The sequence below is a fragment of the Diadema antillarum genome, unplaced genomic scaffold (genome assembly GCF_040938485.1).
Source record: "Diadema antillarum isolate AM-2024a unplaced genomic scaffold, OU_Dant_1.0 scf00000176, whole genome shotgun sequence".
NCBI classification, from domain to species: Eukaryota; Metazoa; Echinodermata; class Echinoidea; order Diadematoida; family Diadematidae; genus Diadema; species Diadema antillarum.
This window is the reverse complement of record NW_027271065.1, coordinates 1,029,824-1,101,912: the sequence shown is the minus strand read 5'-3', so window position 1 is coordinate 1,101,912 and position 72,089 is coordinate 1,029,824. Positions and strand designations below refer to the sequence as shown.

Below are 72,089 nucleotides of genomic sequence, written 5' to 3'. Positions count from 1 at the left end.
AAAAACAAAAATAAAAATAAGATGACCTCCTTCCGCCCCTTCCGCAACCGCTTCTAAAAGAATCACGGTGCTGGCAGTTTCGCGAATGAAAGCGGAAGGCACCCAGAATGTTTCATATTTAATAAAGTTGTCGGCAAATCATGTTGCAATTGTCCTTGCTCGTGATTTTACCACTCCCGTCGTAGATGTGTCTGCACTGTCTGGCTACGATTAGCATATTTCGGAATAATGATAGTACAGAGACTCCAACCCCAAGCACCTTCTGATCTGGAGATTCCCCGCCTGAAAATAGCGAGCGGGAGACTCTAACTTGATGTGCGCAAAGCGCGAAGTTCTAGGATTCTAGATGCTCTCTCCGTGCTATCTAAGGATTATTTTTCAACATTATAAGTTGACACTAAGTTAGGAATCATTTCAAGCGGGAGACACAGAGCCAGGGCGGGAGAAATTAAATCTCAAGCGGGAGAACGGGAGATTTAGCAAAAATGGTCTTTCGGCGGGAGATCTCCCGTCGAAAACGGGAGAGTTGGAGTCTCTCAGCATTTCACACTCTTCCTGAGTGATTCCTAGGGCACTCCTATATATAGGGATGTCTGCAGTCGGTCCTCAGAGATTATTAGAAAATAATGTCAAACTGGACAAGCCGATTTGCACACTTTTTTCCGCTTCTGATGACGCGGACAAGATGCAGAAATTACAGAAATTGCTTTTGCTGGTTGTCCGCACCTGACATGGCTGACGTCAGCCCTTGGTCGAGGGATACCCCTCTTCCTACACCCCCCCCCCCCCCACTCCCACGCGGGAAAATTCATGATAATCATGTCCATACTAGAGATGGTGTGTCTTTCATAATGTTATCACTTCTTCCTCCTCCCCCCCCCCCCCCCCCCCCCCCCCATTCTCTCGAATCTCGGAAGTGGCATGAGTTCACCCAATCGACTGAACTCGAAATAGGGCCTGCCTGTCTGGCTCACCTGACGGTAAGGTATTGCCTTTATAGTCCTAACCCCAGTCAACCGGAGGGACGAGGTACCTGTACTCTGTGTAAGCTGTTATTCTCGCGAGGATTTAATTTTCGCGAATTTCGCGAATCACAGTTGGCTCGCGAATTTAACAACACGCGAAAAATGTCGGCGTCAATTCGCGAAAACAACATCTCGCGAAAATGCCTATGGCCTTATCATTCGCGAAAATATCTGTACGCGAAAATAACAGCGTATACATCCTTCGTCTTACGTGAATTTCGACTTACACATGGGCAATACCAAGATCAAGATCAGAGAAATTCTGCTTTAGGGTTTTGTTGGCATCACATTCAGTTCAGTGAAATGCTGAGAGACAGGTATTACCTGAGGTAATACAACGTTTTTGACAATCAATACCAAAGCTGGCAACTGAAGACTTGCCCCCTAATTCTAGCCTCTTCGATGGCCCAATTGTCTGTGAACATTTTAGGAGATCACCGTAAAGACGCATACAGAAACATTGTGAACTCTATCATTTCCCATTCTCCATGCAGCAGCTCATTTATGAAACAAAAAATGGAATGGAAATGAATGACTATAATCATTATGCATTAACACTGTGCGGCCATTTCCATGTGAATGTATGTTATGCGTTAAGCCCACAGAACTCTAGAGTTCTGTGGTTAAGCCCTATAACTGTTATTGTCATTTTCATTTGGATGAATAAACGATAAATAGTAATGATGATAATAATAATGAATAATAGTAATAGTAATAGTAATAATAATAATAATGATACTGATAATGATAATAAAGATAACAATGATAATAATAATAATAATAATAATAATAATAATAATAATAATAATAACAACAACAACAATAGAAATGATAATTATGATAATAGTTATGTTCAAATCTTATTGCTCGGCATACATACTTTGATTTCCAGAAATTTCGGCACAAATTAAACATGATCACAAGTACATAACATCGACATTTTCTTTATTCTAGGCCTATCATATTTTAACAGCGGTTAAACATAACCTCTATACCGTGTGTCGTTTACCTTGCGCACATTCTAATGTACAATTTGTATATATTGAAGTATGCTTATGGTATTATGATTCCTGATTTATTCTGCGTTATGTTTTGGTGGAAGAAAAATGAGAATGAAAAGAAATGGACTGAATTGAATAGTCGTTTTTTGAGTGCTTTATTTAGATTTCCCTGCAATTTCTGGCCATAATGTTAATTGATACAAATACCGCATCGCATGAAAGAAGCAAAAATGGAGAGTTTTATCTTTTTTCTCCTGACATTACATCAGCTAGACTTCCAGCAAAATTTTAAAAAGCAAATCCGTTTTGAAATTCTTTGTTTTTCCTCACTAATGTGACATTTCTTAATCATTCCCATTCTTCTTAGTCCGACAAGAATTTTTCTTCTTCTTTTCGACCTGTGTGAGATGTCGAAGGTTCCCCGCTACTGGTCTGCATGGATGCAATCATTGTATGGGAGGTTTATTTTGGTTGTCGACTGAAGAGGGCTTTGCACTTGTGTGGGGCTGATCACTGAAATCGAGCATGGAGAGCAGACGAAGTGCACGGTGACCGGCCAATCTGGGATTTCGCGTACGGGTGGTAGCAGCTTCAAGCTAGTATCATAGGGCACCTGTTCTGCAGCATCCAGCATGCGCAAACGTAAAGGTAACCGCCGTACCGTTCCAGCTCCTCCGTATCGATCCCGCGTGAGTTGGCATAAATTCTAAACTAGACTATAGCTACCGGTACTCGATTTAGCAAAGAACCTAGCCTGCAGTACTAGCATCTTTGGTTTTAGCTACAGGCCTACGCCGCCAATAAACTGTGCAACGTCGATCCCACTCGAACTGAGAGCCCACAAAAATCCTCAACTTCAACTCTTTGACTTTGTGAGCTTCACACGCTTGCCCTGTCGACGTCGTCGGAAGGTGGCATTTCTGCATTGCAGGCTCCTCACAGAGCAGAGCAGAGCTCAGGAAGCAAGGCTGGTCGTTTGCAGTTGCATGGCCTTTTGATCAACGAGACCGTGAACAAAACGGCGTGATTGATGTGAGTGGTCATCTTCTTTTTCTTCTGTTAATCCTGCCTACTTCAATCCTGCAGATTCTTGCAGATTTACATGCGTGTGTGCGTATCATCACCAAGGGCACCTGAGAGCGTTGTGCAAGTGCCTGGTCCATAACTGTGTTAGTGGAGCTGGAGTGGATGGAAGGTCAATGAGGTGCATACTCTATTGAGCCGGTTAGGCATGGTGCATTTGTGGTGCATAGTGCAAGTAAAATCCTGTTGCTCGATTTACTCCACATCTTCTGTCAGACGATGACAGAAGTGCTACAGTGCTCTACGCTGCGCGCTGTAGCAGTTATTGTCTGGGATCATATAGAAGTCGGTCTACTGAGTAGATTTAACTGTTTCGTGTTAGACAGTAAAGATCTGTCTGCCCCGAGGGGCCAGAGTCTTTTATCATTTTATGACTTTTACGGCTCTCCTCCGTGGATACACTCTCTGTTGTGGTCTGTAGGACTCTAGGAGGGGATTCTGTGAAGCCAGACATAGTCCCACGTCTCCGCGGAACATACAAAAAGATAAATTTATAACTGTAGACTCACATCTATATGTGACCGGCGACAACGGTTTCAGGCAAAAGTCGGGCATTTTGAAAATTCATTTTTTCACTGAATCACATTGCCCATTTCCTAAGCTTTGCATTGATATAAAACACTTGCATTCTTCGGCACCATAAGTGGGCATGGAAAGTGAAATAAAATGCACTTTTTAAGTTGTTAGCCTGACAAAATTGCGAGAAAACGGGCTTTGAAGATTCACCTCTTTCTCAAAGACAATGTCCGAGCGGCGATGCGAGGTGAGAATCACCCATCCGTACGATGGTGCCAATCGATGTTAAGCTCCGCCTCTAGCAACCACATCGCCTTCTGATTGGCTCACTGAGAGAGTCAAATTTCCCGGGCACCCTTCCTAGCAGCTCAGCATATGGAGCTGAAAAACAATGCGGTTCGCTCCGGTTTGTTTTACCATTACGTCTTTCAAGATGGCGGATGCGAAAATTGCACGTATGGTGTGTATGTGTATGTTGCACGCATTATTACGCAATGGCATCCACACGCCATGACCATGTGCATGTAATAGGAGCGGGTGGCGAATCCACACATTTACAAATCACGTTTTCATTGTTGTTGATTTGACTTTATCATTGCCGACGTACCATTTTGAAGGCAGATAAATGACAGTGCTGGCAAAGGTCACGCTTCCTGTTTGTTTTGCTTTTACAAGCCGTGCATATGTTGCCTTGTTTGCTGGTGTTAATTATATTAAAACAAACAAACACGACTCATTAGTTTCGTGCGATCTTGATGTGTAGTATTTGAATATAACTGGTTTCATGTGACCTCTCCTTTCCTCTCATCTACTGTATACGCTATATATTTCGCGTGGGTTTTATTTTCGCGAATTTCGCGAGTCGGGAGCTATTCGCGAAATTAACAACACGCGAAAATATTACCTTCCAAAATGAATCCCTTGCCTGGATGATACGAACATTTCAGTATTAGTATACCATGTCACGGCTTACCGAACAGACCATACTGGCTAAGCTTGTTTACGCACGTCCACGTCTACTTACGAATACTGTAGAGAGCCAATCCATTATCGCAAGGGGACCACTCGTCAGAAATCTAGCGCGATGGACTTAACCACTTCAAAAATATTGAATTCTAACTTACTAGTTCGCAGAGTTTGGTAAGTTTTTTTCATGCAGTGTATAACTAGTATCATTCCTATTTGCTAGTAAGTTGAAAATTCACACTTTCTTTGCCACTTCATATTTTCTCTGGTCCCCCAATCGCGAATTTAACCACTCGCGAAAATGTGTGACAGCGGCAATTCGCGAAAATTTATGTACACGAAAATTATAGCATATACCTTCCCTTGAGTCAGTCTGCTGTCAGAATTTTTACTACACAAGTAGACTATTGTTTTTTTTTCTTTTCACACGATTATGTCGTGCTACGTACATGATATTTGTTTCACTTCCGTTGTCGAACATTGCGGTAGAATAGTTTGGATAGAAAGCCAAACGAAGAGCACGCACTACAGCGTATAAACCACTATAGCAAGAACAATGGAGCATGTAATCACATGCACGCGTGGACAAAGCATTCCCCAAACGCTGCAACTGGTGTCTCCAAAAGCCGAATTATGTAAATGTGAGCGACGCACCAGCCAATCGCATGCGAGACCCTTCGCCGTAGCAATGCTGGGGATATTGGCGCGGCGTTCGAAACTGACGAGTGCGATCCAACATAGGGTGCTTAAAATGCCATTTTCGATAGGAAAAACGTAGTCTTATGTCACGAAATTTAGTGTAGATGTAGAAAACATATCAAAGATTTGATTTCTGCAAAAAACCTGAATCGACAAAAATAATGGTAAAGATCTTTGTACCCCGCCTAGGAGGAAATTTGCTATTGCGACTTTTGCCTGAAACCGTTGTCGCGGGTCACATATATATCACCAACGACAAAAATACAGACCGATCTTTCGTTCGAAAGATCACGATAATTCATAACTGCCTTCTCTAATTCTCTGCCCCTAAACTCCAGTCCAGCCCAGGACTACCTATTTGTCCAAATAGGTCTAAATAATGTTATGGAGGTTTGTGGAAGGTACTCGGACTCATCATCCCAGGGACTATTTAAAACAAGTAAACTAGTTGAGTAGTTCTAAACATTAGAACTTCAAATATAATGTAGACTAGGCCTTAACTATGGCACCGTTTCTATATTAAGCTAGAATTGACCTAACTCAGTCCGGGAAACCCGCTCATGAAACCCGCTCACAATGCAAGACTGCCGCACCTAGCGGCCTGATCCGACTTAGTCGGATCAGACCGCTAGGTGCGGCAGTCTTGCATTGTGCGAACACGCTGGCGCCAGTGTTTTGATGGGCGCTCTGCATCGGTTGATTAGAACTCGATTTTTGGAAAAAAAAAACAGACAGGATTTTTTCCTCTTTTCATCATGGATAGTGGACATGTGTGTGTAACAAAAAATCACTGTGCAAAGTTGCGATAATTTATATGTCAGATGTGAGATGAATAAGAAGTGAATAGGGGGCCTCATGAGGCGTTCCCCCCGGGCCTCATGAGGCGTGGGGGCGGTCCTCATGAGGGGGGGGGGGGGGCAGTCCTCGTACGCTGGAGCGGTCCTCATGAGCGGGTTTCCCGGACTGAACTGCGACCAGCCCCAACGTGACGTGAAGCGTTGGGCCCCCACAGTATAACTGTGTTAAGGTCCAAGGAATTTGTGGTTGGGATTGATCACCACTATGACAAAATATTGAAAGGTTTGAATTAAGTGCGGGCCGAGCCCGCCACTGTTTAACACACAGAATTGCAATTGAGGCTGACATGTGCTCAGCCTGTGCTCGGCCCAGCCTCGGCCCAGCCCTTCACTGTAAACGAGGTCTGTGACATTGATCATCACGTTGGTACTCATTGTCAGGATGTCCCCTGCAGACCTGTGAATGCCTTGTCTTATGGTCTGATTAATTTTTGACATGACATTCTGAAATACTGTACCCTTCCTTCAAGAGCAGTCCTGAAGGCATTTGAGATTTTAGCTACACAGTCAAGCCAAATCCACGCAGACAGTGAAACCTGCATTTGGGCAAGTCCAAGATAAGGTCCCCTCAGAAGGCAAAATTTCATCTTTGCTCAATATTGACATGTTTGGTATCATTTTGAAGCTTATGAGTTGAAGTTTTGATTTCCATGGACGAAAAAATTATATTACGTAAATTTATGCAAATTTCAAGGGCTTCATTTGCATAAATGTGAAACACAGCGTTACGTATGGGACATTTATAGAAATTCATATTAATTCAAAGGAAAGCAAATGATATTTGATTATTATGTGGACATAAGAAGTTCATCAAATAGTTTAACTTGGTATGAAAATTTAGGGATTATTCAAATGATTATGCAAATTAGCTCGTGTCCTATCATGAGATGTCCCATACGTAACAAATTGAGGTCATTTTTTTAGGTTTATTCTGAAATTGCTAAGGTTATATTAATGCCCTTTTGGAAAGTTCTAATTTATTGTTTAGAGAAATTAAATACCATAGAAAAAAGAAAAAACAGTAAAAGGAATATTTTTTATTAGGCATTGAAATAATGTTACGTATGGGACAAATGCGTTACGTATGGGACATCCTCATACATAATGCATGTGAATGCATGTACAATTGTAGCTAGCTGGGAAGGTCTCTCAGTACACAAATGGTCAATCATCCTGAAGAAAGCATCCCAACATTGTAGGTACTTTTTGAGTTATAGACACTTTAAACAATACATGTACTTGACTGAACAATTTTCAGAAAGGGGGAGGGGAAAATGGCAAAATACACAATGAAAAATCAGCATTAAAGGGATGGTATAGTTTTTTGTAGAAATGGGGATTCAGTTTTCAACATTTAATGAGATGATTGGAAACCAATAATATGAATTACTGAAGAGCATACAATCCTAAGACTAGAGGAATTCAAAGTTTGGTGATTGAGATCCAATTTGAAATGGTTGTGATATTTAAATATTAAAAAAAAAAAAATAAAGTAAAATGATTTTTTTTTTATTGCAAGTGATACACAAATTGTCCTTGAATATTCAGGTTTCAATAATAGCCACAACAAAATTCATGGGTATACATACTGAGGTGTGACTCGAATCAATGACCTGACTGCTAGACAGACATCGATCACTGGGGTTTCACGCAGCAGGTATTGCTTATTTATAAGAATTAATATTTCTTGTGTCAAGTTGTTTTTTATTGAAACAAAATGGCAAACTGCCCTTCATCAATGGAAGTAAACACTTTAAACTATTCAATTTTTCAGTAGTAACTATCCTGATAAAAATAGGGCATACATACTCAGGTTGGTCATAAAAATATAGATTATATGATTAAATATGATTATGATGGTAAATATTTGGGGAATATTGTTCCCTTGTCTATCGGGATCAGTATTTGAGTAGTTTTAACTGATTCCATTTCAATAATTATGCAAAAATTTGTTTATGGGTATTTTGCAAAATTATTTTGCAAAATACCCATAAACATGTCTCTCCACACACTAAATGCATGGGGGACAAAGAGCATGCATACTCAGGTTGGTCATAAAAATATAAAAATATGATTGAATATGATTAGGATGGTGAATATTTAGGGAATATTGTTTCCTTGACAATCTGGATCAGTATTTGAGTAGTTTCAACTGATTTTACTTCAATAATTATGCAAAATACCCATAAACATGGTTCTTCACACACTAAATGAATGGGGGACAAATTGTCCCATACGTAACTGTCCCATACGTAACACGTCATGTCTGTCTTTAATTAGAACATGTAATAAGAGCTTTTTACCTAATGACACGAAACTTACTTGTGATAATCTTGAGTGTTGTGACTTTCATCACAGTGAGTTACAAGTTGTAGAATGAAATACTTTCAGAGAGTTTTGAGGTTGAAAAAAATGTTCCAAAAAACAAAATTTTTCTGGTCCCATACGTAACGGCACATATTTTCTCTTCTAGAATATAATTGTGAAGGTCATTTTTCTCCATTTTTTGCATGATTATACTTCTCCTAGATATCAATCACCATGATAAAGTTTAATATGATCAAAAGCCATTAACACTATTTTTCAGGTCATAAAAGTCTCTGAATGTCCCATACGTAACGCGCGTGTTATCTTGGACTTGCCCATTTCTATATTTAAACAACAACAGTGATGACAAATTATCGCAACAATCTTCTCACTCAAAGGTTAATGTATACAATAAAGTACAATTGTTAGAGTGCATATTAAAAAAAAAAAGAAGAAGTACCAGCAAACTCAAGCTTGTTTGTTAGTAATTGATATCCTTTGTTGGCTTGATTTGTAAAATATAATTGCGGACATGAAATTAAACACCTCAAAAAAATACTATTTGATACAAAAACCAACTTTCCATAAATTCCATCTCAATTTTAGGCCAAGTAAAAAAAGAAAGTAGTTTCTCGTCCGGGTTTTTTGAGCAAGGCGATGAGGGAGGTCCTTACTATTTGATATCTTACTATTTTTTCAAGGATCGTCAAAATGAAAGTAATATGTGTTTCTCGTCCGGTAATTCTGAGAAAGGTAACGAGAGAGGGCTTTACAATTGTCTATATTCAATTTATGAAATGAAATATCACTCTGGTAGCTGTGTTATGAGACCAGGTCCCAAGTGTACGTCTTACCTGCACTCTGTGCATTTTCAAACAAATAGATATACACACATGTGCCATACTTGAAATGAAACTTCATGCATGCAGAAATACATTTGCTTTTTCTTTCCACTACAGATGTCAAGGGAAAATGACCATCTTAATTCTGGTATTTGTGACCCGCGACAACGGTTTCAGGCAAAAGTCGCAAGAGCAAATTCCCTCCTAGGCGGGGTACAAAGATTTTGACCATTATTTTTGTCGATTTAGGTTTTTTGCAGAAATTGAATCTTTGATATGTTTTCTACATCTACACTAAATTTCATAGCATAAGACTAAGTTTTTCCTATCAAAAATGGAATTTTAAGCACCCTATGTTGGATCGCACTCGTCAGTTTCGAGCTTCTTTCGAACGCCGCGCCAATATCCCCAGTGTTGCTACGGCGCACGGTCTCGCATGCGATTGGCTGGTGCGTCGCATACAATTTACATAATTCGGCTTTCGGAGACACCAGTTGCAGCGTGTGGGGAATGCTTTGTCCACGCGTGCACGATTACATGCTCCGTTGTTCTTGCACGCTCGCTCTGTAGTGCGTGCTCTTTGTGTGGCTTTCTGTCCAAACTATTCTACCGCAATGTTCGACAATGGAAGTGAAACAAAAATCGTGTAGCATGACATAATCGTGTGAAAAGAAAACTAAATATTCTCAAATGTGTCTACTTGTACATGTAGTAAAGATTATGACAGCAGACTGACTCAATGGAAGGCAGATAAGAGGAAAGGAGCAGTCACATGTGACCAGTTATATTCAAATACTACACGTCAAAATCGCACCAAACTAACGAGTCGTGTTTTTTTATTTAAGCATGACCCTTGCCAGCACTAGCAATTCTGCTTTCAAAGGGGTCGTCAATGATAAAGACTAATCAACCACTATGAAAACGCGATTTGTAAGTATGTGTGGATTCGCCACCGCTCCTGTTACATTATGCACACAATCATGGCGTGTAGATGTCATTGCGTAATACGTGCACCATACACGTCATGTACATGTACACCATACGTGCAATTATCGTATTCGCCATCTTGAAAGACATACTGGTAAACAAACCCGAGCGAAACGCATTGTTTTTTCGGCTCCATACGCTAACCTCCAAGGAAGGTGCCCGGGAAATTTGACTCTCTCAGTGAGCCAATCAGAAGGCGATGTGGTTGCTAGAGGCGGGGCTTAACATCGATTGGCACCATCGTACGGATGGGTGATTCTCCCCTCGCATCGCCGCTCGGACATTGTCTTTGAGAAAGAGGTGAATCTTCAAAGCCTGTTTTCTCGCAATTTTGTCAGGCTAACAACTTAAAAAGTGCATTTTATTTCTCTTTCTATGCCCACTTATGGTGCCGAAGAATACAAGTGTTTTATATCAATGCAAAGCTTAGGAAATAGGCAATGTGATTCAGTGAAAAAATCAATTTTCCAAATTTCCGACTTTTGCCTGAAACCGTTGTCGCCGGTCACATTTAGTGTTGTAATGGCTTTTCTGATACCAGTGTACTTGCAATTCTGATGTATTGTGCTATTGATTGAAACAGGTATAAAACATGTCTTTCAACAAATGTACGACTGAAATAAATTCCATGATATTCAAAACACTGCTTTATTTATTGGCGTTTGTGACTTTTTGTGTCCACACAGCTGGTATGTATATCTGCAGTTCTTCACAGTACAATTGTAGCACATTCAACTGGAAACTGGCTTGTACAATTGCAGATGGATGTCAAAATGATACTGATATGGCATTCTAGCATTAAACGTTAAGATGTTTCTTCATGTTCTAAAAAGACATTTGATAATCACTCATTATTTGGATGATGAATTATTGTATAACAGTACACACTACAGATGATACCACTCACGGCTGTGTCCGTGAATTTACATCGTGAAGAAAAGTATCCCGCAGAAATACGAGACAAACCAGAATCCGTGGAAAAGTTATTTATTTTGTAGATACACCCATTTAATAATTCTACATTTGCTGGAAAAGTGCATTCATTTTCTCTTCAAAATAGAATGTATCGCCGTGACAGACCAGGGGATGGGGACCCTGGACAGCTACAAAACACGCACACTTTGCCGATATACGGTGCGGCACGGCCACTGCACTGGCACCAGGGAGGTGTGGACCTCCCTGCTGGCACCGTACCTTCCGACACTGCACACACATGCACATAGTCACAATGACATGAAAATGTATACAAACTCGATACCGTACAATCTTCACAAGCATTTGTACAGTACAATTCATCCGCTCAAAATATCAGAAACGGGGAAAACTACGAACAACGCGCGAAATATGCGTGGAATATCAGCGATTGTTCGCAAAAATGTTGCCGCTATCGCGTTCACTACGTACCGAGTGCACTGTACATCACAGCCCAGTAGTAGGCCGGCCCGCCGAGCCGCCCATCCAACTACAGTGCAGTTCGACTGCTTTACGGGTCATTCCTTCTTGCCGATCGGCCGAGCTCGCAGTGTGAAATGCATGCGTTATTACATACGCACTACACACAGAAGCTACAGCTGTACTACAGTCTACAGCTAAGTAGAGGACGCAAGGCGTAAAAATTAGAAATGAGACGTCACGATTGGTAGGTGAATTGTCGATCTTTTCTTTTTTTTCGGCGGCCGAAAAAATAGTAAAATATCAAAAGAGTCGATGCGGCAACTGAAAATCGATGCGGGCGGGGAGCGGGCTGGGACGAGAATTATGAATTTCTTGGTATTTTCAGCGCCATTTTGAAAATAGTAAATAGTAAAAAATTCGATGCGGCGGCCAAAATCGATGCGCGCGAGGACGAGAAACTGGTTTCTTTTTTTACTTGGCCTTACGACTACCAGGATCTATACCACATGCCTTGTATTTTACATAGGACTGCTTTTAAACTGCCTAATCATTATTCCCAACTTCTTTGTGTGAGTGAGCTTCAACACTGCTACACACATGTTGACCCTTTCTTGTTGCTAAAAAGGTGCTTTGACTCAATCTCTCTCCCATCTTCTGTATTTTTTCCCCATCAAATTCAGGAATATGATGCAATAAGTATTTTCTCCTACAGGTTTCTGTGTTCTGCACACGCAGTGGTTTACCTCAAACCAGTTTGCGCTTTAGTGTTTGTCTTATATTCGTGCTCTCAAGCCTCTCATCCCCTCCTGTAAACTACACTTGTAGTAGCACAGCAGCATATATACATGCGTATGTAATATTTACGGGCACCATATGTGTACAAAGGATACACGTGTACATCAATGGTTTCTTTCTTTCCACCAGCATACATCAATTTTTCGCCAATACCCCTGAATGGTGTTCCTACCCATCTTCTCGTATCCAACCATCAATATAGATCTATTCCATCTACCTGGTATGTCTTCTGTGTTTGTCTAATTATTTCTTGTGTCCTTTCCTCTGCACCCATCTCTGTGGGTGGATAGACCTTCATTCAACTATGTAGCTGCTCAGATGTAGACAAACATCTACTTCACACACTTGATTTACTATGTAAAGGTGATAGTAGCTCAGCTGTGTGCCCTTTGGTCCATGTGCCACTCGGGCATGAGTCAACATTTTTTGCATGTGTGTGTGTGTGGGGGGGGGGGGGGATGGGAGGGAGGAAGCATGGTGATTGGAAGAGCATTCTAGTGGGTTCGTAGAGCAGTCTGCAGCCTCTTTCTTTCATTTGCTTTACTTTTTTTTTTCAGCAAGATCAAAAGCTCAATAAGCATAATATGCATGTATGTCAAGTACTCTATCTGGTTTACTCTGATGTTATTTAAGATTATGGCTTGCACTTGTACATTTTAACTACTGTAGTGGCATCTACCAGTGATGATACTTACATAATATTTATTCATGTAGTTCGTTGTGCACACAAATAGTGTGCAGGGGGATTTTAATTAAGTACCTGACATTTCAAAGTCTAGCAAATCAGTCTTCTTCATGAGTCCCATTCTCTCTCTTTTTTTTTTTTGTCTTTTGGAAGTAGATTATTACCTGAGGAGTGTCATATTGCTTCAAACAAGCATATGCATACAAATTAGGCCCGTTCACAAACAACGAAAATCGAAATTTCAATCGCGATCCAAAATTCGATTTTTTTTTTCGACCCTTCATACACAGGGAAAAATCGCACTTCGCAGCAAGGAAAGAACGATCAGTGGCCAAATTGCGCATGCGCGAAACTTGCATGACCGAAAACTGACCCCGCAGTCCCAATAGAGTTTCGCACGCGCTACGAACGATGGGATTAAAAATACCGATTTCCGAATCTCGATCGCGCTCACACACACGACGCTTGGCAAAATAATCGCGATTATTCTGAAAAATCGCACTAATAGTGCGAGTTGGATCGCGATAAGAATCGCGGTAATTAGTGAGATTTTTCTGTCCACACTGGAAAAAATTTCGAAATTTTGATCGCGATAAGAAAATCGATTTTTAAATCGCACTTTTTCCCTTGTGTGTGAACGGGCCTATTGTACCTTGATTACCCAAGTGAAGATTAGAAACACTGGGGGGTACTAGAATGCCACAAACTTTGATACATTCCTATCTATGATTTGATAACAAGCATATTATATGTGCATGTTGACAGGCGCGACAACAATACAAAAATTGTAGTTCAAGTTTATTTCAGATATTTGTGCACTCTTTAAAGTATGAGTTCACTTTGACATTTAACTTGTATGGATTAAGTGATATCAGTAGAATAATACCAGTGAAAGTTGAAGAAAATCAGACAGTGAGCTCAAAAGTTGTGAATTTTCAGAGTTTCTGAGAAGTTTCTGCTGGATGAGAAGACTACTGAAATTTGTGATGTCACATATGTAGAATGATATAAGGAAAATATAAAGAAAATAAAAATTGTAAGTAAAAAAAGTGCACATTCCCCCAACTTGTTACTGACATGTGATAATGGTGATCAATATAATTCATTCTGCCTTATGCAAGAAAAGTGAAAATGTGTTAAGTTTTCTTTGTATTTTCTTTTTATATTTCAGGCATGTGACATCACATGTAGTAGTCTTCTCTTCCAGCAATGGCAGCAATGAAACTTTAAAGATTCATAACTTTTGATATCTAGTATAGTCAAATTTTCTCACACTTTTACTGTTAGTGTGTTCTACAAATATTATATTTTTACAATTTAACCACTTTGCAGCCATATTACATAAGAATGCATGTATACCTAACTACGAATCTGTACATCCAGAAAGTTTCATAAGCCTTGCCTGACACAGAAGCAACTTACTAAATACAGCAGGGGCGGATCCAGGGAGAACCTCAACCGGCGCACGCCCCCCCTTTATTTTTTGTTGAAACAAAAGAAATAAAAAGAAAAAAGGGGGAGGGGTGCGTGCGCCCCCCTTTAATTTTGTAAACGCGCCCCCTCTTTACGGAATTCCTGGATCCGCCCCTGTACAGTACCAAATCAGATGTACATGTATACATTGAAGTGAAAATAAAGGGACAGGTGAATCAAAGAGCTAACTATTCGACCAAGTACAATAAATTTATGAAAAATATGCGAAGATTTCGTTACAATAGGATCTCAGCCTATTATCTCAGGCTATATAACAACTTCCTTGCATTGTTGGAAGTGGTGACATCAAGAAGAGTAAATTATGCATATTATGTTTAGTGATTTACAGTTTTATAGAGAGATAGGATGCAAACTGCAAGTGACAGTACTTAGGCTGTGCTGTTTTGGACAGGAGAGAATATTTCAAGTGTAATCAATATCGTGTTTCACATTGTCATGATGTTCAGTCTACTCCAAGAATAACGACACAAATTTAGTGTTTTTTTGTTGCTTTTTTTCTGGGTTTACAAGAAGTAACGGGTAATGTCCAATCCCTAGACGCAAGCATACATTTAATTGAATGTACCATTATTTCTTCTGTTCCAAAGCAAAGGGGCATTTAACTTATTGTTTGAGGTAAAAGGGAAACATTTTGTGTGTGTGTGTTTCAAGTGTGAATATAGTTTGAACATACAAAATTAATTTTTCCAATTTTCTTTTATCAGTGACAAAGAAAAAGAATTTGAAAGAATTCCAAAAGGATGATACTTTCATTAAAAAAATGAAGGAGAAGAAAGATTTGCTCTGCTTGTAAAGCCACTGTACTTGCATGCTTCACTGATTTTGTGACTGTCCCTTCTGCATATAATGCGATAAAAAGGGGAATTGTGTAAATGCAGAATCCTAATCAGTCTGTGTGAGAAGATTTTATTCGACACCAGCAGTGACAAAATGACCAATGTGGTTGACTCACTGAGCTGTGAATAGGAGACAATCTCAAAAAATGTTTACTGGTATTTCCACATGTACCTCCACTCTTTCTATAGGGATAAAGAGTACAATCTTTCCCTTTGTGCCTGGACCCACTTTAGAGGTTTCTTTTACTTTGTAGCTAAACTTTTTTTTTTTGTGGCAGGTCACAAAAGATTGTACAGTAGTGGTCTGGTGGTGGTGTCTTCGCTTGATCTGCAATGATAGTACTTCGCGAGAACTAGAGGAATAGTAAAGGAATGTCAAGAAAATGAAAAAAGAGAAGAAAATGCTGTGGTGGGAAATAGTGTGTGATGAAATATCTAGATTAGGCAAATATTGTAAGAGTGGACATTTTTTTGCAGTGTGGAAATTTTTGCTCTTTTTGCACGTAGCCAGAAACTAGTGGAAAATAAAAACATGTGAATGTTTTTGCTTTCTATATGTACCACTATGCAATGTCTTGATTTCGCAGAATTAAAAAAAACGTGAAATGCATCTTACTTGGCCAAGTGTGAAAAATTGCTCACTTGAAAATATCCACTTGAACAGTTATGGTCTGATGAAGGATGAATAATAAAATCTTCCCCCGCAAAAAGAAAAAAAAAATGCATTTCATGGATAGTTGACAGGAGTGATAGGGATAGAAAAGCGTGCTGATTTAGATCTGGTTCTCATTTCCATTGTGCTGGTACGAGTGCTCAATTTGGTGAAGTTTATAGCCACTTTATTAAATATGAGCCTGGATTGTTTTGTTGCACACTCATTATGCATTTTGTGTTCTTTGTTTCACCACTGAGTAATGTTTAAGTGTATCAAGTTCAGAGGAATCCTAGTGACATACCACACTACGCAATAACAGACTCATTGCCAGTGATGTTAAAATCATGTACACTGACAATGAAGCCTGTTGAATATTTGATGATTTTCTAGAATTTTGAAAACAAACATACAAATACTACCATGAGTAAAAATTCCGAATTAGTCAAAGCCCAGTACGAGCAAGGTCCTATGAAAAAACAGAAGTAAAAAAAACCCTGTCCCTTTTGAAATCACGAAAGTGTATTTGTTTATGTCGCCATAACTGCAGTGATGCAATAGATTTTATGTGCATCCTATATATGTATTGTACAATGTGAATGTTAGTAAAGCAGTCACAGAACAGCATTATGATAGTACATGAAAGTATATGACCTAGGGTACATACTACAGTCAAACCTGCCTTAGTGGCCACCTGTTTATAGTGACCACCTGTCTCTAGCGGCCACTGAAATATCCCCCCGAGAGAAAAGCCCTGTTAAAGACCCAGTGTATAGCGACTACTAGCCGCAAATTTTTTGTTTTCCCGCGGTAGATTTAAACCTGTCTATAGTGGCCCAAAACCTAATGGAGCTGTAGCCGAGCCGATAATTCAGCGTGTTTTTCTGTTTTGTAGCCATGTGGGCAACGTTCAGTGATCGCCACCGCTGCATTCATCCCTCATTCTGTCATTATAATGCTCTAGCGGTATAAAGCTTTCTTCACGTCAATACACATACCCGGTAATACTGTCTAACAATTTCATATACACGGGCATGGTTATGCATGAAACACACGTCGTGTGCATGCCACGTACACATATACATGTGCATGTACATGTAAGGATACAATGATGATGCATGTCCATGTAAGCAATGCACACAAAGTTGGATTACCTGTCTATAGGGGCCACCTGTCTATAATGGTCACTTTTTCTGTCTCCCTTGGGTGGTCGCTATAGATGGTTTGACTCTACATACATCTGTACACTGTGTGCTTTGCAATAGTTTTCCATGAATCTGTACTGTCAATGATGTTTAGATCAGGGCACATTTTTACCAATTTCTCATTAAGCTCAATGCTTGTTTAAATAATGATGTATGGTTTTCTGTTTGGTCCCCCCCCCCCCCCCCCTCCCTTTTGCTTTCTGCAGAAACACAGATTGTGGTACTTTGATCTGCTATGGAATCAGCTGTGGCTATACTGCTCTAATGCTGTGGAGTTCTACCCATTAATCAGAGGCCAAGGTTAGTCTTTTGGCTCCAGAAATGCTGGCAGTCATTATTGCACTCCGTGTATTCTCTCCTTTGAGGGCAGCAATTAGAGCGTAATGGAGCAAACATATACCTGTGGCTATAATATGGTTTACATGCTCCATGATATCACATACTAATACCGCCAAGTGTGCTGGACCATATAAATTATATGCAGGTCATCAGGTGATAGAGTAGAAGGCCTTTTATACATGGACACGACCATTTGTGTAAAGCTTGAAAACAAAAGGGATACATTAGATATTACCTGCTATTGATTTAACTGATGTGTGTTTTTATTCTCAGTCTCTGTCTGCAGAAAAGATATGTGTCAGTGGTTGCATGCGTTTCACACGTCAATTGTGTAAACTTGGCCTTTGGACTCTTACTTTGTTGGAGTGCACAGTGTAAAGTGTTCATTTCGCCCACTAATAGTTCTCTGCTGATTAGAATGTAGAAATTGACAAAACCTTTATATAATATGTGTGTATATTTATAATAAACAGCATATCACAAATGCGTAAAAAAAAACCAACAACACACACACACACACACACACACACACACTGCAATGATGTTTAATGCTTTGTGGTATGCTGCCATCAGGGCCACGAAATTAGGAGTAAGGGTAGGGGTTGGGGTTGGGGTAGGGAATGTCTCATTGCTTCTAACAAGATGAAGGGATAACCCCTCCCCCCCCCCCTCATTATTACTTGACTGAATGCCACAAAGAGTAATAAGGTTTAATGCATTGGTTTTGTGGTTGATGATGAGTAATAGCTAATGCATTGCATTTACAGAAGCTATAAATTTAGGTGTGCTTATGGAGGAGGGAGAAGAAGGGGGATGTGAAACATGAGACTTAATGGGAAAACGTAGTTCTCAAATGCCTGCAGAACTGTAGATTTTTGCTCTAAAATGTATGACACTATGAAATGTGTAAGATAATGCTGTGAAAACACAATTTCAATGTAGGTAATGACAAAAATATAAAATATTACAGTCAGACCGCAGCACCCGATAATTCGCTCGTATTTATTCAACGTATGCAAGCCCACTCGAGGCATGCATACTAATGAGCTGAGTAAGGGGATTTTGTCCTTTGGCTTTCGGCAACAAAAATACACCTTATATTCACAAATTTGGTATCAAATTCAAGGAAAATATGTAAACTATTGTCACATGTTACTCAAATTATTTTAAATGAAAAATATCATAGCGTAATTTGAGCTTGAAAAATGATGGAAAAAGTAATTCGTGCAGTACATGTTCAAGACGTCAAAAGAATACCAAGTTCACTTTGCATCTCAATGAAAATGCATTATTTGGTAGTCTATCTCTTACTCTTTCTATCCATGTAAATATCTTGACAATTTGTTGCTTAAACCGGTCAGGAACCAGTAAAATATACATCGATGTCAGTGCTGATCAGCTTGAAACCGTGCAATCTCAAGAGTAAGCTCTCTCATTGGACAGCGCTTGCATTCAGCGCTTGCATTATGTCATTACGCTGCTACATGACGGTTTGATGCCACTTGCGGTTTTTTGGCATGCGTGTAGTTCAAGCCAAGTTCAAGTGCTAGATGCAAGCACTGTCCAATTAGAGAGCTCTTTCGCGCCACTGTACACTCTGTGTGGAGCATAATTCCGGCTTAGGAGTGAATTTTACAGACATTTCAAAACAGAAAAACTAGTATAAATCATGTTTGCATCTCCTTGACTCCAATATATGATGAGTATCTAAGTTTCCTCTCTACGAAAAAGCCAAAGTCAGAAACAACAGTTTCTTAAACCAGTCAGGAACCAAAAAAGAATTTTAGACGACAAAATCTTCCATGAAAAGCAGGTAAAATTCACGCAAATTCAACTGATTATATCGTCATGATAAGATCCGATATTATACGCAAATTTAGTATCAAAATAAAAATCAAAGTCTGCAGAACAATTTACCGTGACTTGTAGCCATGACGAATGAATGTACAAGTCGCTACACGGTGAAAACCATAGCCCTGTCAAACTCTCAAAATCTCGCACGACGAGACACCTTTTGAACGCAAAGATCGTCAACGAGAGTGCTGAATAAATCTTGCCGGATCGGCTCATTAGCATGATGTGCTGCGGTCTGACTGATTAGCTGAAAGGCTTGCCAAAGTACTGCAGTCTCAGAGTATACCCTATCGTAGTTGCTACATACTTTTTTTTTATTTTAATGATTGATTATCAATAAAAGCCAAGCAGGCCACAGCAGTATCCACTGATCTTTTCTGCTAGACTAAATCTGATGCAGCTTGTTGAAAAATATGATTGCTCGAGCATTATCCATCATCATGTACCTGGTAACCTTCTACTTCCCACTACAAAATGGGGAGAACATTCAAATATAAAAGTTGTATGCATATGATTGAACTTATTCTACTCTCCATTTCTGTTTGATCTCAAGATACTCCAACACAGGTCATTATCCTGGCAAGTTGTGTCAGCCAGACAAGTTTGTTGGTAGACTCTTTTGATCTATCGAGATCACAAACAAATTCAAAGTGGTGGAAGATGAATTTTGAGCTTTTCTGAGAACTATGTTTTGGCTTAATGCATTTGTCTATATAATGTGTAAAATACAACACAGGAAGTTGTTCATTTCACATGAAAGGAGGATGTGTTGTTGCAATGATCGATCAACCATGTAGTGTCCTTTGGACTCTAAAAAGACTTAAGTTTGTTCAATAAAAGGAGAATCACATGATGTACAGCTCCAGTAGGAAGGAATTGTCAAATGCTGATAATAGATAGAGCTTCCTGCAATAACTCCAGGTAAGACTTGTGGGCAAAAACAACGAACTGATGAAGTCAATTAGCACTATCATGATATTGCTGTTGCACTTCATATATTTGATATGTAGAACATGAAAGGAGATTTTAAGAGGACTTTCTTGTCTCCCGTTGCACAGACCAATGTGATCTAGATTTTTCATATGTATGGCACTGATGAAAACATGATACAAAGTACATTTGTATTACAGGGATTATTACTGTGCTTATATGTCTACAATGTGAACACCAACTTTATATTGCATGTACTTTCCATGGCTGATACTTTTCTGATTCTTTGTATTTTAATTTTTGCAAACCAGCAGGGTGAATGTACTGTCAGATAAACATCTCAACACAATGGAAGGTACTCCGGCAAATCACTTTGACTGGTTCTGTGGTGTGAACACAACACAGGACAAGCTGTACCCATTTTCATGGGATTTACTGCATACTATCCACAACGCATGTTTTACGGATCTTGTTGCCGCTTGCATCCATGCGGCATTCATCGTCATCGCCAGCTTGGTGCTGGTCTTTGTGCGATGTTGCAATGCGAGGACGACGACGAAGCACAATTACATCCTGCGCTATCCAGGTCACGAGTTCAGGTGGTTTATCTACCTACTCTACATGATGGTTTGCATAGCGAAGCTAGGGGAGGGCATTCTTACTGACCTCATGACATTATCTGAGGAGAACACCATGCCTCGGCTCTACACCACTCCTGCTGCAGCATTTGTGGCGTCCATCTTGGCAGCAGTCTACTACCATCACATGGAGTACTGGAACGTGCCAGCCATGATTGTCCCACAGTGCCTGTACTGGATGCTGCTCCTTGCAGCAGAGTGTGCACGATTTGTGACCTTTTTCTACGACAAGGAGGTCACACTGGACCTGCTGCGATGGGATCTAAATATTGCTTCTATGGTGCTGGTCACTCTTGTTTGTATGGTTGAAATACAAGTTGTGGTAAGTATTCTTTTGTATCATGTAGGTGTAAATAGATTCTTAAAATCAAATCAAAAGCTTCAAAAGTTACCATCAGGTAACAGTCCTTCAAGTGTCTTGAACTAGTGAAAGAATCAAAGGTAGCCTGAAACATGCTTGGCAATACAAAATTACTTTTCTGTTGTAATGGTCTAGACAGGAGTGTCAAAGAAAGATCCCCTTTGATATGATTTCTGGGTATATTGGAAACAGAAATCCTTCTACAGATTGGTGCAGTTGAGAGAGAATAGTGTTGATCAACCTGTTTCCTTTATTGTGCAGCTCTTATTGTGCAATTGAGATTGATGACAAATGTAATAGTCCCCCTAACCTCATTCAATAATTGTAGATACCTGTATACTTGATACATCGTGTATGTAGCTACAAATGTATGTTGCTATACTGATGCATTTGTTTCTATCAAGAGCTTATTGTAATAGATCCATGACTGTGCACAGTATTTTTGTGAAACAATTGTTTGCAAGATTGTTGTTTTGTTTTTTTGTTTCTGTGAATCCAAACTGTAGTATCATGATAAACATGACAAACTCTCCCCTGCCATGATGTTACTGTAACAAACGAAAGTTAAGCATATATATACATTGTACGTTCAAGGGATGTCAAGGAAAGCTTAATGCAGGTTTAGATACAAATGAGGTTCAAATTTATGATGTTTCTGTCCATATATCAGTAATGATTAAGACCCTGTAATCTGGGAGATGATGAATCTCTGGTAAATTTTACTTCACAGATTCTGTTTTGTTTCTCTATTAAATGTCAATCGGGTTTATGGTGACTGAATTTTGATCTGTTCACTATTGACTAGTGAGAGTAAAAAAACAAGACGGTAACTTGAAATTAAGGCTTTAATATCAAACAGCAACAAGAAAGAAGAATATTACACATCAGGTATACCAGAAATGTCACATTTTCCCAGCCTTCTTTCAGCCTCAAATTTTGAGTTTTGATGTCGTAAGGCAGATTCATGATCTTGGTTCTGCCAAGCAGAAAGACATGCATGGAAAATGTGAGCATCCTATGAAATTGCCCAAATACACTATAAGATGTATTTCCTGTTTCATGGTCTTTTCTTGTTTTCTACCTCTAAGGTGGTAAAGTGCTGTTCCCAAGCAAAGGCGTTTTCCCAGAGACCTCCGTGATCCCAAGATGCGCTTCTACGAGGGCTACACCAACGTCCCATCAGGCATCTTCTACTGGTGGCTCAATGCTCTCTTCCGCACTGGCTATGACCACCATTTGGAGCTCAGCGACCTAGGTTCTCTGACAGAAACCCACACAGTACGCTACAATGGTGGCAAGTTTACCCGAGTGCTGGCTGAAGAACAGGTGGGTTTCTGCACTTCAGTATGCATTTATGAATTGGACTTGCATGCACCGTGTTGTATAAACACAAAAGTCATAGTTTGAGTTTGTCAGATGTCACCTCAACACTTTATTAAATTTGAACAAGTTACTGATGCAATTGAAGCAAACTCAGCACCAATTGAGTCATATTTTTGAGCTCCTGAATAACTGAATATTCATTATATCATTAGTATACAATATTTATTAATATGCATCTAATGTTAAACTCCTCTGTAGCCTTGTGCATTAAATCTATTATTCAGTTATTTTTTTTTTTTTTTAGTTGCCATAAGATATTGATTGTTTCTGCATGTGGAGATATATGGAGAGATGTTTTTGATACATCATTAGTGGCAGCATAGACAATTGTTCTTTTTTCCGGGGTAGAAATGCTTATTCTTGTACATCCAGGAGTCTTATATTAGTTTACATATTGAAATTTTGAACTTACATGTAAGGTACAACATAAGTGGATTCTCTTTGAGACTGTCGGTATGTTGCCCATGGCTTCTTACAAATCACATCCTTGAGACCATCAAGACATACAAGAGTATATAATTCTATATAGATGAATGTTTTAGAGTCCAGTGCTTCTCACTTTTTCTTTATTTTTCTCGACCATGATTTTTCTTTTTTCATAAATGCAAATGTCTATATTTCTCTCATGCAAATCTTGTGGTTTATTTTCATTCTGTGGTAGGCCCGTGCCAAAGTCACTGGTACGCCAGTCAACCTATACAAGGTGTACCTCAAGTCCTTTTACCCAGGTCTCATTCGTGGAGGCATCATTAAGTTCTTTGGGGACACATCATCATTTGTCTCGCCATACCTCTTATCTGGAGCAATCGCTTACGCCACAGAACTGGCCTACCCTACCCCTGGGGATGATGAGGTATGCTCTTAATTGTAGTGACGAATAGCAGTCATTGTTTTATAGTGAGCGTGGGTATAGTATTTGATATGAAAGGTACATACTGTACCATTACTTGTCATATAGTGTCATTTTATCCCTTTGGAACATCTAGGTGTAATATATCTTTTTTTTCGTGCCCAGATTCCTGGCTTTACTTTTTCATCAGCATTCAGCAATCCATCCAAACTTGACATATTTGTAAAGCTAACAAGCCCACTCAGGTGTAGCAATGTGTCTCAGTACAAAAGGAAGTCCATGGTGACACAATAGGGATTAGGGGGATGAGGCAATCTCTATTCATGGATAATTAATTTCTACATGGTGCTACCCCAAACCTCTCGTCCTCTTTTAACACATTTAGGACGAGTCCCGAGTATACTCGGGCAGGTGTCTATGAGAAATGCTTGTTATAGCAAAATCAGCCCGTCCTCAACGGGTTAATTCACCATGCAAACTGTCAAACAGCACATAATTCCTCAATAACTGTCACAGTGGCTGTTGGCAAAGAAAGCATTCTAGCGTGCATGCCAGTCTGCGTACAAAGCACAGAAGGGTTTAAGTACATAGTAGTGCTGTAGCAACACCTGCAGTGGGTGTCATCCTGCGGAGTTGATTGTATATTTGCTGTCATGTCAGTCAACGAAGGGTTAAATAGAGTGTTTAGCTCACAAGTTTAAGGCTGGAGATGCAAATAGACCTTTAGCATTATCTGTGTTTTTAAGCATTTGTGATTGCAGTACAAAGTTGTGAAAAATGTAGAACATTTGTCAAATCATTACCATTGCTATGTCTCTCTAAACAGTGCAAGTCCAAATCGTTATACTGTAAAAGTGGAATTTGCGCATTTCATGCAACCAGACGCTAGCACGAAAATAAAAGCACGCGAATATTTTTGCATGCCGTATGTTCCAGTAGTTAATGTCCTGATTCTGAGGAATTGAAAACCCGCGAAATCCATCTACCTGGCCGAGCGCAAAAAATTCCTCGCCTGAAAATATCCACTTTTACAGTAATGGCTTCAAATTCAGTTACTTCTATACATGACTGATGTTCGTAAAGGCCGGTTTTTTCGCATTTTGTTTGCTATGGATATTACCCTCCCCTGCAGGATAAAACCAAGTACATCTCCTGGTATGCGTTCTTCACCAACGGCTTTGTCCTGGTCGTCCTCCTCTTCGTCCAGTCTATATTCCAGCGTCTGTGCAACCAGCATCACTACCACAATGTCATCATGGAGTCAGCCCATGCCAAAGCAGCACTCCAGGTCAGTTCTCAAAACTGGCCACCGACCAGCAGTGGTCACTTTCCCAATGCATTTTGGGCCATTTTAGCCACCACTTAACATTGTGTGGGAAAATTGCAACAAATTGACGAACCTACTTGACCACGCAGTGAAATGATAATATCAGTCATTTTTCTCCAAGGGTTCTAGGGCAATTTCCCCCTGGACAATCACCCCAGACCCTTCCCCTGACCCTAACCCTAATCCTAACCCTATTCCTAACACTAAACTCTAACCCTAAACCTAACCCTAACCCTAATCTTTGCTCTAACCTTATCACTAACCAGTATTTAGCCCGGTAATTGTCCTCAGGGGGTAATGACCCTGATATGGCTCCAAGTAAATCTGCAGGGGCATGATTGATACCTTGGCACTGACTTCAAAACTCAGGAAGCATGTAAATCATGAAACATTTTTCACATTGTTGTGCTTTGGCCTGATGTACAAAGGATGTCTAGGCAAATGCATATCATTGTGTTGAGAACCAGTAAAAATTATTAGCAGCTTGCATGAGACTAACATGATTACTCCAGCATCTGACTCATACAGCTGATGCATGGAGTGGAAATTTTAATATAAAGTGATTCACCAATGATGACAAGGCTCTTTGGGGTGATGTTCCAGTCATTGTACCCCTTTTAACCCATTGAAGACGGACTGACACCCATTTCCCCATAGACACCTGCGCGAGTATGCTCGGGACTCGTCCTCAATAGGTTAAACTCCTAAAACACCAGTCAAACTACTGTAGTATGTAGAGAGTTTGTAGCATTGCTGTTGATAAGTCATACACTGAGTGGAGATGTTTATTATAAGCTTTGTTGTGAGATGGTGTAATCCCACACACTGTGTTTCTTTGCACTCTCTTTTTCTTTCAAGGAAATTTCACAGAAATATTTACTTTGTTACCATAAAATAACAGTGCTTTGATAAACCTACAATGATTATCAAGGTAATTTCATCATTTGTCTCTGTATTGTGTATTTTTATCAGCGGAATATGCGGACAATAAAATGAATTGTTCATTCAAGAAGGACAGATATGACATTGATGCCTCATTTCTGAAATTGCAATTAGAGCGATCTAGGCTGTCACATTCTAACATTCTTCTTATAGTACCACATTTGTGTAGCAGATGATATTTTACTGAAGGGATAGTAAAGCTGAGAACATGACGTGGTGTTGATATAAGTACATCTTCATGTGGCCACCTATACAAGAATGCAAGCTGTATCAAAACAATTGATGTCATTCACCGCTGAAATACAAATCGTTTCAATTTTGGAATATGTATTATGATAAGAGCAGATTTGCATTATAATGTACCATCCACATAAGGGTATCTGTGCATCTGCATAGTATGACATCACTGAATGTAAAAGTGAAAGTGATGCATTCATTTATCTTTCAGTCAGCTGTGTATAGCAAGTCACTTTGCCTCTCCAGCTACTCAATCAGTGGGGGCTCAATGACAATGGGACAGATCACAAATCACATGTCGGTGGACGCAAACAACATCCTCAACTCGGTGCAATGGGTCCATTATGTGTGGTCAATCCCTTATTTGGTAAGACTTATTTGTTTTTGTGTGTGTGCATATCTGTGTGTGTGTGTCTGTGTGCGTCTGTGTGCGTGTGTGTCGGTGTTGATGTCTGTGTCAGTGTATGTGTGGATTCATGGGGAAGAGATGACTGAGGTGTGTGTGAGTGGAAGTTCCAGCTGTCTGTGATTACCATGCCCGTTCTGCCCTGTGAAACATGGTGAGTGTACTTGACTGCCTACTTGAGTCATTTGTGACAGATGTTATGACAACACTTCAGACCAGAAGGAATGGCACAGAATGACAAAAGACTAAGTAGCACAATTTATTACATTGTATGTGGGTATTTCCTATTTTCATAAAATGTTTAAGCAATGAAAATGCAAGATTTCATTCAAGATCACAGTATATATTATAGATTTAATGACCTGTTGTAAGCAAACCTTTAAAGATCAGTCAATTGATAACTACATGGGCAGAAATTAAATTAATTTATGACAAATGTGGCTTTGATAGAAACAAACTTACAATGTATGGAGGTGACTTTGTCCATTACTGAATGATCCTGAAACACATGGTTTTCTCAGAATTCAGATCAGGGGCCCATTTCATAAAACTTGTCATCAGTGACAAGTTGTCTTAGATGTGACAAGCTACTGAAATCCTTGCATCTGATTGGCTGAGAGCAAATTTGTCATAGAAATGTGGCAGTTGTCACTGATAACAAGTTTTATGAAACGGGGCCCCATGTGAGGTGTTTTAGAACCAGTTTCCATGGCAGTGAATAGCTATGACACTTTGGTACTCTGTTGAATCCATGGAGACATGCTCTCTTTCCACAAGCAAAGTGGAATCCCATGGGATGCTGATTGTTCGAAAGGAAGTTAGTGAGGAATAGTGCTCACTTGTTGTACATCATTGAAGTGAGTCCCATGGCTTAAGATGATTTCGATGAAGTACTACAAACCAAGCTTTAATTCTGTACCAGATGAGTACTGTGGGGTTAGCAAGTGGTATTTTCATTCTTCTGAAATTATCACTATTATGTTCATCCTTCTTGAATCTGGATCTTGCAGCTGATTGGCTACCTTGTCATTCTGTACTTCACCCTTGGATCAGCTGCTCTCATCGGCTCCACTATCTTCATCATCTCTGTGCCGATTCAAACACTGATTGCTAAGAAGCAGGCCCAGTACCAGAAGGGTGCAATGGTATGTTTGTCTGTTGTTTTGTTTTGTATTGTTTTCAAGAAAAATCTTTCTCTCTCTCTCTCTCTCTCTGTCTCTTTACCATTATTGCAGGACATAAACTGCTGTGTAGCATTGTTATTAGGGTAAACAAGCTTGCTGGGTAGACCAAAATTACTTGACAAGTGGGACATTGCTTATGTGTGAATTTTGCCTGTGAGTGGTGTCATAAAAGTTGTGTTTGGCACACTAGTTGTTGCAATTTAGCAGTATTGATGGACTGGTAAGTGATAAATCATATCCATCGAAATGTTTATGGGTTGAAATTTTAGATGACACATAAAGTGTGTGTGTTTTTTTTTCAACAGAAAAAGAGCAATTGAAACATGAATTTGGGGCAGATTGATGCACGCTATTCAAAAAAAAAAAAAAAAATCCCACTAATTTTTAATGACACTCAATATTGATTTCCTGTTTTGACTTTGAAATCATCCCTATCCAGAAAAATGATTGTACAAGAGAGTCAATCTTTTTTAATAGCAAATCTTGGTTGTTCAATATTGACAAAAAAGAAAGAAAGAAAGAAGGTAATAGTCGCAGAGAGTCTCTCATATATTAAAAGTTATCTTTTAGCTCTGTATTTGTCACTATGGAGACTAGGATTTTTAACATGAAAGCATTTTGTTATTGTTTTTGGGATTGAAATCAAAGTGATGTATGAATGTGATGTGCAAGAGATATCTTTTGAAATACCCTGGAAGCACACGCTTATGCTGAGCATGCTTTGTCTATGAAATCTGCATCTTCGCAGACGTTTGCCGACAGTCGCCTGAAGCAGACCAATGAGATGCTGCAGGGAATCAAGCTTATCAAGCTCTACGCCTGGGAGGACATCTTCCTCGCGGCCATCGGGGGAGCCAGGGCTAGCGAGATCGTGCAGATGATCACCCAGAATGTGTGGAGGATCATTCTTAGTGAGTGGTTTCATTTTCATTGCCAGTGCGATGAACATCATTGTTTTATTATTGGCCGACTTACTATACGCCATATATTTTGCAAGTAGGGTGTGTTTGCAAATTGAACAACACACAGAAAATTCACTCTGATCCAGAAATTAATGCAACTTGCTCGCATACATGTAATGGTACAATACTGTAAAAGTGGATATTTTCGTGTGACTAATTTTTCGGGCTGGGCGAGCTGAGAAGAGTTTCGCGTGTTTTTAATTCCGCGGAATCAAGACATCGACTACTGGAACGTATGGCAAGCAAAAATATTCGCATGCTTTTATTTCCGCGCTAGTTTCGGGTTGCGCGAAATGCGCGAAAATTTCAACACCGCGAAAATTCCCACTTTTACAGTACACAGTTCACAAGTCTCTGCACACCTATGATGTACTGTGTGAATGGATGAATGAAAATGAGTGATGTACCAATTAAGCATTTGCTAAATTGTCTGAAAGTCCTGATTTGAAAAAAAAAAAGATTTGTATAAATATGGCATGCACAGTCATTTTTAAACTTTGACATTACTAAAATGCTTGTGTTAACCCCTTTTTATTGGCATAAGTGCATGGTGCACAACACTGCATTCTGCTGTTGCTGGAGTTCATACACATAATGTTGCCAGAAATGATGCAATTTAATAAAACGTTTTCAGAAAAATTGCAACTGAGCAATAATTTTTTTGTAAATGATATGCCTTCACACTTACAAAAAATGAACATGCAGCATGCTGAATGAGGAACGGCAAAGCAGTTTGTTCTCTGCCTACTTGAATAATTTCCAAAATGCTTGTCAGTTTTTTATTCTTATTGACACCAATTGTTGTGATCAAGGCAGTGTAAAAATTTTGTGCTTCACTTAATTTGCATGTGTGGCTGCAACGACAATCACTAGTATTTTTAAGCTAACATTATACCAAACTTTATACTTCAGAATACTTTTTTGCTATATCCTGTTTTGATATAAAACTTTTACTGTTATGTTTGTTTCGATTTTGTAGTGTCCACTTGAGTTACTTTGCACTTTTAAGTTAGTTTGAATGGATTTGTATTTGCCATGTAAAATATCAGGTAAATATATGTGGATGTTACAATAGAGCTAGGAATATTTTACTTTGTTAAGTTTCATGAGCTTAATGTGAACCGAGTCCTTGTTATAAAGACAAGTTAGGTTCATGACTGTCGCATTCCTGTCACATGAAAGACTGAGTGAAAGGAACATAGATATGCAAATATATGCATGATTATTACATCTTTGCTTAACAAATGAATAAGCATCATTCTTGATTATGCACAATGGATAGGCCAGTGTAGTTGTGAAAGTACTTCAAAGAAAATCAAATATCTCTCATCATGTATCCTTTGAACAGATGGTGTTACTGCGTCTGCTCCTCTCCTGGTGATGTTGATCGTAAGTCCCCCTGCAGACACCAAAGTGTCTTTAAATGTCTTGCTTCATTTCTCAAATCCTACCACAGTAATGATTAGAAAGCCACCTACAATATAAGCTTAGTTTGTGTGTTTTAATTCCATATAATCAAAATATTTACTAGTATTATATTTATATTTTTTCATTTTTGTGCTTTTATTTTGTGCTAGTTTAGTGTCACACTAAATGCACACAAATTTCCACTCCACAGTAGCATGAAAAGAAATTTGGCACCATGTGCAACAAACAGTGCCCACTATACTGAAACGTGCTTGTACTGTAAAAGTGGATATTTTCACGAGACTAATTTTTCGCGCTCGGCTGGGTAAGAAGAGTTTCCCGTGTTTTTGATTCCGCGGAATCCAGACATCGACTACTGGAACATATGGCAAGCAAAAATATTCGCGTGCTTTTATTTCGCGCTGATTTCGGATTGCGCGAAATTCGCGAACATTTCAACACCGCGAAAATTTCCACTTTTACAGTACTCTATGAAACAGACATGTGTCAATCATTTTGTTTTAATTGGAATTGCTGTGATGGGTGATGTTCCTGCTGCCTTTTCATTATACCCCCGCCAAACGAAGTTTGAAGGGGGTATATAGGAATCAGCGGACGGTCGGTCGGTCGGGCGGTCGGGCGGTCGGGCGGTCGGGCGGTCGGTCCGTTGCAAATCTTGCGTCGCGAACTACTTCCTCAGTTTTCAACCGATTCCCATAAAACTTGGCACAGATGTGTGCCTTGGGTTGTAGATGTGCAAGACGTATTTTTTGACAGTACCCAAAAGTACGTTGCCATGGTAACGGCATATTATGGGCAAAAATGGGTACAAATCTTGCGTCGCGAACTCCTCCCACAGTTTTTGATCAATTTTTATGAAATTAGGTACAGATGTTCATCTGAATATGTTAATGTGCAAGACGCATATTTCCGCAGTGGCAAAAAGTGCGTTGCCATGGTAACGGCATGTTATTGGTAAAATATAGGGCAAAATGCTTCATGGCAAAACTGCTTCATCAGTGTTCTTCCAATTCTCATGGAATTCATATTGAATGTTTGTCTTAGGATATAGGTCAGCATGACACATTTCTTGACAGTGACAAAAAGTATGTTGCCATGGTAACAGCTCACATATTATGAGCCAAAATGATGGAAAATTTTGTGTTGCAAACTACTTCCTCAGTTTTTGCCCAATTTCCATGAAACTTGGTACAGATGTGTGCCTTTGGTTGTAGATGTGCAAGACGCATTTTTCGACAGTACCCGAAAGTACGTTGCCATGGTAACGGCATATTAATGGCAGAAGATCAAGGAAAGATCTTGCGGATTTAACTACTTCCTCAGTTTTTTGACCAAAGCTTATGAAATGTTGTTTGGCGGGGGTATAACCAGTCGCTGTAGCGACATTTCTAGTTACGTCTGTCCTCCAGTCTTTTACTGCAGTAGACGGCAAGTAACTGACAGCTCCAAATGAGTTACCATTCACTTTAGATTTCATAACATTTTGATGTTGTTTTCTGCTTCCTGACCAATCCTAGTCCTACAGTCTGTACACGGCTATAGAGGGCAAGGCTCTGACGCCGGACATCACGTTTGCTGCCCTCTCGGTCTTCAACCAGATGAGCTTGCCCCTCCTGCTCTTGCCAATGATCTTCACGTTCCACGTCAACGCCGTGGTCAGCACACGCCGCCTGACAGCCTACTTTACGGCGCCCGAGGTAGAGGACAAGGATGACGGGAGGAAGAAAGAAGGAGATGACCTGGAGGCCAGTGGAATGTCCAGCCAGGATTTCAGTAGTACAGAGGTCAGGGACTGATTAGCATTATGCAATATTTCCCCCATGCTTCTTCATCAAGTTCAGCTAATGCAGAGCTGCACGCTAACCCATTTTTTTCTACTGGTCTGACCTTTCTGTCGGACCAGTACATGTAGGTACCCTTTTTAAAAAATCTTTTACTAGTCCATTCCTGAAAACGTTACTAGTCCGACAGTGATTTTTCCAGGTCAGGGACTGTCAGACCATTGCCAGTGTGCAGCATTGGCTAATGCTAGTCATTATTGTCTTTCTACAGCACCTTTCTGCAAATCACTCAAGAGCAGAAGACTTGTGAGTTCTTCGATTGTTCTGGACGTATTTTGCTCTAAGAATTAAGTGCCTTATATAATGGAAGTGCACTTTATAATTGCCTTGTTATGCTGAAAAAAAAGGGTCATTGTGAGTACTCTACTCTGCTGAATTGTTTCACAGGTGGTTGTATTTAACTTAATTTCAGTGTTACAAATTGCGAGATGTAGAAACAAATTACCAACAAGTTTTGTTGGTCATTAGACCAATTCAAGTCATACAGGCTATGATTTCCTCACTTATTGTTAAAGTTGTGAAGTGCTCCCAAATGGCACACACACCTACATGTGTACTCACAAAGTCCTGTTTCCAATAGTGTAGAAAATGGGAGCAATGTTTGGAAGATGCAGCCGCTTGAAGTACTTATCGTCGCTAGGGTGACAAGACCTTGTATCTGCAATATTGGTGAAAATGACTTTTTTTGATTAATGGTCAAATAATGGGTTAACCCTAACTAGGTGGGGGGGGGGGGCCCTCTAAGGCCCCCCCTCGACGTTTCGCGCGATGTATCGCTATAGCGAAAAGCTATCGCTGCAACGTTTCAAGACTTTTTTTCTTTCGAGTCTCCTGCATCTTTTGACACCAAATTTGCGATGCCCGGGCGCGCAATTCCGAAGATGCGCATAACTACACATGTATGTATGTGCATGTCAGACCAAAAATTGCTCAAAAACGTGAATTTGTGTACAATTTCAATGCAAACTGTGTTTGCAGGCAAATTTCATAAAAGCATGATTATTTGGGGGTTTTATTGATTGAAATCAATTAATAATGTATTTTCTTGTTCGAAACAATGTCGCAGACAAATTTCATCGAAAAAACAATGAAAAACAAAGTCGAAAGACAAGGAAATACATTAGAAATTCAAAAAACAATAAAATACTTAAGAACTTTTTTTTTCTGATTGCACAATTTTTTTTCTCTTACATTTACTAAGGACACTAAAAAAAATATTTACACAAAAAATGTGCCTGTTTTGAGCTTTATTTAGTGATTTATACCAAATTGTCTGATTTCATGCATCATTATGCATAAATTAGCATAATTTAGCGTAAACGATCTGGCTCTATCATCTACCTACACTGTATATAGCCCGGCCCAGTGAGGGTTAAGTGATGTCCTGTCCAAATCCCAACTGTCTTACTCCAAAACTGAAGCCACCTCGGCATGTCAAAGGAAAGGCTATCCCACTCACCACAGTGCTTTGGCCGACATGTTTTTTGGCTCTCCTGAACATTTGACATTTTGTAGATACAAGGTCTTGTCGCCCCAGCGACGATATGTAATTGATTGTTTACTGTTTCATGGCTCATATGTCTTGTGGGGATGCAGTTATCCTGGGCAGTTGCATTGTGTTACTTTTTCAAAAAAGAATAAGAATCTGCTTTTGTTTTCATGCATTGTTTTGAGAATGCATCTGCATAAAGTACATTTTCAGTACAATATTCTCTTATGGGAAAAATATGTTCGTATATTGTCTTGTAATGTTGAAGGTTCCCCATACAAAGGTTATTGACCACAAAGGGGTGCGCATGAAGTCGTCCAAGAAGGATATGTACAGCGACACGCAGCAGCTTCTGGCAGAGAGTGATGAGGAAACTATGGCTGGCACGGACAGTACCTCACCCACCCACGTCAGCACACAGTCCCGGCACTCACCATTCAAGCCCAGACAGGACAAACTAGCCCCAGAACTCATGCTCAAGGTATGCAGTATGGAAATGTTAAGCTATTCAAAATAATCTTTGGAAAAATAATTACAAAGAAAGAAAGAAAGGAAGAAAAGTGTCAGTCAATTATTCTTAATGCATACCGTCAAAAATCCATGCCATTATTATTGAGTGGAAATGTTAGGTCATTCAAAATCATCTTGGAGAAATGTTTACAAAGTAAGAAAAGAAGAGAAAGTGTCAGTCAGTTATTCTAGAGCATGGCCTCAAAATCCATTCCATGTCATAATTACAATCATAACTGTGTGTCAGTATGGTTTTCAGACAGGTATTGTGGAACTAAACAATTCTTTGCATGAAAACCAAATAATATTTCATTTTATGTTGTCTTGCTTATCCAAACCTGTGTTGTGTGTAGTCTGCAGCAAGAATATGATGTTTTTGTGGATTTTGCTTTTTCGTACAATATGTGTAGATAGTCATTGAATCAAAGAAGTCTTTTAGAGAGTGTGTGTTCATGGAGAAAAATCAAAGAGAGCTTTCCATGTAAACCGTAATCTGTCAAAAGACTTCTGTTTCGGAATGTTGATAATTCCGTGAAATGTGTGAGGTTGATTTCACTGAACATTTCACATGCTGATGACACCCCTAAATAATCATCCTCTATCTTTCATATTACATTATTAACAATCTTCAGGTTACGGAAGGAGCTTTCACATGGGACCAAGATTCCACCACTCCAATTCTGTCGGACATCAATCTTGAGATTCCCACAGGTAGGAACCAACTTTGTCTGATACTTTATTCTTGACAGTTTTGTAAGTCCATGTTTGAAAACACATTAAGTTGTTATCAAAGTCAAATTATATCTAGTATTCATGCTTAGAATGCAGAAGTTAAGATCAAGTTCCAAATGTACCCTAGTACATTTTCAAACATTACTATAAAAGTGGTTTCTTTCGCGTACAGAAACTTTCGCGGTTTCCATCGGTGCCGACTTTTTCGCGTGTGTTTAAATTCGCTGTCGGTAATGATAGCATTGTAACAATCAACGAGTTCAAAACATTTTCGCGTGATGTTAAATTCGCGGTTCAACCTCAAAGCGCGAAAAGCGCGAAAATAAAACCACCGCGAAAGAAACCACTTTTACAGTAGTCTTTGATTTGTGCAATATTCACACAATATACAAAATGGCCCTATACTGCCACCCACATTATAATGCAATAATCATTGTTGCAGTAACTGCAATAATCATTATTGCAGTAACTTTAATCATGTGAATGCAGTGTAGCACCAAATACCACACAGAATGATACAATTGTGACCATGATCCAAATCTTGGGATGGAGCAAGACTTTTCTTTCATACGTATATGATGTTTTAGCAGTCAAACACTGCATTATGCTGGGCAGTGAAGATACAATACTTGTAGCATGAAAATAACAAAGAAATAGTATTAAAAGATGGGCACTGCGTTCCCAATATGCATATTAGATGCATGATTAATGCCCTTCTAAATTAATAGGATGCAAGGCACGCAGTCTGGCACTGTCTCAAACCAGCATTATACTGCAATCAGTTGGCGGGATCCGAGTGACTGTGGTAATTTGAAAATGTGCAGTGTTATACGGCCTTTGGATGAATGCCATTCTTGATTCTCCTCTGTCTCTCAGGTCAGTTGACAATGATCGTTGGTCAAGTGGGGTCAGGGAAGTCATCTCTGCTATCTGCCATTCTCGGAGAAATGACCACTCTTCATGGCGAGGTCCAGTGGAACAGGTTAGTTTCTGTCCAACCTGGGAATTGTGGTCATCCACAGTTATGACTGATAGTGACAGATGCTAATTTTGTAGCCATATTCTGTCATTTAGTAAGTTCATCTGGATATGAGTGTGGTATGAATTCAAACTTGTGAGAATGTTCTGAAATTCTGCAACAACAACAATAACAACAACAACAAAATCAACAGATCTATAGTCAGTGTACCCTCTCTTGAATTTGTAAACACTATTTCTTTTTTCCCCTTTGTGTCACGAATGCAGGCAATGATTAAATAAACAAAAGTTAAACATTCAATATGGTTTGGAATAATGTCTTTGCAGACATTGATGTTGGAAAATCATTTGTAGTTTGTTGTGTCAGTTTAAAGCAGTTTGTCTTTGCTTGTCAAGGTATCAAGAGATTTAAAATGTTTGATTTTGTCAAGAATTTTACAGTGCATGGCAGAAAAAGGCTGCAACATGTAGTCCATTCATGCAACACCACATGACCCTAAATGCAGGCTGCTTCACCAGTTCTCATTGCTACCAGTGATGCTCAAGTGTTAATGTTTTTGAAACAATATTTCAAGCTGTTGATTATGAGCATTCATTGCCTGAAAGTCACATTCAGGTAGTATGAATTGTCCTGGTGTGACATAAATATTTTAAGCATATGCAGTCTTAATGTGATTATCACTGGAATGTTGGATTGTGATTCCATCTTATTCCTCCTCAGGGATTTGAGTACCATAGCCTATGCAGCTCAGAAGGCCTGGTTGATCAATGCAACCCTGAAAGAAAATATCCTCTTTGGCAATCAGTACATACCAGAAAGGTGAGTCATGGATTACTTCCTTGCTGTCTTTTTTTTTTCCTCACCTTATTACCGCCATGTTCAGAATTGTGAGGAAGATATTAAAAATAGAATGCAGAAATGTTATGTATGTCATTGTTTAGTTGATTGAAGGTCTTGAAGATGGTCAAGAAAATTATGTAAGGAATACTGCAAAAAGAAAGAGATAACCCTGCCTTTCCTTTGAAGGTATATCTGAGACGCATAATCTAGTGTAAGGACCTTGTTGCTGTTCTCTACTTCTTTCCCTGTGAGAGTCACACAGATAGGTAGGAGACTTAATTTTTAACCTGTTGCTACCACAGTGTTTGACAGAAGGTCATGGACAATTTTAATTGCATTTAATGCTGGTGTTTTGGGGATAAGTTTTGTTTGAGCAAAGTTTTAGAAAATGATATAAGTCACTGTAGGTGCTGCTCCCTTTCATAAACTCTGCATATTATGAATTTGTGGGGGTGGGGGATGGAGATGCGCATGTGTGTGTGTGTGTGTGTGTGTTTGTTGTCCCCGCCGAACGAGTTCGAGCAGGGGACTATGAAACGGGCTCCGTACGTGTGTGTGTCCGTGTGTCCGTCCGTCCGTCCGTCCGTCCGTCCGTGTGTCCGTCCGTGTGTGCGTCCGTGTGTGATCAAAATCTTCAATTTGCTACTTCTCTGTCATTTATGAGCCAATTTTGATTCTGTTTGCTTTATATGATAGCACTACATGGGAGCTTTGAAACTTCTACACAGAATTTCAGTCGTGACCTTTGACCTTGACCTTTGACCTATATTGTACATTTTGCTACAAAATGCTACTCCTTCGCCATTTCTAACCCGATTTCGATTCTGTTTGCTTTATGTGATGGCACTAGGTGAGGGCTTCAAAACTTCTACACAGAATTTTGACCTTTGACTTCTTTGACCTTTGACCTTGATTTTTGACCTGTATTGTTCATTTTGCTACAAAATGCTACTCCTTCGCCATTTCTAACCCAATTTCGATTCCGTTTGCTTTATGTGATGGCACTAGGTGAGGGCTTCAAAACTTCTACACAGAATTTTGACCTTTGACTTCTTTGACCTTTGACCTTGATTTTTTGACCTATATTGTACATTTTGCTACAAAATGCTACTCCTTCGCCATTTCTAACCCGATTTCGATTCCGTTTGCTTTATGTGATGGCACTAGGTGAGGGCTTCAAAACTTCTACACAGAATTTTGACCTTTGACTTCTTTGACCTTTGACCTTGATTTTTGACCTGTATTGTTCATTTTGCTACAAAATGCTACTCCTTCGCCATTTCTAACCCGATTTCACTTCTGTTTGCTTTTTGTGATGGCACTAGGTGAGGGCTTCAAAACTTGTACACAGAATTTTGACCTTTGACTTCTTTGACCTCTGACCTTGATTTTTGACCTATATTGTACATTGGCTACAAAATGCTACTCCTTTGCCATTTCTAACCCGATTTCGATTCTGTTTCCTTTATGTGATGGCACTAGGTGAGGGCTTCAAAACTTCTACACAGAATTTTGACCTTTGACTTCTTTGACCTTTGACCTTGATTTTTTACCTATATTGTACATTTTGCTACTAAATGCTACTTCCGGCGGGGACATATATTACGCACCGCGTAATTTCTACTTTTCCTTGTTTACTTATGTTTGCTTGTGCTCATCAGTCATGTGTGAATGTCTCCACCCATCAGGTATGAGAGGGTGATCAAGGCATGCTGCTTGCAGCCAGATATTGACATCCTTCCAGCTGGTGATGAGACGGAGATCGGTGAGAAGGGCATTAACCTCAGTGGAGGCCAGAAGCAGAGGGTCAGTGTGGCCCGAGCCATGTACAGCTTCAACAACATTGTCATACTGGTCAGTATCTCTCAATCCGTGTTATCTTTCTCTATCTCCCTTTTCTTTCTTCCTTTTGCTCTTGCTTTCTCTCTTTCTCATAAAGATGGTTTGGTTCATCTGTTCCATTGCTGTCACACTTCCACAGTAACCTGTTATTTCTAGCCATGTGGTATTTTGACAGTGTTATTAATTTGGGAGGGATATATAAATATATTCGTATATGCCATATATTTCTCTGCCACTTAAAATGTTGTGGAACATCCATATGATTTAATGTAGAGTGTGTCCTTGAATAGTTAAAACCTTTCATTTGCAAAGCATCGCAACAAAATGGTGAAAATAAAAGGTCTGTCAAAGGTGAAAAGAATAGCTTGTCTTCTAAACACATCACATTATGCTTTGTGGGACATAATGTGCTCTGTGCATAAAAACCTCACAAACTTAGCAACTGAAGGGAAGGGGAATTTATGCGGTGTTGAAGTCTTGGGAGACCAGTTTTGATGCTGAACCCTGCACAAATATTAAAAGCCCTTCCATTCAGGCATATGAGTAACATATCAGGGGTTTTAAGACCAATCTGAAAGATCTGAAAGATCTGCTATATTTCTGCACCCAATTTTGACCAAACAGAATCAAGGATCCATCTAATGTGGTATATCTTGTGTGATGTATTACTGGTGTGCATTTATGAATGAAATGTGTCTGACAGAAAACAAAAAATATAAGAAGGACACATCTAAATTGCTGGAGTGTTGAGAGAAGAAGTCAATTTTCAAATTAATATCACAGTCATTGTTAGTCATTTAAATAGTATTTCATGTGATTTGCCAGACAGTGCCTTAAGGACAAGCACTGGGTAAGGCTAGATTGCTTTGTCCAAGGGTCAGATAATCCCTAGCTGGATTTCTGGCCGGCAGGAAGCAGAGAGGTTGTGCTCAAGTCATCACTTATTCTTGTTGGACATCTAACCTGGACATTGCACATTTTTTATTGAGAAATCCCTGCCCCATTCCATTCATGCAGGATGACCCCCTTTCTGCCCTGGACGTCCATGTTGGCAGCGACATGTTCTACCGTGGCATCGTGGAGTTCCTCATCGGCAACCAGCGGACGGTCATCCTGGTCACCCACCAGGTGCAGTACCTGGAGCACGCTGACCAGGTGAGCAGGATGTGAGATGCACAGACGGAAGTGCTGTCATTGATGGAGAATGGAGAACGATGGTGATAGCTGACACTGTAAAAGACGAAATTTTCACAAATTTTGCACAACCAGGAACAAGTGTGAAATTGAAAGCATGCAAATTCTTTTACTTGTCATATGTTCCACTACGTAATGTCTTGATGCCGCGGAATTAAAAACATGTGATATTCATCTTACCTGGCAGAAGGTGAAAATTTACACATTTATAGTGACAGATGATGTGTGATGATATGATCGTGGAACAGGTGACAAGACAGCAGCAAAGCTGAGATACAAAATGTATTTTGATATGAACTCAGCTTATCAAAATGATGCTGAGAATAGACCAGGGAAAATATCATACATTTTAGAGGGAAATGGGGAGAAAAGGTGCTAGTTTTCAGTCCCTCATGCCAGAAATTTGTTTCAAATGATGGGGAAATCTGAGAGGACTGTAATGATGATGACCACAGGTGCTGTTGTATAATGCTGTTCACTGATAACTTTACATTTGTTAAATGTAAAGCCTAGCTACAATTTAGGCATTCATGATTTTTGAAAGTATTCAGTCAGACAACCAGCCAACATTTATTCACTCCCCTCATCAATTTGTGAAATATGTGTCTCCTTGGTTTAACACGATAGGTTATCTACATGAAGGATGGTCTGATCGGTCACAAGGGGACCATGAAGGAGATTGGGGAAAAGGACCCGGATCTGATGGAGCTGTGGGACGTTACAGTGAAGGAGATCACCGAGTCCGAGCCAGAGTCCGAAGACGAGACAAAAACTGCCCACGAACGCAAGAAGCTGGTCAGACAGGTGTCACAAACAGATGAGGTCAAGCTGAAAGGTACTTTGATGTTATTTTTGGAGAATGTCAGGATACGTTTTTCGTTCTTGTCTCCTCCTATAAACTTTGACTTGATGAGGAAAATATATGTGAGTTGCATTTGTGTAACAAATTCAAGAGTTTGAATTAGTAAAAAATGAGCAATAATACACCATATTTTGTTTTGTCTGTTGCATGAATGCGTATGTGCTTTCTTTGCGCGTGAACTCTTGCTCCAAGTGCAAGACACAACTTTAGTGTAGACTCTACTATAAGTTTTAATAAGTGCTTTTTATTGCTGCTTATGCCTTCTTTAGATACTGATAAAGACATAGTCAATGAGAATTACATTAAATTGCTTTATTTCATGGAATACTAGGAAACTTGTGAGTCATTAGGGCCAGTATTTGATGGTTTTCTACTCGTTGCCATTCAATATTACATGATCCTTCTGCTTGAGGGGTATATTTAGTAGAGCAATATGCTCTCAATCTGGTATGATACGATAGAGTACACTTCAGTTCAGGTTGGTTTGCTTTGAGTGCTCGAGAGCATGACCATAGTATCAACCATGATTTTTTTCATGGATTCATATTTCATACTCCATGATATCAGAGACTCTGGTAGTTTTGCAGAACTGTACAGCTGAGATTTTTTTTTTTTCCAAAACTGGAAACACTGTTATAAACAGTGCCTTCAAGATTGGTTAATCCAAGGCTTGACACTAACGGTGGCCCGGGGCCACCAAAAACGCACGTCGGGCCACCAAAATTTCAGAAATGAAGAATATGGTGGCCTGATCGGGCCACCCAAAAAGGTCAGATGTTTGCCTTTGGGCCACCAAAAATAAACGTTAGTGTGGAGCCCTGGTTAATCTATGCTTATTTCTTTGATAAGACATTTTTCTGTGGAAAGATGCTCGAGGTGGTAGCGTCTTAAGGGATGCTGTAGTTCTAGATTCCACCAAATGATTATTAGTCATGAACAGTGTGTAAACGTAAATAAAGTAATGATGAATTCATTCATAAGGAGGCCAAAATGTAATCTGAACCAAAGTGATGTTTTACTGGACGAAAATTTGTTATGTGGTGTTTCCTTGCAGAGGCAGAAAAGGGAAAGGATGGAGGTGGAAAGATCATAGAGAAGGAAGAGCGAATCACAGGCTCTGTCTCCTTGAAGTACTACTGGTACTACTTCACAGTCTTCAGTCCCTTCGTCTTCTTCGTAGTCGTCATTTTGGCAGCGGCACAGTGTGCAGCCCAAGCAGCCACCAACTTCTGGCTCTCAGCCTGGTCCGATGCTGGCGCCAACAAGACTAACATCACCAAGGTAGGAGTCTTGGATCAATCAGAAATCAGGTCCTGATCATAATCACAAAATGTGAACCAAGTCTCCCTTTGAGTGAGTCACTTCTTCATATCTTTGCTGGGGCGACAAGACCTCGTATCTACAAAATGTCAAATGTTCAGGAGAGCAAAAATACATGGCAGCCAAAGCACTTTATCAAACGGGAGAGTCCTTCCTTTGACATGCCGCGGTGGCTCCACTTTTGGGGTAAGTACAGCTAGGATTTAGACAGAACATCACTTAACTAATTATCTGACCATTATCTAAAAAGTCATTTTCACCAAAATTTCAGATACGAGATCTTGTCGCCCCAGCGACGATGTACTTCTTTAGCCAACCCCAGCGACGATGTACTTCTTTAGTTCACCTGAGCCAACGGCTCAAGTGAGCCATTGTGATCATTCATTGTTAAGCAATTGCCTTGCGCCAAGCACCATGTATAAAGTTTAAGATTTTCAGCTTCTTTTTGAAAACTCCATGATCGGTTTTCAACAAATTTGGCAGGTATTATCAGCATGATGATAAAGTTTTTTTTTTCTGAATATCCACCATTCTTCCCCCTTCCCCCCAGAAGGGGACCTCGTAAGGGGTCCCAAGAGCCCCCAAATACGAGAATCTCAAAAAAGAAAATCTATAAAACCAGAAATGCTCTCAATAGATATGTTGTCGAGTTTACTTTCAAATTTGTTAATGGCTCATCGAGGGGTGACCCCATTGATTGGGACCGAATTGGAAGCCATTTTTCACATTTTGATCTTCTTTTTGAAAGTGCGTGGTCAAATATTCTTCAAACTTAACAGATCGCTAGTATGACAGAATATGCTAATTGACACCATGCCTCCCTAAAAGACCACCCTCCCCGCATTTGCTGTGTTTTTTTATAAGTAATAGTCTGCGAGAATGCAATACTCCGGTGAGCACAAAATCCCTGGGTCTCTTGTTTTCTATTAGCTCAGTACTTCCACCTCAATCGCAAGTCTTGTGTTTTTGCTGATAGTGGTTCCCATGTCCCACGTTTATCATGGTCATAGTTTTGACAGTATGGAGTACAGCAGCACCATGATTTTTTTTTTTCTCTACCCAAGTGGTAATCATCCCTCAGCTGCTATGACCTAACTTCATGCAACCTTTAGGAATCACAGTTTCTTAGTGGATCATGTGAATGTGGAACACTCACCTCTGTCGCCTTCATGAAATCCATGTGCATCATGCAGGAAGAGGCCCAGGAGATTGTGGACGAGTACCTTGGCGGCTATGCCGGCCTGAGTCTGGCTAACATCATCCTGGGCCTGATCTGGACCACCGTGATGCTCATCGGGGCACTCTATGCTTCACGCACCATGCATAAACTCATGCTGGAGAGGATTATCCATGCTCCGCTAAGGTGAAAAGAGCGCGATGTTACAAATATGTCATTATTTTATATGGTTTAGTCAAGTCAATCACCTGTCAACTATTTAATAAACATTACCATGTGATTATAATGTACTCCCTGTAGCAGAACATTTTTTTTGGGGGGTGGGGGGTGGGCAGATGTTGTCTCTTTGTAGAACAAGAGGCAGACAAGGGAAGGAGGAGATGATAAGACTAATGCATGCAATTGAACGTGCACCATGAGCACGAGGTAAAAAGACACTGAAGCTTTTTAAAGTTGGGCATAGTCAACTGCGGTAAAAGCTTTAATTTTTGGGAGGGTTTAATTTTTGTGAATTTCAAAAATCACTGCTGGACTGCAAATTTAACAACATGCGAAAATGTTGCCATACGCTAGGCTAATATTTCACTTACGACAAGCCTCGGTGTCAAATTGCAAAAACTACATTTCGCAACAATATCCAAGACCTCCCCATTCGCAAAAATATCTGTAAGCAAAAATAAGAGCTGATACAGTACAATATGTAGCTGTGGACTTGTCAATAATGCAGTGGAAGTGGCTTCCACAGGACATTCAAATCGAAATTATGCTTAATTCTCAGAGTCCTATGATTAAAACCATATGATATCACAGATGATGCCTTTTGTTGTCAAAATACAGGGAATGTTCTGACCTGAGAGTTTGAAAATGCTATTTCAAATGTTTTTTTTCCCTGTCCATGAGCAGCTTTTCAAACCCCTCGAATGGATCACTCTGTACATTCATTTTCATGTCATTCTTTTTTGAACAAGTTTCTTGTCTTGAACACACAATGAAAGTGTCTGGCACATTAGGCAGGTCCTTAATAATATCTGTGAAGCAGACATACGTAAGTAGGATGGCAATGCTATCTGCTGATAAGCAAGGTAGTGTATGCAGGGTTCTTGTTAATTTTTTTGACAGCAGGTAATTAGTCATTCACAGGCGGTTACCAAATTGGCCGGGGGTCCAGGGGGCCGCGTTGGCCCCCTGGTGGGGTTTAGGCTGAAAGGAAAATAGCATTCTGGAGGGCCATTAGTGGCTTAAAATGACACCAGAGTTACACTCTCTACAGACTGTGAGAAATACAAAAATCCACAAGTTTAGAAGGAGAACTGCAGGCAAAAAATGTTACAATCTCCAATGATCATGTCATGATGTGCCTGCTACATCCTATTCCTACTGCTTTAGATTTCTAACTAGGCCTACATGAACTAGTCTACAGTACTTTCATAATATGAACATAGGGATATTTTCAAACTGTGCAAAATGAAACATAAATCTGAATAATATATAACTACACAATCCAGACTTATATTCAGAATATTTACTGGAAAAAAATCAACATGAAATTGACATTTGTTTTTGTCCACGCAGCCAGGGCTCGACACTATAACGTCGGGCCACCAAAAAAAAAGTTGGATGTTTATACTTTTGGAAATGAACAGCGGTATCAATCGACTCCATAAGATGCTAAAATAAATGTCAGATGTTTCTTTTAATTTTGGAAATTAATAACGGTAATAATCGACCCCGTAAGATACTAAAATAAATGTTGGATGTTTGCTTATAGTTTTGGAAATGTATAACGGTAAGATTCAGCTACGTAGGGTGATAAGATTAATGCCAGATGTTTGATTTTGCGTGCGGAAATGAAGAAGGATAACATCCGGCTCCGGAAGATGCTGAAATAAACGTCGAATGTTTGCTTTGACATTCGGAAATGAATGATGATAATAATATTCAACTCCGAACGATGATGAAATAAATATCGGATGTTTGCTTTTACTTTCGAAAGTAAATAGCAATAACATACGGCTCCGGATGATGCTAAAATAAATGTCAGATGATTGCTTTTACGTTCGGAAATGAATAGCAGTAATATCCTGCTCCATACAATGCTAAAATAACTGTCGGATGTTTGCTTTTAAATTTCGAAATGAATAGCAGTAACATTTAACTGCGTTCGATGGTAAAATTAGTGTTTGATGTTTGCTTTGACGTTCAGAAATGAATAACAATAGTATTCAACTCTGTACGATGATAAAATCAATGCCGGATGTTTGCTTTTACGTTCGAAAGTATAAATAGCTACAGTGGATGCTAAAATAAATGTCGAATGATCCCTTGACGTTCGGAAATGAATAACAATAATATTCAACTCCGTACGATGATGAAATAAATGTCTAATATTTGCTTTTATGTTCGAAAGTAAATAGCAATAACATTCAGCTCTGGAAGATGCTAAAGTTAATGTCGAATGTTTGCTTTGGCGTTCGGAAATGAATAACAATAGTATACAACTCCGTACGATGATAAAATAAATGCCGGATGTTTGCCTTTACGTTCGAAAGTAAATAGCAATAATGTTCAGCTACGGAAGATGCAAAAATAATGTCGAATGATCCCTTGACGTTCGGAAATGAATAACAATAATATTCAACTCCGTACGATGATAAAATAAATGTCTGATGTTTGCTTTTATGTTTGAATGTAAATAGCAATAACATTCAGCTTCGGAAGATGCTGAAATAAATGTCGGATATTTTCTTTGACGTTCGGAAATGAATAACAATTGTATTCAACTCCGTACGATGATAAAATATAAAGTACCGGATGTTTGCTATTATACGTTCGAAAGTAAATAGCAATAACATTCAGCTCCGGAAGATGCTAAAATAAATGTGGAATGATCCCTTTGACGTTCGGAAATGAATAACAATGATATTCAACTCCGTACGATGATTGAATAAATGTCTGATATTTGCTTATGTTCGAAAGTAAATAGCAATAACATTCAGCTCTGGAAGATGCTAGAATTAATGTTGAATGTTTGTTATGGCGTTCGGAAATAAATAACAGTAGAACTCCGTACGATGATAGAATTAATGCCGGATGTTTGCTTTTACGTTCGAAAGTAAATTGATAACATTCAGCTCCGGAAGATGCTAAAATAAATGTCGAATGATCCCTTTGGCGTTCGGAAATGAATAACAATAATATTCAACTCCGTACAATGATTGAATAAATGTCGGATGTTTGCTTTTTCTTTTGAAAGTAAAAAGCAATAACATTCGGCTCCGGAGGATGCTAGAATAAATGTCGGGTATTTGCTTTTCCATTTTGAAATGAATAACAGTAACATTCAGCTGCGTTTGATGGTAAAGTAAATGTCTGATGTCTGCCTTGACGTTCAAAAATGAAAAACAGTAAAATTCGGCTCCGTACAAAGCTTAATTGTCAGATGATTCATTTCACTTTCGGAAGTGGACAGCAGTAATTTTCGGCTCCGAACGATAATGAAATAAATGTCGGAAGTTTGCTTTTAAATTTGGAAATGAATAACGGTAATATTCTGCTCCGTACGATGCTAAAATAGATAACAGATTGATGCTTTTACATTTGGAAATGATTAACGGTATCAATCGGCTCAGTTAGATACTAAAATAAATAGCGGATGTTTGCTTTCACATTCGGAAATGAATAAGGAAAACATACAGCTCCGTAAGATGCTAAAATGAATATCACGCACGCGTATCTCGCGAAAAACAAAATCGAATGATTTCATCAATAAATTAGTAGGAACATCGGAAGGTATTTCTGTGTCCTCCTATCGCGTGGTTTAGGAGAAAACATGAACTACTCTGCAAAACGGGAACAAGACATGGATAGCGTTAATTTGGTTTTCGATGTTCCGTTCGTCGCGTGTTTGAAAGCGGCAAGTCAAGAAATGGAACCTCGCGAAAAGGAAATGGAATGACTATGATTATGTTATGTGGTAAAGAAGAAAATTGGGAGGAGCAGTACTCGGTTATTCGTCACAGATAATAAGCGGTAAAGAAGGATAACGGCGGGACTGAAACATGTTTGTTTCTGAGTCTTCCCGCTTCAGATAGTATAGCGCTCGTTGCATGCCAGCTCGTACGAGTACATACTGACTCGCGTACAAATCGAGCGGGCACAGTAGTGTCAGTGTGCACTGCGCGCGTGCAGTTTCGAATTGAAACTATTTTTTCTTTATTTTTGTTATTTTTATATATTTTTTTCTTGTTCTTTTTAAAAAATTTTTTTTCAGTGAAGCCACAGGCGGTTACGATCGGCGTTACAGCCGGTAAAAATAACCGGTTACCGGCTATTAACAAGAACCCTGTGTATGAGGAGTGCTTCTGTGAGCACTTATTCTGCCTGCTAAAAGCCTGTGTTTGTTGTAGCTGTACTGCAACCCTGTGTTTGTAATGAGTTTGTTGTTGCCTCTAAGTTATGTTGTGATCTTGTAATGTCAGGAGAAAGAGAATGGGAGGCATGTCAGTGGCATAAGACATTTAATACACCCTCCATCTAGTCCTTTCAGGATACCTCATCTTTCTGATGGACAATTCACAAATGTCATTATTACTTTCTATGGGTCTGATTTGTGAAACACCTAAATAGATGAGGATCTTCTTCTTTGTCCTTGTCTTTGTTGTCTTCATCATCCTCATCTCTGTCTTCTTCTTTGTCATCGCCATCTTTGTCTTCTCCTCAGTTTTTCTCCTGTCTTCGTCTTCTTCTTGTTACCTCAGCCAAAGGGGAGGTTATGTTTTCGTTACCGTTGGTTTGTTTGTTAGTTCGTTAGTTAGTTCGTTTGTCCGTGTGCAAAATAACTCAAAAAGTAGTGAACGGATCGGGATGAAACTTGCAGGAAAGGTTGAGAATGACACAAGTAACAAACGATTTACTTTTGGTAGTGATCCGAGAATTTTGGGGGAATTTATGAAGGATTTTTGATATTTTGGCAGGTAGGGTCAATGAACTTGGGAGTTCAGGCTGCGCGTATTTGAGGTTTGCATGCGCGCACTAAAGAGCGTGCTCTAATTTCTGCTAGGGCGAGACGTGCTGTGCAGCTGAGGGCTTATGACGTAACAAAGGCTTCTATATTGGGAAGTCGGGCGGCTTTCAGCACACAATGCAGTACGTATGGGTGGAAATCACTGATCTCTGTAGAAGAACAAGATCATTGATGGAAATAGGGCTGCATGCTTGGCGGAGGTCTGCGCTCTCAGAGTACTTCTCTTGTTTGATGATGACAGCCAGGTTTTTCCTGTCATGTGTCCATTTCTGTGAAACAAACTCTTTCTGCTTTTCTCCTCCCAAACCAACGTGTGTATTAAACCTAACAGTATGTAATCATAACTAGGTTGACATACGCATTAGCATGTTAGCATGTAGATACCGTGAGAGAATGCTTGCCTTCACGTACTGCCTGCATTATTTTCTGGCACCAGGTTCTTTGACATCACACCCATTGGACGAGTCTTGAATAGATTTGCATCCGATGTTCAAGTCTTGGACCAGGTCAGTGATCTGCTCTTACTACCTTTGTCATCTCTTGCCTGCGTACTCACCAAGTTGGCATGACATACCTTTAATAATAATTATGTAAACGTCTATAAGGCGTAAATGTAGGGCCAGTCGGACTTCAGCCACATTTTCTTTCATAAAGAAGAATAATGGCATATGTTTAAGGTTTTCATCTGGTCTTGTTTTGAAAGCCAAGGATTATGAATTTAGTCCGGCAATCAACTCATCAAACAAACAATGGTCAAACGACTTACCTCTTTAAGATACAACCTTTCGCCTGTTTGTGAATGAGAAAAAGAAAGTATTTATTGGCATGATGTGAATAGGGCCATTCAGTTTCATTTTATTTCCTGTTCATACTGCAAAATTATTATTCATTTTTTACTTGTTTGTGTATGTGCGTGTGTTTGTTTGTGTAGTGGAGACAAGGTGTTTATATTTACATTGAAATACCAAGTTTGTTTCAGCTTGTGATGTATAACTACTGTCTCCTGTCATATTTCTACTGAGCAGCGTATGGGTCAGCTCATAGCCCAGGGACTGAGGTTCACATTCGCTGCAATCTCTGGCATTATCGTCAACGCCATCGTCTCCTGGTATTTTGTGGTTGCCATAGCGCCTGTGACAATCTTCTACATTCTTCTCATGAAGCTCTTTATCACAACCTCTCGGTGAGTTCATAATCATTACTCTTGGTTTTGTGGTCCTCACCACTCTTGTCATGACTTTTCATCATCAAATGATTCAGAATCTTTGTTTGCAGAATCTGTTTTTATTTTTGACTCTTTTTTTTTTATAGGGGATCACAAGAAATTCTGGTCTATCATAAATTATTTTCATGTTGCTAGCCTTGTCAATTTACAAATAGCATATTCTCAAAGAATTTGAAGAACTCTTGTATTCAGTATGAACTTCTGTGACTTATTTACCGTTTGTATTTCAAACAAGTAAACCATGAAATGCTTGGAATTTTTTTGTGACTCTTCAGAGAGCTTCAGAGACTGGAAAGCATCAGTCGTTCACCGATATTTGCCTACTTCTCCGAGACCTTGGGAGGTCTCTCAACTATCAGAGCTTATGGGTGAGAGCAGTGTGTCTTTTCTTGTCTTTGCATTGCTGGGATAAATTATACTGCCCCAGCAAATGAAAACTCATAGGTTCAAACAGCATTACTTAATATTTCAGAGAGCATTTTATGCATGTCTTCAGGTTTTGTAATTCTGGTCAACTAATTGTGGAAAAGTTAGATCTCAGTTATCTAGAAATAATGATAGCATACAGAACTATCATAATTTCATTTTAAACTCATGGTTGCATGTGATGAAATGGATGTTTACGTTAACTTTTAGTTCATATAATGAGAACATTAGGTTAACCCGTTCCTTCCGCAATTCTCAGAGTGCCTTTGATGCCCCCAAACGAGATTCTTTTTGCCCGTCGACAGAGAGGCACACAGGTTGGTAATCCAGCTGTGTGAAGGCAGTAGCGGTTCATTGTGTCCCCCTTCTACGGTCAACTACATGTGCCCGTGAACAATGGAAATATCGATCGGGTGCGAGGTATGAATAGAGCGTGCGCTGATGAGCTCTCAGAATCTTTTGTTCTACACAAAACCAGGTACCTGAATGAGGTGACTGGGGTCAGCGAACCCGCATTTCTAACTGATCTCAGCCTTGATCATTATGTACATGTTCGTACGAGTTTACAGCAGAACAAGCAAAAGACTAAATCAGGAAAAGGTACATAATACTGTAAAACCCCCCTTTTTTTAAACAGCAGGAGAACAAATCCTAATAGAATGAACTCTGATCTTTTTATCAAACCCACTTTTCTGAGCATTTTAACACAAAGAAACATGAATTTATAAATTGTAGGTGACTGAAGCAGGCACCCTTGTCTTCATTTTGTGAACCTGGTAAACCCGGTTCCCGTATATCAGTTGCTCCCACGGGAACCTGGTAAACCAGGTTCCCGTAAGGAACGGGTTAATACACAAAAGCTACTAGGACTGTTGGAAAATTGTAAACTCAACTGAAGCTGATCTGGATATACAGTATTCACAACATCGCTTTCTAGAGTTTTCAATTGACATGTTCTTGCTTACACTCTGTGTAGTAGACTGTCTAGTAAACCTGTTTTATAGAGCCAGTGCATTTCTGCTTGTTTTCTTTAACAAAATTTTGCTTTCTCAGTCTCAACAATCGGTTCCAGATGAAGATTCTCAACAAGATCGAGACCAACAACACAGCATTCATTTACTTGCAGACGGGCAATAGATGGCTTGGGGTTAGACTGGTAAGTGATGAACTGTGACCTTACTGTTTTAATGCCATTTTGAGGCAGTAGTGCTAGGGTATTCATTTGGCGTGTTGTCATGCACCAAACACTGGATTTTACTCTAAATGAGGAATATTTTGCAGTGTGAAAATTTACCTAGTAAAAAGCAAATATATTTTAGAAATTTAAAATGTCTTTTGAGAGAACTTTTCTCCGACAGATTATAAGCAAGCAACGTTCATTTGGATTAATTGTGAGAAAATTTCTACTTTATCTGTGTGATAATAAACAGAGAGATAGATGCGATGTCAACTGCATGTTTAGATGATGATGCTGAATTTTATACTGAGACTTTGTGAAGAATACCAAAGGAATTGATTCAAAGAACTTTACTCAAAATAGAATGGTTTGAGTAAGTCCTTGACTTTTATGAGGTATCTTTTTGTGGCATCTTACCCTGGTTATTAAGGGGGAGAACCAACATTGAACTACAGAGAAAACATACCCACCATTTCCTACCTCAACCCTTAAAAAAAAGTAATCATTGAATATCAAATGAGAATTATTTTCATACCTTGTCATAACAAGGAAAGACTTGTGAGTGTAAAATGCTGCTGTTGCTCCTGATGTTTGACTTGTCTTGTGACACTGAAGAGCCATAAAATTGTGTCCAAAACAAAATCATGTGTCCTTGCTGGTATTGTGTGGGCATTATGCCATGATTGAACCCTTTCATGAAGAGCTGATTTTGCTGTAACAAATAGTTCCCATTGACATCTGCCGGACTATACTGAGGACTTAGGCTTCAGCAGGCTAAGAGGCATCATTACCTTACAGTAGAGGTGATGATCTGAACATCCTTTATGTGCCTGGGCAATTAGCTTAATCTTCCAAGCTTAGTCACCAGCATTCAGTAATCCATCTAACTGTTGCAGATTAGCAAACCCACTCAGGTGTAGTAATGTGTCTCAACCTAGCAAGAAGTACTTAGTGACACAGTGGGGATTAGGGGGATTAGATAATCTCTATTCATTGGCAATTAGTTTCCAGATGTGAGTGCCAGTGGGCAAAGAAAGCAATCCAGCATGCCTGCTAATCAATGGACAAAGCAGAGATGGGGCTGAACTGATCCCCAAATACTTGGCAAAGATACATAATTATTTTTCTTGTAGTGTACACTTACAAAACTGTACAAGGTTTGTTTAGCACGTATCATTATTTGTGTCAATGAAACTATGTCTGTAAAGATTAATTTCTTATTCAACAATCTTTTTTCCTGTGTGCCTTTGTCATTTGCAACAGGACACGATAGGAGCTTTGGTCGTGTTCATCTCTGGTATATCCAGCCTTGCTGCAGCTGCTGCTGACCCGGCAAACTTTGGTCCCAGTCTTGTGGGTCTTGCTATTACATATGCCATGTCGGTGAGTCACAAATGGACCTCTTTAGTTGTTCACAATCAATAATTCTATCATATCCACCTAACTGCAATTCTGTGAGAAATGGAAAAACTTTCCTTAGCCGAAACTCTAAATTTGTGATGGGATTATTCTGCATGAAAATTCCTGCTACTTTGATTTGAAATAATGAAAAGCTAGTAGTGAAGTTGGTTCAACCAATCAGAATCCAGTGTTTAAGCCCTCCTTGCGGTATCTCTGGTTGATTTAGATATTGCGTTTTTTATGACAAAGACTTCCTCTTAGAGAAATGTGGTTGTTTTCTTTTCTTTTCTTTTTTTATTTATCATTTATCTTATATGTTGTCTGTGTGATTCCAGTTTGTTACATTACAGCATTTTTTTATATATTTTTTTTTTAGCAAGTTGAACATATTCAGTTGTGCAGAAGTACATATTTCTTCATGTTGTGTGACATGTAAAGTATGTTTAACACTACTGTCATTGCCTATGTCAGCTTTACTATTCTATTCTTTGTGGTAAGATTATTGATAGCAATGCATTTTCATTTGATTCCAATTAATCAATGAACTATAAACAGATGCTAAAGGCAGAGAGAAGCATTTACCAAGGGATTGTGCTGGATTATATGGCATAAAAGAGAATGATGTAAAGGAAACAGGAGATTTAATTTCCATGTATGGATAAATCAAGACCTTAGAATATGGAGTTAAATATATGATCAGCCTGCCAGCTTGGGGTCTGTTAACCCTTTACTTCCCCAGGGGAATGTACCTGCAGAAGTTTGTGATCATCTTGGCATCATTAAATTAGCTTTTACTGCAAATCGTACACTGGCAAGAGATTATGATTAATAGACCTGTGTGGGTTCATGAAATCTGCACAAATCTGCAGCAATGAATGATACGAATTGCTGTGAATATTCTGATAATTGTCTATATGTCCACCCCTTCCTCCCTGCAACCTTCTTCCTCGAAGATTGCCAGCATCTTGAACTGGGTGATACGAAGTGCAGCAGACCTGGAAATGGCCATGAATGCTGTGGAGAGGACCAACTACTATTCTGAGGTGGACATGGAAGAATATGACGGTAAGTCTTATGAGCTTTGGGTATTGTTGCTCTAGACCTCAATCTTGTTTGACACATAAACGGCATCGAAAGTTTTGCTTGGATTTGATTGATATTATGATACAGCTTATTTGCAGTGGTCATGAAGGTTCATGTCAGGGTAATTACTGGTACCTAATTTTAGCTATTGAAAGTACTTTGGAAGATGGTGATATACCTTGTACTCGTACATGTTTTTGTTTTAGAGGTTTCAGGTGTGTTAAAACAGAATTTCAAAGTGGTCCGATGTGATCCTGTAGACATCAATGTATGTTCCGTAAGGTTTGTCTCCTGTTAAATGCATTTGTATACTTTTCCTCTTCAATATTTTCAGTATTTTCAGTATATCTTTGTAAATGTTTGCTAGCTTGACTCTGTGTGTGACTTTTATTGACTGTATAAATTTATTTTTCATCAGGGCAAGGACTTTTTCATGATAAAATAACTAGGTAGTGTTTGGGGAAGAAACTCTTTTTTTTTTTTTTTTTTTAAGATGCTACATTTTGCCAGTGCTCTGGTTGCTGACATTGCAATAATTGGTTTGATTGTGTATTTGATACTCTTCTGTCTCTCTGTCTCTGTCTGTCTGTCTGTCTCTCTGTCTGTCGTCTCTAAATCATCAATATATCTTTACTTGCAGGGTTGATGTTATTTTCTTGCAAAGAGATCTGCCTTCTCAGAATTTGTTTTCAAAGCCCCAAACAGCTTGTGTGATTGTGTCTGTTCTCTTTATGTGCTTCCAATGGTAGGTTCTGTGATACCGAAGGGAAATTGGCCAGAAGACGGCCACATCATATACGAGCATGTCTCCGCCCGATATGCCAAAGACTTGGATGCCGTCCTTTCTAAAGTGTCTGTCCACTTCAAGGCTGGCCAGAAGGTGGGTGTGTAATGAGAGACAAACCAGAATACTCCATGATTACCTCCACCAAGGGAGGAGGTTATGTTTTCATTGCCGTTGGTTTGTTTGTCTGTGTGCAAAATAACTCAAAAAATTGTGAACGGATTTGAAAGAAATTTGCAGGAAAGGTCGAGAATGACCCAAAGAACAGATGATTAAATTCTGGCAGTGATTCGGAAATTTTTATGGATTTTATGAAGGATTTTTGATATTTTGGCAGGTAGGGTCAATGAACTTGAGAGTTCAAGCTGCGCAGTTTTGAGGTTTTTATACGCACACTAGAGTGCGTGCTCTAGTTTCTGCTAGGGCGAGGCACACTGCGCAGCTGAGGGTTCATGACGTAACAAAAGGCTTCTATATTAGGAAATCGGGAGATTTTCAGCATGCATACGTATATGGGTGGAAATCACTGATCTCTATGGAAGAACAAGATCATTGGTGGAAATAGCTGCTTGGGGGAGGTTTGCGCTCTCAGAGTGCTTCTCTAGTTTGCAATGTCTGCCTTTGACTTTGGACAATGTTGAAAAGAAAAAAAACAAACAACAAATCTGCCAGCAATGAGTAGAGGGAAACTTCAGCGCACATTTCAAACGACCATGATAAAAGGGTAAAGGCAATAAAAAGGGTAATGAAAGATTCACCAAAACTGAAAAAAGAACAGTTGAAAAGTACTGATGTATCATGATTTTTCATATGTTCTTGTCAAACAGTGATGACCATCACACTGTCACACCAATGTGATTATTTCCCAATGTACAACATACATGAAAATATTTAATGGAAATTTAGCTGGGGTATTACAGACAGTCAAAACATTGTAAGAATGTAAAACAAGTTTCAGAGGTCAAAAAGAAAGAAAGTAAGTCTTTATAAGTATCTACAGTATTAACAAAGCAATGAAGGGTAATTATGTTTTCATTGAACATGAAATACTTTATAGTTTTGTGATATGACTGTTGGTGGTTATGTCATAGGCTTGCAACTCTTTCATATAAGGTATTATCTTTTTATGTTGATAATCAAGCAACTTTAACTCCACCCCCTCTCCTGTAGAGCTATGACAACACTAGAATAGTTTGAGAGAAGCTTGATGCAATCATGTGCTAGTGTTGAGTAAGAGAATAGTATTATGGTGTAACCCTTGCATGCAGAGCCATCATTTGAAGCTTGAATAACAATAAATCTGTGTGAAAATTTTGCAACTCAGATCGGCATCTGTGGTAGGACGGGCAGTGGAAAGTCATCACTCACCCTGACTCTGTTTAGAATCATCGACATGTTTGAAGGTGAGTCACTAGAAGGTTTGTGTAGCAGCTAGTAGACGAGTCATTATGGGCAAGGTTGTTAACACTCGCACAGTTGATGGTGACAACAACCCATAATTCTCTTTGGTCAAGAGTAGTGAGGACGTACTGACATAATGCTGATTTCAACAGGGGTAGTAGTCAAAATAATGCTTTGTGCTGTATACAGTTTTGAGTATTTGACTGTGATCTGCTCTTCTCATTAAAAACACAACAATCTGAAAAGAATGAAATAAAAGGAAAATCAAAGAACCATGGTATCCTGCTTTCAGAAGAAAAACAATTTTTGTTTTTTTAAACTGGATATTAGTACAACTTTTCAACTGTAATGTTGTCATATTTTGTTCAATATCTCCAATCATCCACTATCAGAGGTGTAGCACTAAAGTTACTACTAAAAAAGGCACATCTGTTACCTCTGTTTACCTATTGTTCATCATACCTACCCAGTATGCAAACGTGTATATGCATGCATGTGTGTGTACATACCGGTGCATACACACGTACATGTATGTGTTAATGTACTCAGAGCTACCAAGTCTCACGCATTCTGTGTGAGACTCAAGCATTTAGGGGCCATCTCACGATCTCACGCATGGCACCCATTTTTCTCATGCATTGGGGAAAGTCTGCTAACTTGGGCCTACACTATAATATTAATAATGAGCATAGCCCAAAGGATTAAAGTGATAGTTGCAATTGAAAGTTTATTTCCCTTTTCTCTTTCAAAATAGGTAAGAATAGTCACTTATGTATGCACCTGATCGCACCATAACTTATAAGAGCTAAAAATTGAAAAAGCTCCCTACTGTGGAAGGGGTAAAAAACTCCTCCCACCCTCGCTCACGCGCACATTCGCGGGCCGAGATGCCGAGTCATGAAAATCTCACTCATAACATTTTTTTGAACTTGGCATCTCTGTGTACTGTAAAAGTGGAAATTCTCGTGGTGAGGAAATGTTCATGCATTTTGCGCAATCAGGAGCTAGCAAGAAAATGAAAGCAGGCAAATGTTTTGGTATGACATATTAGTTCTAGTAATTAAATGTCCTGATGCAGCGGAAGCAAAAACACATGAAATTCATCTTTCCCAGCTGAACGCGAAAAATTACTTTCGTGAAAATATCCACTTTTACAGTATGTATAAATATATGATGCATCACGCGTTACCCGGGGTACCGTAGTAACCCGGGTTACCGCGTTGGGTAGCGCCACCTCACGTCCATTCGAGGACAATCGCAGAGAATGCATGCACTGTGTGTGCGTGTGCATTGTCACTCCCATGCCACTGCATGTTATACGATGCATGCATGGCATGCTGTGCTAGCAATAGCGTGTGCTTCAGTGCACTGCAGTGTAGTGGCTAGCGCCGCTAGCTCCAGCACCAAAATAATTTCCACTTTTTGGCAACCCAGGGTACAACCTTTTTAAAAAAAAAAATAATTCAACAAAATGGCTGATTTTCATTTGGTACCCCGGGATACCATTTATGTCATCATATAATGTATCTTCAGATGACATTTGTTAGATTTCGGTTTGACCATGGGTAAAGTTTATATATGACCCGCGAATGCCTTTGAATGTTTCCTTTTTTTCCAGGCAACATCTTGATTGATGGCATCAACATTGGAATGCTTCCCCTGAAGGAGCTGAGGAAACGACTGGCCATCATTCCCCAGGACCCGGTTCTCTTCACTGGGACCATTAGGTTAGCCTTGCTTTCATTCCCAGTGGTCATTGACCTCACTAAATAATGAAGAGAAGGGGATGAGGGTACTTTTGATTGGCTTGTCTAGACATGTATGTATGTGGACTAAGAAAGTGCATGTTCTTCTTTAAAGCAAATATGAGTGTGAGTTATTGAAGGTTGAAAAGTGACTGTTTGCTTTTCTGTTTCTAAAAATAAGTGTAATCTTTATCTGCCTCATATTTCTTATAAATGTCCTTGGAAAGGCATATTTAACATCTCACTATTTTTTTATTTTTTTTTCATTTCCAGAAGCTAACTGTTCTTGGCATACAGAAGTAGTATGCATTAAGTGCCATTCATTCATGTTGTGCCCTTCCTAATGTTACAGCATTAAAGACACAGAGTTGCATGTTCACCTCATAATATAATCCAAACTCAACCTTGACTCACTTGATTCTTTTGTGTCAGTTTTGCACACTATTGACATGCTCTCTGTCTGTGCTTAAACCCGTTGAGGACGAGTCCCGAGTATGCTAGGCAGGTGTCTATTGGAAATCCTTGTTGTAGCAAAATCAGCCCATCCTCATCGGGTTTAAAATAATGAGATGGAGAAGATCCTATCAGTCTTTTTCTCTGCTTTTGTTTCCACTGGACAGATTTAATTTGGACCCTCTCGGAGAGAGAAGTGATGATGAGATATGGCAAGCGTTGGAGATTGCTCAGCTTAAGGCTGTCGTCACTGGTCTGGAAAAGGGTTTAGGTGAGGTCAGCAGTCCAGAGCTAATCGATTATGAGTTTACCATAAAGTTGCTGTTTCTGATCCGCAAACCTGCTTAGTGAAAGACGGTGACTGACTGCGAGCTTCAGAAGGAACATAATAAACAACAAAAAGCAGAGGGAAATGAGAGCCATCTCTCCGCCAATCAGAATCTTGCAATTTAAATTGTTGATGAGATGCATTAAGGGGTATTCTCAGCTCATTCAACGGAAATGTCGCTTTGAAATGCCCTTCAGGAGTGTTTAACACATGCTCCATCATAATTCAAGGAGTCAAAGCTTCACATCATTCTTCTTTTTTTCTTTTTTTTTTTGAATTCCATTTGTACCATGTATGCTACAACTGTCTAACATACCAGGGCTTTGCACTGAGCATGATGTCTAAATCTGTTTATAAATATCAGTAATGCAATTTAATACAAAGTGATGAAAGCCGTCACTTGGTTAATCTATAGGGCCTAGGTGTTGTGAGTTATTTTAGTAGTGGTAATCTGTAGAGCTAATGGCAAGACACTGACATTTGTGTGTGTGTGTGTGTGTGCGTGTGTTGTGAAGTCTGTAAGGACTTCTGACACTCTTGATTGTGTGTTAGAGGTCTTGTGATAACTGATCAGCAATCTGCCAGGGAAGAGTCTGTACTGACAGTCTTTTACATGACATACTTGATGCAATCTGCAATCATAAACTGTGTTCATCCTGCCCAAGGTGAAATGAAAGATCTGTGCAATGATGGCTCCTCATGTTCAAAACTCTGCCACACGTGGCTGTCGTGGAGGTTAACAAGTTTCTGCCAGGCATGGTGCATGCCTCATGCAACAATCAGGGATGCATTGATGTTGTGCCAGTATGAGAGATTTCTCAAAAAGTCAAATAATTTCTCAGCATAAATATTCTAGTTTAAAGAGAAAGTAGCATGATGAGAGCATTTCTTTGTTTTTGACAGTTTGAGCACTATGTTTGATTTCTGCTTTCATATTTTCTTCCTTCCCATGTCTGTTGATATTTCTTTGTCTACGTGAATAGATTCTGAGGTCTCTGAGGGTGGGGAGAATTTCAGCGTGGGTCAGCGACAATTATTTTGTCTGGGAAGAGCATTCTTGAGAAAGACGAAAATTCTTGTCATGGATGAAGCAACAGCATCTATCGACTTTGAAACGGTGAGCTCAAATTCTGTGTCTGCAGTCTGTTTTGTCAGCAAGTTGTGTCCAATTTAAATTTGTGCAGAACTACCTTCAAATTGTAATGGTGTATGAAATGAGATTATTTGTTGGAACTAGAGTGTTTAATGGAAAGGAAATTTATGACTATAAAAGCAAGCCCCTTCAGACCAAACGTTGAATTTTGTAGACACATTTTTGCCTTTCATCATTCGCTAAAGCAATAGGTATGTAATAGATACATATAACTGATTCCATTGTGTCCCAAATGTTACCCCAAAGGGAAATCTTTGCTGATCATTATTCATTTTAGGAGTCTTGTTTACCATGTTCGCACACCGAACTCAGCCGATGGTTTGCCAACTTGGCATATTTTGCTGAAGCAGCAACCGTACACAAATCTATTGATAAATTGCTATATGTCACAATGCACTGAAGGTGTCATTCCATTGATTACACATACAGCTTGCAGTGCACGGTGATTGAATAAGGGACTTTTCAAGTAAATTCTGATTTTCTGTTGAGGCTATGTCTTGGAAAAAGAATGTGGCTACACAGCACTTTGACAATGTTTTTCTCTCGTCTTCATCTTCAGGATCGCATTCTCCAGGAGGTAGTGGCTACAGCGTTCCAGGATAGGACAGTACTGACGATAGCTGTGAGTTCACTTCATGGTTTCTTGTTCATCTAGCACAATACAAAATCATATTATGTCACAAGCACTTTCCTCATTCACTGTGACTCCCGAGTATCACACCTGAGTGTGCACACCTGATGTGTTTGATCAACCAATGTTAAGGACTGTGCTGAGAAAGAACTTAAATTCTGTTGGAACGTGCAGAGCCCGTATAGTCAGCTTCATGAGTACTTGCTAGTAGTCAGTTGTCTTTGTGTGTGTATGTGTGTGTGTGTGTGTGTGTGTGTGTGTGTGTGTGTGTGTGTGTGTGTGTGTGTGTGTTTGTGAATGTATGGTAATAAATCATATAGATGGTCTTATGTGTACTATGTCAAAATACATGATCCTTTTTTAGGGTAAGAGATAACCCACCTACAAGTAATATTAAAAAAAGCCAAAAAAAGCCAAAAAAAAAAACCCCTAATAAGACTTGCAGAAATCGTAATACAAACAAAGCAAAACAAAATACAACAAGATGAATTCTGTGCATGTTTAAGGTTGGACTGTCGGAATATACTCACCCCTTGATGAATGCATCCCTATTCCTGACTACATATTGATGACATACCTTGATACCTCCCCCTCCCTCCACCCCACCTCAGACCTACGTAGCCCTACACAGCCAATGTCATTTAAAATGACTCTCTGTTCCTCTTACCCTCAGCACCGTGTGTCGACCATTATGGACGCAGATCGCATCCTCGTCCTGAGTGAAGGCAAGGTTGAGGAGTATGGAACACCGGAGGCCCTTCTGGCCAAGGAGAATGGCATCTTTGCCTCGCTGGTGGCCAACAACAAGTGAGGGGGGCAATTCCGCCCCCCTCGATCCTTAACATTTATGTTCCTGGTCATTAATCATCATCATGTGAACATCAAAAATGAAGAAGAGGAAATGGTTCCTGTGCCATTCCAGATTGTTTCAGAAAATTGAAATATCTCTAAGAGCTGGAATGTGCATTTTGTTTCCTTTTTTTTTCAAGAAATGAAACCGTATATTTTTATGGATGACAATCTTATTTTTGTTAAAAGCATCAAATCATTAATGTACTAGAGTGTATGGTTTGTGTGAATGTATCTGATACAGTTGATGATGCATGGATTGATAGGCAATGGCTTTTTTGACATTGTTCACATCTTTATTGTGAGATACCCATCAAAGTTGTGATTTGAAATTAGTCTTTTTTGTTTATTTCACACTCAGTTTGTCCTGTAGGTGTGCCAAAATTCAGACTGTTCCGTGAACAGTATAAGGTTTTTCCTCTGATGGCAAGTGATGGTGATTTACAGAAATTTGATACTCTATCCATCCTCATGTTGTTTTGATAATGCAGTGTGATACTCTCATTTCTTTCACATTAAACACTTCAAGGAAAGGAGAATAGATTGTTACATGTATACATAAAGAGACCATTATTATAGAAGTAACATGATTAGTAATATATTTTGGACATTACTGCTCATGCTCTAAGGCCCTTTAGACAGATTATCACACCAGCAGATGATAATTTGGTTTTGATGACGTGGAATTGAAATGGTATTAGAGGAGCTTTGCCTGGAACTAGATCTGTATACCAGATGAAACTTATGGGAAAATACTGGTATAGAGATTGTTTTCCCACTCTGTTATGTGGCCAAGAACACAGGACAGTGGTTCAATGAATAACTGGAAATATTATTGTAACTCTGGAAACAGTAGAATAACTTGATAACTGTGCTGGAATTGTGATTATACAGGTATCAAAAAATACCCATTAGACTTTAATTCACTATACAATAATTTGACATTGATATGTGGGAGTTGCTTAGGATTATTATATATGTTTGTCTAATTGTGTTTGGATCATATTAGTGTGAAAAAGTATATGGTTTTTACTCTGTTTTTATGCCTCCGCCACGAAGTGGTGCTGGAGGCATTATTATATCTGTATAGTGTTTAGGCTTTAGTTGTGTACTCCTAAAACAAAAGGGTAGGCTATTAAAGTGCATTTAAATGAGCCATGTTTTATGTGACATTTTATTCTGATCATTTGTGTTTTTTATCATCTGTATCTAGTTTGTGCCACTCCATTCCTTTCATACAAAGTCACATCTGTGATAGAATTTTTAGGCCCATTTAGAAGAAAGTAACAACCTCCAATATGTTAGACTGCTCACATGGTATTATTGTATATTTGGAAAAGCAAAATAGAGTAACAAAAAAGTTTGTGTGAGGTACTTTTTCTAAAAATAATTATGTCAGGCATCTTCTGCCTGCATGTAGAGAATAGGAAATATCTTATCAAGCAGATATTGGTATCCACATTACAGCTGTGTTGACAAAGGTGACAACACATGATTTTTTTTTCCCCGCTGTGGAGACATTGTCTGTCAGTGATAGGGTACCATTATTTGTAACTTTAAATCAGCAGGTTCAACAAGAGATCTAGGAAGAACAGTCCTTTGTTCTCAACATGTTATGTATGACATCTGGTAGATGACCTCATGATTTTTAAATTCATCTACAGAATTTCCAGTTAAAGCTTGGTATTGCCCTCTATCCAGATTATATCTTTAATCTATCAAAGGACAATTTTTTTTTTTTTTTAAATTTCATCATTCCTTGAAAGGACAGTCAAAGGGCAATCCCCATGTGTTCGGCGACATGGTGGAAAAAAAAAAAAGGAATATTGTCCTTTACAATTGTACATGGTAATTTTGTGGAGATGAAGGGTCAAAAAGCATGTTGCTGTTGCAGATGCTGTAATAGGGCATTCTTTATTTCTTTTGAAGACAGAGTGATGTGAGGTTTAAGAGGTTTCTCCTCCAGGGCCTCGTTGCAAGAAAGTTGCAATCAATTGCAAATAATTGCTAATTTTGAAACAACCATTCTGATTGGCTCAGGGTCTGCCCTATTAAGAAGACATGCATGCAACAATGATTTTGATTGGCCAGTGACAATCAGTTGCAAGTTGCGTTTAAACGCAAAGTTTCTAGCAACGGGGCCCAGGTCCATCTTCCTCTCATTTGTCATCTCTGTCACTCTGTCAAAGTCAAGATCTCTAAAGAATGTTAGATGTTGTTGTTTCCAGCAGTGCAAAAGTGCAGACTTCAGTGGAAAAAAGGCCTGGCGTCAAACAATAAAACTGGGAAGTCTTGCTTTTTAATGCTGCATTATGAAGCACTTTTGTGTCACATTTTTGTAAGAACTGTTCATGGTAAAGCTGTCTACCTTGGATTTTTTGTTGTTTTGTGGTTTTGTTCAAGTGTCAGGGATAGACTTACATTAGCTACCAACAGACAGTGATGTATTTTTCTTGTGTCTCATGTTGCATATATATATCATACTGTAATGCTTGATGTTGGTCTTTCTTTGTGCGAAATAGTCGTCTAATTATCACTTTGAAATACAAAAAAAAGAAAGAAAGAAAGTGTGAATGATGTTTGAATGAAGGATGAAGGGCTATATGAAATGAAAACCTCTTGCGAGGTTCCAGAATGCTGCCTTGAAAGAAAAACCGGTCAGTACTGAATATATATTTGAGCCACCCTAGGTAGAAGTCCTCAACGTAAAACTGGACTTGACGTTAACCGACCTTGTATCTGATGAAGAAGATTCATTGTATCATTTTTGATTGTCAATGTAACCTTCACTCAATTGTATATCCTCCTTTTATCTTCATGCAAATGGAGTAATGAAATGTATAATGTACTGTAAAATTCAAACAACATACATTGATAATTATTTTGGCCTTATAAGTCGGCCCATTATGAGATGAAACCTCTGACTGAAAGTCTGTGAATGCGTCCAATACTCTGTGAAGCTAAAGAACATTTCTAGCTTATGTGAGCACCCCCCCCCCCTTTCCACCCATACACATATAAGACGACCCATGAATGATATGATTCATGTCACGTGCTTAAGAGTTAAAAGTAGACAGCTGGGTAAATATATGATTTGCAGTTGGCTGTGGAGAATCTGGAAGAGGTAAAGGTACAGTATTTCTAAAAAGAAAAAAAAAGTTGGTTGAATTTTCGACATGTAAAGTCAAGAGGTCATGCTCAGTCTGATGAATTTTAAGACCTGCAGTCGATTCTAAACCTTGCTTATTATGGGAGAAGATATGCTGTGAATCTATATGATCCAATCATTTCCATGGCGATGAACAATGAGATGGTTTTGTTATGTTTTGTTGTGTTCTTATAGCCTCTGAAAGCATGTGGCAAAGCAAAGGGGTCTATCCCATCCCCTGTAGTTAAAGTCAAAATCAATTTACAGCTTGGTCTCTTTTATTTGTAGACTTTCATTTGCATTATTTCCTTTATTCATTGCTTTACTCAATGATTGTGAAGTTCCTTGTTTTTCTCATGAATATGCCCTTGTTTTCAGAAAAGTACGAGATTTGGTAAATGTCATTTTATGTATTGCTGTAATTTTGATGCTCTCCTGGTAAAGCAACCTGATGGTGATATAGAAAAAAAAAGAGAGTAAAATGTTACAGTGATTTGCATTTGGAATGTATATTTTTTATAGGGTACAAACAATATACATGTATGTACCCATTTTCATGTTGTGAGCCAAAATATCTCTACAGTTATGTCTATTGAAATTTTTATGTTGGCCTGGACCAACTCTGATTTTACTCCTCAGATCAGATGATTATTAATATTTTGACTTCTAACAGAGTGCTTATTAAATCAATATCAAATAATATTTGTATCATGAAATATGTCACCGTCTAATTGGCTCTTGAATTTGGTAGCAAACATTGAACCCTTCCAAAGAGTGGGTTCATAAGACGGGGTTTATGAGCTGTTGCTTCTGTGCTATGGTTTTGAGCGTGCATTTGTTTGTGCTTTCCTGTTTTTAAGTTTCTGTGTATTAGCTTGTGCAATTGCTTTTTTCTTCTTCTTTTGTTAGGACGAAGGGTCACATAAACATGAAAAAAAAGATGTCATGGTATATCTTAATGATGTACTTTCTTGGGGTTAGCTTTTAGGAAGTTGGCATTGCTGATACAATGGAGGATTGAACTGACTTGATGAAAATGGCAAAACCTACTCTTTTAGTTCAACATTTATCAGTTAATCCCTTGTGATTACATCATATACCATCTCTTATTCACTTGTATGCAATGCTAAATCATATCTGACCTAAAAAAAATCTGTCCACAGCTTCATTCTAATAACCAACTCGGATGGCCAACTCTGAAGCAAGTTCACCAATGAGGCCTAAAAGACAGTAGAAGTTTGAATCATTTTAACTGCCCCATTTTTTTCTTTGCTTTTGATTTTTTTTTTAAAATAAAAAAGGAAAAATAAAGTTGACATCTATACCAAGACAAGGATACTTTTTTTTTTTTTTTTTTAAAATGGGGTGGTACACTCCCCCCCCCCCTTTTTTTTTTGAAAGGGATGGTAAAGTTTCGGATGGCATGGGGCTTCAGGTTTCCTATGATTTTTTTATGATGAATTTTGAGACAATGAGAAACCTCTTGTGAAATACATTTGTATGAAAGAGCATACAGTTCTAAGAGGAATTAAAAGTTTATTTGATGAAAATGGGTTTTGAAATGGCCAAGACATACATGGTGTATAAAACAAGTGGATCCTATAAAAAATTGAAACCCACCTTTTATTAGTTTTCTTACCTTCCAATGTCTGCCAGTTTAATAAGTGTAACATTCTGTTCTGTCGGGTCACATATGACACAGAGATGCATGATCACATTTTATGGCAAATGAATTATGCTATCCTGGAATTCCACATCAAACCAAAATTGGAGATTATGTAATAACTGCAAGAGACACAAAATGAATATTTTTTTCTTTTTGTTTTTGCACACAAATGTCTTTATTGGCTTAATGCACAAAAGTACATACAATTCTTTAAATTTACGTTTTTCTTGACTCACACCCACGTTTTAAAGTATGACATGATTCATTTCTACCTTGAATGAGTTTACGTGATTATCCTACTGGCAAAAAAGGCACTTACAAAAAACAGAAAATTCTGCATATTTTGACAGAAGAGCATAACATTAATAATGAGTACATTATTCCCTACACATAAATTATACAAATAATTAGCACAAGGTTTGCACCATCTTTTCATTAAGCATTTTGAATTTCACTCACTAGTGACTTGTACTGTGAAATTGTAAATTCATCTGAAGAACATGCAAATGATGAAAACACCATAAATCTAGAGCAATGGGACTGCAGCATGCAGTTGCTAGATGCTCTCTCTTTACAATCAATCACTTTATTCTGCCAAATGCATACTGTCCTCTGTTAATCTTGATCACAGTGAGGGTTGACCTTTAAGTTTGCATGAAGGAAATAGTCCTCAATCATATCACATCCATGACTTACATAACATTTTTATTGGACTTTTGTGGTAGAACTAACAGCCAGAAAACGGTCGTGTTAGCTAAAATTTGGTGACCATTAAACTTCCGTCCCTGATATTCATGCATATTAACATTGCTGTCACATTTCTACCCTTCTTTAATACAAAGTGTAGTACTGAATAACATTTGTTTACCATTTAATGTTCCTAGCAGCAGTTACAGCTGGGAAAATGACATTTTTCATCAAAGTGCAAATGACCTTTGGCCTTGACCTTGAACATTTTTATCGGGGTCATTTCACAGAAACCATAGGTTATGTACATGCTTATCAATCCTTACAACCAGACTATAACCTGGACGTCTGGGGCTCTAATTGTGGCTGAGAAATGACATGTTCACCCACAGTTTAGTGACCTTCAAAATCAACCTCAAAGAATTTTGCCCTTTCCAATCAGCGCTTCTACACCTCGTCTCAGGGAAATTATAAATATATATCCCCCAGGGGATTTTCTTACATTGGGCATATAGTACTGACAACCTGAAAACAATGTCTCCGACATCCTTCAGGGTAAAGGTAAAAATATAATCAAGCTGTTTTGAATAATGATTGCCTACTGCAACCATAATTTTTGTAATAGAATGCAGTCTCATTCAGCATTTCAAGAAATGATTAAGGGATGGTAAAAAGTGCATTTTAACTGACACTGTATGATCAAAAAGATGCACCCCATCCACCAATCAATTTAAATGATTCAGCTTCTTGAGATATTTTTGTACAAAATATGAAAGCATGGTAGAACACAAAGAAAACCTCCAGAGCATTTCATTTGGGACAAAATACAAATGTGGGGGTTTTGTTTTTTTGTTTTTCTGAGAAGAGCAAAAGGGGTGTGTCATTCCAAGCTTGACAGATACAAAAATTGGAGCAAAGTTACACAAAAGAGGAAAACTGGAGGAATATTTTCATCGTTATAATTATTGTCGACCAGATAGGAAGCTTCAGGAACAATGACAAATTTTAGACGTCACAATTTTACACTATTTCATAGTTAAAAGGAAAAAGAGGGAAGCAAACACATGAATAGAAGCTCTAGAAGAAATACATTTACAACACAGTAGTGATAGTATTAAATCCCACATACCCCTTTTTAATGAAAAATCCTGCAGCTTGCTTTGTATTAAATAAGAATGGTCTGATGTGATGACCAAAATACACAAAAGCTTATCAAATTTCATGAAATTTAAGACTACATGTACTACAGTCTTCCTCTCACTCTATATGCTCTAGTTTTAAATTTGACTTACAAAGGCCACACAACAAAATATTCCAAGGTATATATCAACTGTTATGCATACATGTAACATACAATTATTATTCATTGCACATTGCTGGCAAACATACAAAGTAACACTGATAATGTATTCATGTCAAAAGAAAATGCTTGCACATGGTTTCCTATTTGTTCATTTTTTTGTTTGTTTCACAACAGAAATGCTGTCAACTTGTAACACTCTAATGTACATACATGTACAAGATGATTTAATACATGCAAAATTTAGAATTAAAAGAAAAGACACACACACCTGATATTCATGTGCATTCCACTGTGTTTTACTGTACTGAGCTTTCTGCATTCACTAAATCAACATGAATGTTTGATGTTAATTCCCTTACAAATAATCTGCCACTTTAGGCAATACCTGTACATTATTTTCACCCTATGTAGATCCCTGGGTGTGCTCAAGTCCTTTTTTATGTAAGTCAACACTGAATGCTGAGTTTGTTCCCCACAATTCTGTAAGTAAGACACAAAATACTCCTCATTCAGACTCCAAAACTACAGCAGCAGATCAAGAATAAAATTTCCATTTTGGAAAACCAAGTTAACAAATGACATATAAAAGTAGGTTATAGTTAAGTACCCCAAATACGAATCTGACAATAAAACAGCAAGTGGTATGTTTGGTGGGAACAGAAATGAATTGTGCATAATGGTGCAGAGGGGCAAATAAGTTTGGAATAACTTTAAGCCCACTTCCAAGGTATGATTATGAATTTAATGTCACATCATGGCATTATATCACAGTTCACTGCAGTGGAGAACTCACACCAACACAAAGGAAGAAAAGAGCGGAAGAGTCGTACAACACAAAGAAAAGCTGGAAGGTTAACCAATTTCCAACCAGAATATCAGAAACCATTGACTTCGAATAACAACCACCCAGTTCATGTACAATGTATAAGATGGGTTAAAGGGAAAAGAACCCAGGATTCAAGGGGGGCACCATTGCACAGTCCCATACTTCCGCATTTGCATGTTTGGAACATCCACTATTTGTAATGTAAGTATGTTGAACTGGGTCAAAATAATGTCAATATGCATTCGGCTCTTGATTCAGCCCTCTTGAACCCCAGGTCCCAATCCTTTAGATATCAAAAAAGGATTTCAAGATTGGGAAGATGCATATGAACCACAACTTTGTTAAAGGCAGTAATTATGCAAAGCAACCATAAAAACAGATCAGTGGAAATCGGACAAGTGCTCTTTTTTAGAATTGTTTTTAGGTTCAATCCAAACATGCTGCAAAATAATAGTAATGTAAGAGATGGCTGCTTGTCAACCTGGAAGCTGATGCTTTAGGTCATGCTTTTGAGGCAGTATTAATGACCTACCATACATACATTTACAGAGTATATGGTACGGCAGACATTTAAATCTAACATCTTGACTGGTGTGAACGATTGATGTTAAGGGCAATTGGTTTCCATGATCAAACAACCCCTCACCCCTCCCCCCCCCCAAAAAAAAAGAAATGAAAAAGGTGCAGCAGATTCTTTATATATTATATGTACGTCAGCAGTACAAATGCACTAGCAACTTGTGTTTTTTAGTAGCTCAAAAGATGGGTCGCAGTATAAGCATGGTATCAGCTGAAGCATTACTTGTTATAATAATCCACTTCATTCTGCAGGTAAATTAATTACATCACTGTTAGGTGTGCAAAATTGATATCAAGTGAGTTGCATTTGATCATACTGTCAGCAAGAGGGAGGCATATATTATAGACTGATCTAGTAAGAAATTATTTCCTTGCAAGCACATCTCGATAGAACTCACGGAATGGCAAAATCAATGATCAGTACTTTCACTTGTTTCAGGAAAATACAAACACATGAATACAGACAGCCACGTACAGACAGATGCACTATAACATACACATACAAAAAAAAGACCACTCATAGACACAAGGCATACTAATAGATAGTAAGGTAGCAAAGCCTTCATTCGAGCAATGTTCCAGTGATTGCTACCTTTTGCATGTATTAATTTTCGTTAAAGGTGGTGAAAACAAGCAATAGATAAACCATGATTATCTGCACCCTTTTGAAAACCTCCTGCAGCATTCTCATACATCGTCCCTTCGCCAGCCGTTTCTCTCCAGCAGGTATATCCGCGGCTCCACGATGAGTTTTGGGGGCGACGTCAGGAGCATCCTCAGGTTTGTCGGCCTCTGCATGCCTGCGTAGCCTTTCGCGAAGGCGAGAACATTGTGAGTCCGACGGTACCAGGACAGTTCCGGACTGTCCTCGTTGGGGGCGCCGATGCACAGATGGGAGAAGTGCATCATCTCCGCTCCACCCTCTTTAAGATCCTCTGTTTTATTATACCTTCAGACGATAGATGAGGAACCGTGTTACAATTGCAAAGCTATACAGCAGCAGAAAGAATGCATATTTACCTCCGCCAAGGGAGGAGGTTATGTTTTCGTTACCATTGAATTGTTTGTTAGTTAGTTAGTTACTTTCTTTGTTTGTCCTTGTGCAAAATAACTCAAACAGTTGTGCACGGATTTGGATGAAACTTGCAGGAAAGGTTGGGAATGACACAAGGAACAGATAATTAAATTTTGGTAGTGATCCGGAAATTTTTATGGATTCTATGAAGGATTTTTGATATTATGGCAGGAAGGGTTAATGAACTTGTGAGTTCAAGCTGCACATTTTTGAGGTTTTCATATGTGCACTAAAGTGCATGCTCTAGTTTCTGCTAGGGCGAGGCGTGCTGCGCAGCTGAGGGTTTGACATAGCAAAGGCTTCTATATTGGGAAATCGGACAATTTTTCAGCATGCATACGTACAGTACGGGTGGAAATCACTGATCTCTATGGAAAAGCAAGATCATCATTGGAAAGTAGGTGCTTGGCGGAGGTCTGCGCTCTCAGAGTGCTTTTCTAGTTGATGTATATTTTACAGCTCACTCCCGTTATCACAAACACGGTTATAATGATATTCCTGTGTTACAACAAAGTAAAAATTTATCCCGCAACATAATCGCTCTATGTATTTTTATTGTTTATTTGTTCGATCACAACAAAAATTTTGATAGAACGAAAGAAAACTGCCGGTCTCAAGGACTTCCTTATAGCAGGAGTCCATTGTATTTCTTTTGAGAATTGTGTATACATGTTTTAGCAGTGAGGTGAAGCCGTAGAATTGACAAAAATTATATTCTGGTAATCATGAGTGGTACAAGTGCATGTATGCTTTATGAAAACTCTGGGACAAATAAGATTGACCTGTAACACGGGGATGCTTCAAAGTAACCATGATACCAACACATAGCAATCCTGCCAGCTTTGGAACAGTTTACAGGAGAACTGAGATCTCATACAAAGTCTAGATTATGTAAGTAGCACTCACTTTTTAGCTTGTTCATTGCACTACCAGTCAATTAGTTACCATTAAAATCAAACTTTCACTGATTATGACTCTTTATGACGACTGATCTAAAAAAGGACAGTAAGGAAAAGTACAGTACTGAGGGATGTCCAAGAGATATTGAAAGATTTCAATACAAAATGTCAATTGTAATCTTTGCTAACTATGTACTTTTCCAGAATGCTATGAACCACAAACATTAAGAAATACTGAATTTTCAAATAACATGTGCCAAGTCGAACTTGGTGATCCAACATGCAGTGCATATAACATCCACAGGTTTTTTTTTTTGGAAAAAAAAAGAAGAAGAAAAAGAAAATAGAATGTTTACCTCCAGTTTTGGTTGACCTGTGTGAATCTGGAGACACCCGTTTGTGCAGTAGCAACATCAATGTGTACATGGATATCTGTTGAAAAGAAAGTACACACCACGCTACAAAGTCATAATCTCATTTCCTACCTATCGATTTCTGTATACACCTGTACATCCCTAATACTTCTTTACATGACAAGAAAATTGTACACGTTTATTTGTGACTGTGTACAAGAACAGCACAAGCATACTATATCACCATGGAGGGGTTCTGTGAAAGAAGGTTTTCAATACAGCTAAGTGTCTAAAATAATGTTAATTGCAGAGAAGTTAAAAAAATACACAATAGACATATGTTGTAATAGATAAGATGCCCTTCCATTATCATGTGCTGCTGTGGTCTATTCTAATGTACTGCAGACCAACCTTCACACAAAACAGAAATTTCCCCATGACCATTTCCTGGCCTTTATTTTGTGCTGGATGAACAAGGCAATTGCAGTGTTCCCTAGTACTGAAAGGAATATGTTTCATGATTTTCACCACAACTCTGTGAATGCTATGGGACAATTGAACACTCCCAAATTCTTTCACTTCTTCTTATATTACTTAAGAATCCTAGACCTCTCTTATTCAGGCTCCTGTGAAGTACTACTCATTCCCCCTTTTACCTGAATTTGCTGGAATGGATTGGTGCATCTGGTGCATGATATCCCCACCCGGATAGTTGTGGTGTGAAACTCCCAGCATCAGCGCCGTCGCCACAACGTTGACGGCAAAGTGACCCAAGACGCCCAGCGCCATCAGTTTTATGAACACTGATTTCTTAAAATTCCGCAGTCTGACAGAAACATGGAAAAGACAAACAAACAAACAACATAAAAGAAACCAGGTAATGGAGACTCAGAGCTTCTGTA

The 72,089-nt window shown here is 39.0% G+C and overlaps 2 protein-coding genes across 2 annotated transcripts in view; one reads left to right on the top strand and one right to left on the bottom strand.

Moving 5' to 3' along the window:
* The first annotated feature begins 21,291 nt into the window (after positions 1 to 21,291).
* LOC139722906 (ATP-binding cassette sub-family C member 9-like) lies at positions 21,292 to 61,231 on the top strand. Its single transcript, XM_071634186.1, has 31 exons — positions 21,292 to 21,428; positions 22,556 to 22,793; positions 23,512 to 23,703; positions 24,833 to 24,988; positions 26,418 to 26,573; positions 27,623 to 27,757; positions 28,545 to 28,707; positions 30,107 to 30,147; positions 31,704 to 31,970; positions 33,785 to 33,997; positions 34,659 to 34,737; positions 35,635 to 35,740; positions 36,458 to 36,556; positions 38,266 to 38,431; positions 39,437 to 39,574; positions 40,241 to 40,448; positions 41,530 to 41,756; positions 42,989 to 43,158; positions 48,432 to 48,501; positions 49,021 to 49,178; positions 49,496 to 49,588; positions 50,700 to 50,802; positions 52,087 to 52,206; positions 53,178 to 53,289; positions 54,057 to 54,187; positions 55,416 to 55,494; positions 57,111 to 57,219; positions 57,858 to 57,961; positions 59,002 to 59,135; positions 59,731 to 59,793; positions 60,476 to 61,231. Exons 2-31 carry the CDS (start codon positions 22,614 to 22,616, stop codon positions 60,611 to 60,613), a joined length of 4,110 nt encoding a protein of 1,369 aa, XP_071490287.1. The 5' UTR covers positions 21,292 to 21,428; positions 22,556 to 22,613; the 3' UTR covers positions 60,614 to 61,231.
* Positions 61,232 to 69,369: 8,138 nt separating this feature from the next.
* Positions 69,370 to 72,089, bottom strand: part of LOC139722885 (dol-P-Man:Man(7)GlcNAc(2)-PP-Dol alpha-1,6-mannosyltransferase-like) — a 21,544-nt gene continuing 18,824 nt past the window's right edge. Inside the window, exons 8-10 of the mRNA XM_071634165.1 lie at positions 71,844 to 72,013; positions 71,191 to 71,266; positions 69,370 to 69,809 (exon numbers count right to left, since the gene is read on the bottom strand). Of these exons, the coding sequence (XP_071490266.1) occupies positions 69,548 to 69,809; positions 71,191 to 71,266; positions 71,844 to 72,013 (508 nt within the window). The 3' untranslated portion in view covers positions 69,370 to 69,547. The remainder of the gene's footprint in view (positions 69,810 to 71,190; positions 71,267 to 71,843; positions 72,014 to 72,089) is intronic.

Bases quoted from the DNA above. Each gene is read 5' to 3' on its own strand.
- LOC139722906 (XM_071634186.1), top strand. From the start codon at position 22,614: ATGCGCTTCTACGAGGGCTACACCAACGTCCCATCAGGCATCTTCTAC. The intron at 26,574-27,622 runs GTAAGACTTATT...TGGATCTTGCAG, and splicing joins TGTGGTCAATCCCTTATTTG to CTGATTGGCTACCTTGTCAT. The intron at 55,495-57,110 runs GTGAGTCACTAG...CTTTTTTTCCAG, and splicing joins AATCATCGACATGTTTGAAG to GCAACATCTTGATTGATGGC.